Source organism: Ranitomeya imitator, chromosome 4 (assembly GCF_032444005.1).
Source record: "Ranitomeya imitator isolate aRanImi1 chromosome 4, aRanImi1.pri, whole genome shotgun sequence".
NCBI lineage: Eukaryota > Metazoa > Chordata > Amphibia > Anura > Dendrobatidae > Ranitomeya > Ranitomeya imitator.
Genome location: NC_091285.1, coordinates 650,514,156 through 650,586,244, shown reverse-complemented (window position 1 = coordinate 650,586,244; position 72,089 = coordinate 650,514,156). Strand labels below are relative to the sequence as shown.

Here is a 72,089-nt window from a genome sequence, read left to right as displayed (position 1 = left end):
TGCGGAGGTAGGGCACTGGACTTGGGCTCATCAAATACATCTCGGTAATCCGACAAGAACTCTGGGACCTCAGAAAGGGTGGATGATGAAATAGACAGAAATGGAACATCACCATGTACCCCCTGACAACCCCAGCTGGACACAGACATAGATTTCCAATCCAATACTGGGTTATGGACTTGTAGCCATGGCAACCCCAACACAACCACATCATACAGATTATGCAACACCAAAAAGCGAATATCCTCCTGATGCGCAGGAGCCATGCACATGGTCAGCTGGGTCCAGTACTGAGGCTTATTCTTGGCCAAAGGCGTAGCATCAATTCCTCTCAATGGAATAGGATACTGCAAGGGCTCCAAGAAAAAACCACAGAGCCTAGCATACTCCAAGTCCATCAAATTCAGGGCAGCGCCTGAATCCACAAATGCCATGACAGAATAGGATGACAAAGAGCAGATCAAAGTAACGGACAAAAGAAATTTCGACTGTACCGTACCAATGGTGGCAGACCTAGCGAACCGCTTAGTGCGCTTAGGACAATCGGAGATAGCATGAGTGGAATCACCACAGTAAAAACACAGCCCATTCTGACGTCTGTGTTCTTGCCGTTCAGCTCTGGTCAAAGTCCTATCGCACTGCATAGGCTCAGGTCCATGCTCAGATAATACCGCCAAATGGTGCACAGTTTTACGCTCACGCAAGCGTCGACTGATCTGAATGGCCAAAGACATAGACTCATTCAGACCAGCAGGCATAGGAAATCCCACCATGACATCCTTAAGGGCTTCAGAGAGACCTTTTCTGAAAATTGCTGCCAGCGCACATTCATTCCATTGAGTGAGCACAGACCACTTCCTAAACTTCTGACAATATATCTCTACCTCATCCTGACCCTGAGACAGAGCCAGCAAGATTTTCTCTGCCTGATCCACTGAATTTGGTTCATCATAAAGCAATCCAAGCACCAGAAAAAACGCATCAATATTACATAATGCAGGATCTCCTGGCGCAAGGGAAAATGCCCAGTCTTGAGGGTCGCCACGTAATAAAGAAATAATGATCTTAACTTGTTGAACTGGGTCACCAGAGGAGCGGGGTTTCAAAGCCAGAAACAGTTTACAATTATTCTTAAAGCTCAGAAACTTAGCTCTATCTCCAGAAAACAAATCAAGAATAGGAATTCTTGGTTCTAACATAGAATTCTGAACCACAAAGTCTTGAATATTTTGTACTCTTGCAGTGAGATGATCCACACAAGAAGACAGATCTTTAATGTCAATCACTACACCTGTGTCCTGAACCACCCAAATGTCTAGGGGAAAAGAAAGACAAAACACAGTACAGAGAAAAAAAAATGGTCTCAGAACTTCTCTTTTCCCTCTATTGAGAAGCATTAGTACTTTGGGCCTCCAGTACTGTTATGAACAGGTGATTCAGAACCACAATGGACCTAGTGGTTAAGAGCACACAAAGTGACCTGATAGTTACTAACATAGGACGAGCTCTGAGACGTGGGAACTCTGCTGACCGCAAACCCTAATCCTATCATACCACACTAGAGGTAGCCGTGGATTGCGCCTAACGCTCCCTATGCAACTCGGCACAGTCTGAGAAACTAGCTAGCCCTGAAGATAGAAAAATAAGCCTACCTTGCCTCAGAGAAATTTCCCAAAGGAAAAGGCAGCCCCCCACATATAATGACTGTGAGTTAAGATGAAAATACAAACACAGAGATTAAATAGATTTTAGCAAAGTGAGGCCCGACTTACTGAATAGACCGAGGATAGGAAAGATAGCTTTGCGGTCAGCACAAAAACCTACAAACAACCACGCAGAGGGGGCAAAAAGACCCTCCGCACCGACTAACGGTACGGAGGTGCTCCCTCTGCGTCTCAGAGCTTCCAGCAAGCAAGAAAAACCAATATAGCAAGCTGGACAGAAAATATAGCAAACAAAAGTAACACAAGCAAAACTTAGCTTATGCAGGGCAGACAGGCCACAAGAACGATCCAGGAGAGAGCAAGACCAATACTGGAACATTGACTGGAGGCCAGGAACAAAGAACTAGGTGGAGTTAAATAGAGCAGCACCTAACGACTTAACCTCGTCACCTGAGGAAGGAAACTCAGAAGCCGCAGCCCCACTCACATCCACCAGAGGAAGCTCATAGACAGAACCAGCCGAAGTACCACTCATGACCACAGGAGGGAGCTTGACCACAGAATTCACAACAGGGCTGCCTTTTCCTTTGGGGAATTTCTCTGAGGCAAGGTAGGCTTTATTTTCTATCTTTAGGGCTAGCTAGCTCTTAGGCTGTGAAGAGGCGTCTAGGTCGTGTTAGGTACGCTCCACGGCTATTTCTAGTTGTGTGATAGGATTAGGGGTTGCGGTCAGCAGAGCTCCCACTTCCCAGAGCTTGTCCTGTATGAGTTTAACCATCAGGTCATCCCGGGTGCTCCTAACCACCAGGTCATAACAGTACAGCTGGCCCATAGTATTAATGCATCTCAATAGAGGGATAAGAGAAGTTCTGAGACCATTTTTTTTTCTCTGCAGTGTTTTTTGTCTTTCTTTTCCCCTTAACCTTTGGGTGGTTCAGGACACAGGTGTAGATATGGACATACAAGGTCTGTCCTCTTGTGTGGATCATCTCACTGCAAGGGTACAAAACAGTTAGAGCCTAAAATTCCAATTCCTGATTTGTTTTATGGAGATAGATCTAAGTTCCTGAATTTCAAAAATAATTGTAAACTGTTTCTAGCTTTGAAACCCCGCTCCTCTGGTGACCCCGTTCAACAAGTAAAAATCATTATTTCTTTGTTGCGTGGTGACCCTCAAGACTGGGCATTTTCCCTTGCGCCAGGAGATCCTTCATTGCGGAATGTAGATGCGTTTTTTCTGGCGCTTGGATTGCTTTATGATGAACCGAATTCAGTGGATCAGGCAGAGAAAATCTTGCTGGCTTTGTGTCAGGGTCAGGATGAAGCGGAGGTGTACTGTCAGAAGTTTAGAAATTGGTCTGTGCTTACTCAGTGGAATGAGTGTGCCCTGGCAGCAATTTTCAGAAAGGGTCTTTCTGAAGCCCTTAAGGATGTCATGGTTGGATTTCCCATGCCTGCTGGTCTGAATGAGTCTATGTCCTTGGCCATTCAGATCGATCGGCGCTTGAGTGAGCGCAAAGCTGTGCACCATTTGGCGGTATTCTCTGAGCATAGGCCTGGGCCTATGGAATGTGATAGGACTTTGACCAGAGCTGAACGGCAAGAACACAGACGTTGGAATGGGCTGTGTTTTTACTGTGGTGAATCCACTCATGCTATCTCCGATTGTCCTAAGCGCACTAAGCGGTTCGCTAGGTCTGCCACCATTGGTACGGTACAGTCTAAATTTCTTTTGTCCGTTACTCTGATTTGCTCTCTGTCGTCCTATTCTGTTATGGCATTTGTGGATTCAGGCGCTGTCCTGAATTTGATGGACTTGGAGTTTGCCAGGCGCTGTGGTTTTTTCTTGGAGCCCTTGCAGTGTCCTTTTCCATTGAGAGGAATTGATGCTACGCCTTTGGCCAAGAATAAGCCTCAGTACTGGACTCAATTGACCATGTGCATGGCTCCTGCACATCAGGAGGATATTCGCTTTTTGGTGTTGCATAATCTGCATGATGTGGTCGTTTTGGGGTTGCCATGGCTACAGGTCCATAATCCAGTATTGGATTGGAAATCTATGTCTGTGTCCGGCTGGGGTTGTCAGAGGGTACATGGTGATGTTCCATTGCTGTCAGTTTCCCCTTCCACTCCTTCTGAGGTCCCTGAGTTTTTGTCAGATTACCGGGATGTATTTGAAGAGCCCAAATCCGGTGCCTTACCTCCTCATAGGGATTGCAATTGTGCTATTAATTTGATTCCTGGTAGTAAGTTTCCTAAGGGCCGACTGTTTAATTTATCTGTGCCAGAGCACGCCGCTATGCAGAGTTATATAAAGGAATCCTTGGAGAAAGGTCATATTCGCCCATCGTCATCACTGTTGGGAGCAGGGTTCTTTTTTGTGGCCAAGAAGGATGGCTCTTTGAGACCTTGTATTGATTACCGCCTTCTTAATAAGATCACAGTCAAATTTCAGTACCCTTTGCCGCTGCTGTCTGATTTGTTTGCTCGGATTAAGGGGGCTAGTTGGTTCACCAAGATAGATCTTCGAGGGGCGTATAATCTTGTGCGAATTAAACAGGGCGATGAATGGAAAACAGCATTTAATACGCCCGAGGGCCATTTTGAGTTCCTGGTTATGCCATTCGGGCTTTCTAATGCTCCATCTGTGTTTCAGTCCTTTATGCATGACATCTTCCGAGAGTGCCTGGATAGATTCATGATTGTATATTTGGATGATATTTTGGTCTTTTCGGATGATTGGGAGTCTCATTTGAAGCAGGTCAGAATGGTGTTCCAGGTCCTTCATGCAAATTCCTTGTTTGTGAAGGGGTCGAAGTGTCTCTTTGGGGTTCAGAAGGTTTCATTTTTGGAGTTCATTTTTTCCCCTTCTACTATCGAGATGGACCCTGTTAAAGTTCAGGCCATTTATGATTGGACTCAGCCGACATCTGTGAAGAGCCTGCAGAAGTTCCTGGGCTTTGCTAATTTTTACCGTCGCTTCATCGCTAATTTTTCTAGTGTTGCTAAACCGTTGACTGATTTGACCAAGAAAGGTGCTGATGTGGTCAATTGGTCCTCTGCGACTGTAGAGGCTTTTCAGGAGTTGAAGCGTCGTTTTTCTTCTGCCCCTGTGTTGTGCCAGCCAGATGTTTCGCTCCCGTTTCAGGTCGAGGTTGATGCTTCTGAGATTGGAGCAGGGGCTGTTTTGTCACAAAGAAGTTCTGATGGCTCGGTGATGAAACCATGTGCCTTCTTTTCTAGAAAATTCTCGCCTGCTGAGCGCAATTATGATGTTGGCAATCGAGAGTTGTTGGCCATGAAGTGGGCATTCGAGGAGTGGCGACATTGGCTTGAAGGAGCCAAGCATCGCATGGTGGTCTTGACGGATCACAAGAATTTGACTTATCTCGAGTCTGCCAAACGGTTGAATCCTAGACAGGCTCGATGGTCGCTGTTTTTCTCCCGTTTTGATTTTGTGGTTTCGTACCTTCCGGGCTCTAAGAATGTGAAGGCTGATGCCCTGTCAAGGAGTTTTGTGCCTGACTCTCCGGGTGTTCCTGAGCCGGCGGGTATTCTCAAAGAGGGGGTAATTTTGTCTGCCATCTCCCCTGATTTGCGGCGCGTGCTGCAGAAGTTTCAGGCTGATAGACCTGACCGTTGTCCAGCGGAGAAACTGTTTGTCCCTGATAGATGGACTAGTAGAGTTATCTCTGAGGTTCATTGTTCGGTGTTGGCGGGTCATCCTGGAATCTTTGGTACCAGAGATTTGGTGGCTAGATCCTTTTGGTGGCCTTTTTTGTCACGAGATGTGCGTTGTTTTGTACAGTCCTGTGGGACTTGTGCTCGGGCTAAGCCCTGCTGTTCTCGTGCCAGTGGGTTGCTTTTGCTCTTGCCGGTCCCGAAGAGGCCCTGGACGCATATTTCCATGGATTTTATTTCAGATCTCCCTGTCTCTCAAAGGATGTCGGTCATTTGGGTGGTTTGTGATTGCTTCTCTAAGATGGTCCATTTGGTACCCTTGTCTAAATTGCCTTCCTCCTCTGATTTGGTGCCATTGTTTTTCCAGCATGTGGTTCGTTTGCATGGCATTCCAGAGAACATCGTCTCGGACAGAGATTCCCAGTTTGTTTCGAGGTTTTGGCGGTCCTTTTGTGCTAAGATGGGCATTGATTTGTCTTTTTCTTCGGCTTTTCATCCTCAGACAAATGGCCAAACCGAACGAACTAATCAGACTTTGGAAACATATCTGAGATGCTTTGTTTCTGCTGATCAGGATGATTGGGTGTCCTTCTTGCCTTTGGCTGAGTTCGCCCTTAATAATCGGGCCAGCTCGGCTACTTTGGTTTCGCCTTTTTTCTGTAATTCTGGTTTCCATCCTCGTTTCTCTTCAGGGCAGGTTGAGCCTTCGGACTGTCCTGGTGTGGATATGTGGTGGACAGGTTGCAGCAGATTTGGACTCATGTGGTGGAAATTTGACATTGTCCCAGGAGAAGGCTCAACGTTTCGCTAACCGCCGGCGCTGTGTTGGTCCCCGACTTCGTGTTGGGGATTTGGTTTGGTTATCATCTCGTCATGTTCCTATGAAGGTTTCCTCTCCTAAGTTTAAGCCTCGTTTCATTGGTCCGTATAAGATTTCTGAAGTTCTCAATCCTGTGTCATTTCGTTTGGCCCTTCCAGCTTCTTTTGCCATCCATAATGTGTTCCATAGGTCGTTATTGCGGAGATACTTGGCGCCTATGTTTCCCTCCGTTGATCCTCCTGCCCCGGTGTTGGTCGAGGGGGAGTTGGAGTATGTGGTGGAGAAGATTTTGGATTCTCGTATTTCGAGATGGAAACTCCAGTACCTGGTCAAGTGGAAGGGTTATGGTCAGGAAGATAATTCCTGGGTTTTTGCCTCTGATGTTCATGCTGCCGATCTAGTTCATGCCTTTCATTTGGCTCGTCCTGATCGGCCTGGGGGCTCTGGTGAGGGTTCGGTGACCCCTCCTCAAGGGGGGGGTACTGTTGTGAATTCTGTTATCGAACTCCCTCCTGTGGTCATGAATGGTACTTTGGCGAGTTCTGTCCATGGACTCCCTCTGGTGGCTGTGAGTTGAGCTGCTGCCTCTGAGGTTCCTTCCACAGGTGACGTAGGTTATTCTTTGGCTGGCTGCTCTATTTAACTCCACTCAGATCGTTACTCCATGCCAGCTGTCAATGTTCTTGTACTGGTTCAGTTCGTTCTTGGATTTTTCTGGTGACCTGTCTACTCCAGCAGAAGCTAAGTCCCTGCTAGTTAATTATTTGTTCATTGTTTCCTTGTCCAGCTGGCTATCATGATTTTTCCTTACTAGCTGGTAGCTCTGGGATGCAGAGTGGCACCTCCACACCGTGAGTCGGTGCGGAGGTCTTTTTGCACACTCTGCGTGGTCTTTTGTAGTTTTTGTGCTGACCGCAAAGGTACCTTTCCTATCCTCAGTCTGTTTAGTAAGTCGGGCCTCCCTTTGCTGAAACCTGTTTCATTTCTGTGTTTGTGACTTTCATCTTAACTCACAGTCAATATATGTGGGGGGCTGCCTTTTCCTTTGGGGAATTTCTCTGAGGCAAGGTAGGCTTTATTTTCTATCTTTAGGGCTAGCTAGCTCTTAGGCTGTGAAGAGGCGTCTAGGTCGTGTTAGGTACGCTCCACGGCTATTTCTAGTTGTGTGATAGGATTAGGGGTTGCGGTCAGCAGAGCTCCCACTTCCCAGAGCTTGTCCTGTATGAGTTTAACCATCAGGTCATCCCGGGTGCTCCTAACCACCAGGTCATAACAGCCTGTGCAGCCACGCTGCCCGAGATCCTGCCTCACAGTGCCTTCTGATTTAATCACACTGCGGGCCTGGGATCCATGGGCATGTGCAGTGCATATCTTTGCCTCTCACTCACCTCCTTCCGGCTTCTTCAGACTGTGCGGCGTCACGGCCGTGGCATGCTATTAGGGATCTGCTGATGGCGCATAGTCTGAAGAAGGCGGAGGGAGATGAGTGACAGCCTGAGGTGAAGATATGCAATGCGCATGCCCAAGAATCCCAGCCCCACAGTGTGAATAAATCAGAAAACACTGCGAGGCGGGATCTCGGTCAGCGCGGCCGCACTGGCACAGCCAGCCTGACAACAAATGATGTCAGAAGACGGCCAGCACTAACTGCGCATGGCCAAGGGATAACGTAACAGTGCAGGGTCCGGGACAGATTCAAACAATACTGAGGAGGCGGCGCACGGTGCCAAGGGGGTGGGAATGACGGCTGTGTTGCATCGCATTCCGAAGGAAAGTCCCACCTCCGGGACGGTTTCACAGTATGAGGGGACACATTTTATAAGTGTTAAGTTCAGCATGTGCAAGGAGCATAACGAAAAGAGACACCTTTTCCTTGTGCAGCATTACTGCTGCACAAGGTTTCTCTTTCAGTAACAAACGCCTGGGGGGACAGGTTCCCTTAAATTTAAGTTGTGTCAGCGTGGCGGTCGCAGGACACATTGCCGAATACACAGCTGGGGATCAGCTGACGTTACTGAAGCCCAATTACACTGGGTCATGTGATTTGACTGTGCAGATGGCACTTCTGAGCTGCAACTGGCGGTGTTGGAGCCCAGGGACTACATTTCAGGTGGTAAAACAATGAACGCAACAGGAGACCTGGATACTGCAGCCAATCAAATTTTTAATCTGGAAGAGGAGTTGCAAATTCCTGCGAGATCCAGGCCTTGTTCATTTTCAGAAAAGTAAGCCGGTCAACGTTATCGGAGGATAGTTGCATGTGACGGTCTGTTAGTACACCACCTGTGGCACTAAAGACACATTCCGATAATACACTAGCAGCAGGGCAAGCCAGCACCTCCAATGCATACTGGCTAAGCTCTGGTCATGTATCCAGCTTAGAGACCCAAAACTTGAAGGGGGAAGAGCCGTCTGGGAGTACACTGAGAGGGCAAGCCATGTAGTCTGTCACCATCTGACGGAAACATTGCCTCCTGCTGACTGGAGCCGTCTGTGATGGTGTAGACATTTGTGGCGGTCACACAAAACTTTGCCACTGTTGGAAAAGATTTGTCTTGCCTCGTGCTGAGGCACTGCTTCTGCTCCCTGTTTGTGCTGACCTTCCTCCGCTGCCTCGACGCACTGAGCTGCTTTGTAAAGCACTACCAGCACTGCTCTCAGTTGGACTGGAGAAGATGATGGAATTCACCAGTGTGTCTATGTACTCCCGCATTTTACACTCCCGATTCAACGGTGTTATGAGGGTTTGTAAGTTGTCCTGGTAGCTCGGATCTAGGAGGGTGTACACCCAATAATCAGCCGTGTTGAGAATGTGGGCGATGCGGCTGTCATTTCTCAGGAACTGCAGCATGAAATCAACCATGTGCTGCAGACTGCCAACTGGCCAAGAAATGCTGTCCCCTTGTCCCCTGATCTCTGCCTGCTCTGCATCACCCCACCCTCGCTCTTCACACTGACTACTGGAGAATTGTGTAACTCCCTCCTCTGGACCGATGTCTTCCTCCTCCACTGACTCCTCCTCATCCTCCTCACAAAGTGTCCCCTGCCTAGGCCTTTGTGAGGAACCACGTTGCGCTGACTGTCCAGAAGCAAATGGAATTGGTGACTCCCCATCCTCCACCTCTTCCACAACATCATCCCTTAGCGCTTGAAGTGTTCTTTCAAGCAGTCAGATAAGGAGGACAGTCATGCTGACTAGTGCATCATCTGCACTCGCCATCCGTGTGGAGTCATCGAAGGCACGCAAAACCTGGCAGACATCCTTCATAGTGGCCCACTCAGTGGTTGTGAAGTCTGAACAGCGCGCAGTGCGACTTCTTTGCGCCTGATGCAGCTGGTACTCCAATACTGCTTGCTGCTGCTCACAGAACCGCTCCAACATATGTAACATGGAATTCCACCTGGTGGGTAGGTCACATATGATGCAATGTTCCGGAAGGCGGATTCGGCGCTGCAGAGCTGCAATGCGCGATCTTGCCATACTGGAACGCCGCAAGTGAGCGCACTCTAGGCGGACCTTGTGCAGCAGTGCATCAAGATCTGGATAGTTCCTAAAAAAACTCTGCACGACCAAGTTGAGCACATGTGCCAGATATGGGATGTGAGTGAGGTTGCCAAGGGCCCAAGCTTCCACCAGATTTCGGCCATTATCACACACTACCATGCCTGTCTGGAGATTCGCTGGCACAAACCACACGTCGCTCTCCTGCTTGATGGCATTCCAGAGCTCCTGCGCTGTGTGGCTTCGATTCCCCAAAGAAACTAATTTCAGCACGGCCTGTTGACGTTTGGCCACGGCTGTGCTCATATCGGTCGTAACAGGTAAACATTCACGGGTTCATGTGGAGGTGGACTGTGACGGCTCCTGCAGCGATGATTCTGAGGAACTGGAGTATGAGGAGGAGTCAATGTGTACAGACTGGATTCCTGCAATCCTTGGAGTTGGCAGAACACGTCCTGCGCCACTCGCACGATCTGCACCCGGCTCAACAACATTAACCAAATGGGCAGTGAGGGAAAGGTATCGCCCCTGTCCATGGTGACTGGTCCACGCATCGGTGGTGAGATGGACCTTGCTACTGACGGCGTTCAGTAGCGCGTGTTTTATGTGTCCCTCCACATGCTTTTGCAGGGCAGGGACGGCTTGCCTGCTGAAATAAAAGCGGCTGGGCACATTGTATTGTGGAACTGCCAATGCCATCAAGTTACGGAAGGTGTCAGTCTCCACCAGCCTGAATGACAGCATTTCAAGGGACAGTACTTTTGCAATGCCAGTATTCAGAGCCTGTGCCTGGGGATGGTTTGCCGAGAATGGCCGCCTTTTTTCTCATGCCTGTACTACCGATGGCTGTAGGCTGTAGACTGGGCCAGGAGTGTGAGGATGACTGGGAACGTGGTGATGTGGGTGGAATTACACTGGGTCTCTGGACAACAGTGCCAGAGGTTCTTCCATGGCGATCCTGTGAGGAAGCCGAACCAGCTATGTGTGAGCTGGAGGAAGAGGCTACAACACGAGCTGAAGAGGTGGTAGGTGCCGCTGTGGGTTGGCCTATGTCTTCAGTGTGTTTTGGTAACTCCACCGCTTGCTTGGTCCGCACATGTAGTTAGGGTTGGCGGAACGCACCAAATATATTTATTAAGTGGGATTAGTGCGTTCGCAACCCGGGATCCACCGTGCAGGAAAGAAACTGCTGCTAAGTAAATGGCGGCACTATATGGCGGTATGAACCAGCTCTGTTAGCTTCACAGAGCAGCCGAGAAGGCAAGGCTCTGTGCCCGGTTAGACTTTCACAGAGGCACAGGCTAACTACCCAAATGAGAGCAGTCAGTGGTCATGCATGCACACAAAACTCCTCGCCGGAGGTGCCAGCATTCTAGGGGCTTATTTCAGCCGGGTCCCTGAACACACATAAACACAATCTCTTCGCCAGAGGTGCCAGCAATCTAGGGGCATATTTCAGCCGGGTCCCTGAACACACACAAACACAATCTCCTCGCCGGAGGTGCCAGCATTCTAGGGGCTTATTTCAGCCGGGTCCCTGAACACACATAAACACATGACCACACTGGCACAAAGCACATAACATAAGAAGATACTAGCGCATGGCCGTGCGGCCATGCGAGCCTTAAATAGCTGCAGCACGTACAGGACCTTTCAAAGAAGGACCAATGGAGTTGCTGCAGTAACTGACTATGTGACCCTAGATCTCCACTGAGAGATCTTGCCCTGGGCATGCTCAGTGTGTGCAAAGCAGGACTTAGTCCTAGCACCTACAGGACCTTCCAAGAAGGACCAATGGAAGTCGCTGCAGTACCTGAGCATGTGACCCTAGATCTCCACTGAGAGATCTTGCCCTGGGCATGCTCAGTGTGTGCAAAGTAGGACTTAGTCCCAGAAAAGCCTGCTCGCCGCAGATCAGTGCAGGGTACAATAGCAGAGCCTAGAGAGGCAGTAGTAACCCTTTGCACAGTACCAGTCTCAGTGAGACGCTTGGAGCGACGTCTCCGCTGAGCAGGCTCCACTGCGGCCGATGCAGAATGGGAGACCACAGCAGACACAGATCGAGATTCCCCCTGTGCAGCAGAGGAAACTCGACTCCTAACACATGTTTCCACATATTTGTGGTATTGAGGTTGCTGACACTTTTCCCTCTTTTGACTTTCTGATGACACACCTTGCATTTGACTAAGCAAATGTCATCTGCAACTGTGTCAAAAACTAGGCACTGCACGTCTTGGGAGCGCCCATTTTGGCTTTTGGAAGAGCCATGCTCCGAACGGGTGCCGAAGTGAAGGCTACAGGCACCGCAGTCTTCCCCCTCCCTCTCCCTCTTTGGGCCGTTTGGGGAATCTCTTCCTCAGAGCTGCTCCCACCACCTTCCTGTACCTCACGCCATGATAGGTCAAGGACCTCATCATCTACACTACCCTATGCCACCAACTGCTTCTCCTGGGTAGTCTCGGCAGCACAGTACGCACCAGAAAGTGGCACCTGAGTCTCGTCATCAGATGCGTACTGTGGTGTGGTGACTGGAGGCACTGGCCCACCCGCCTCTTCAGAGTCAGAGAGACAAAGCTGTTGGGCATCACTGCATACTGCCTCTTCTTCCATTTCTCCAATGCTGCTTGGCTGGCCCCCTGTTTCCAAGCCAAGAGATTCAGAGAACAGAAGTAGAGATGGCTCCTGTCCTGGGCTCTCTGACTACCTGGGCAATTTGGCAGGTGGTGAAGAGACAGATGGGTGCTCTCCAGTACGCTGTGCCTGAGAGGATGTGGCACTAATTGAAGTTGATGCGCTAGCTGCCATCCATCCGACAACGGCTTCAATTTGTTCTTCACACAGCAGCGGTGTACGGCGATCTCCTACAAAGCTGCACATGAAGGACTGTTCCCTGCTGAAACTGGGTGATGATGAGTCACCGGTGCCTGCCTTCTTCATCTTGGTTGACTGATAAAGATAAGCAGAAAAGTACTAATGGCTTAGTGTGCTTATTCCTGAACAGCTCCTAACAGGTATAAGAAACACTAATTTTCTAAAGTGTGGACTAGACTGTAATATGAGCTAATGTGGCCTACACAACTGTAAAGTGGTGTGTTTGGTGAACTTTATTATTATTTTTTTTGCAGAACTGACTACAGAGTGAGATGCACTCACACACAGACCGTGCAGACAGCCGTGAACGGCGCTGCAAGGCCAAAACAAGCTCCTCTATGTAATCCTATATAGTATTTTTCCACAATCTAGCAGGATACGGAGGGAAAGCCACTAATAGGATAAATTTGAATAAATGTGCAGCAGGCTGCACTAATTGAGAAACAGACAATGGAACGGTATGAGGCAGCTTACGCGCCCTGAGCTGACTACAACCGTCTGTGGCTGCGGACAGACTACAGAGCGATGTGCACTCACACAGAGACCATGCAGACAGCCGTAAACGGCGCTGCAAGGCCCAAAAAAGCTCCTCTATGTAATCCTACATTGTGTTTTTCCACAATCTAGCAGGATACGGATGGAAAGCCACTAATAGGAAATATTTGAAAAAATGTGCAGCAGGCTCCACTAATTGCAAGAAAGGACAATGGATTGAACAGTATGAGGCAGTGACGCACCCTGAGCTGACTACAGCCAGTGATGGCTGCGGACAGACTGCAGAGTGAGCTGCACTCACACACACAGAGACCATGCAGACAGCTGTGAACAGCGCTGCAAGGCAAAAACAAGGTTCTCACACAGCGGTTGCTAAATTAGCCTGGGTAAAGCACAATGAAGCAAATCGCTATCTCTAAACTGGCCCTCAGTCAGAGCACAGCATCCTGTCCCTAACTGAATTCACAGCAGAGTGAGCCCAAAATGGCGGCGGCGACTTTTATAGTGCATCATGACATCATTTTAGCAGCCTATCACAGCCATGCCAGTAGTTACATGCCTACCATGCAGAACAGGATGTGCCCACACTTCTAAGCATTCCTCATTGGCTGAATTCTGACACTTTGATTTATGGGAACTTCCGATTCTGGTATCCGATATACTGAAAATATCAGAACTCGGAATTCCGATACCGCAAATATCAGCCGATACCCAATACTTGCGGTATCGGCATGCTCAACACTAGTTATCACCGATCATTTTTCTAAAATGGTGCATTTGGTGCTGCTTCCATGGCTACCTTCTGCACGGGCCTTGGCAGCGTTGCTCATAAAACACATCTTCCGCCTACACGGTATGCCGGACAAAATTGTCAGTGACCGGGGTCCCCAGTTTGCGTCTCGGTTAGGGAGAGAGCTTTGTTGTCTTCTCAGCATTGAGTTGAATCTCTCTTCCGCATATCATCCCGAGACAAATGGGTTGGTAGAGAGGGCCAACCAGACCATGGTCACATATCTGCGCCATTTTGTCTCAACCAGGCAGGATGACTGGGCATCCTCGCTATTGTGGGTGGAGTTTACACTGAACAACGCCGTAGCTGACTACACTGGACAAACCCCATTTCTCCTTAACTATGGTCAGCATCCGCGGGTACCTGTGCCTATGCCCGTGTCTTCCGCCGACTCCAGGGTGGCAGACTGGGCTGTGGAGGCATGGGATATTTGGGACTGCACTCAGGATGCCACTCAGGCCTCCAAGGAGAGAATGAGGTCCTCCACCGATGTACATCGATGCCTCACTCTGACCTTTGCTCCTGGTGACTTAGTGTGGCTCTCCGCCCGTAAAATCAGGCTGCGAGTTGAGTCCACTAAGTTTGCACCTCGCTACTTGGGCCCTTTCAAGGTCCTCGAACAGGTTGTCCCAGTGGTCTACCGTCTGGCCCTTCAGCCACGCCTAAGTATCACCGACACATTTCATGTGTCCCTCTTGAAGCTCGTATACATGTCCCAATTCTCCGAGTCATCTGCCGGGACATCGGGTTCGTCTACAGACGATTACGAGGTGAATGCTATTTTGGGGTGCAAGGTGGTATGGGGCAAAAAATTTTATTTGGTGGACTGGAAGGGTTATGGTCCTGAGGACAGGTCCTGGGAGCCTGCTGAGTATATTCAGGCTCCGCAGCTCATTGCTGCCTTCGAGCGTAGCGTGGTCCAAGGAGTGGGGCCCTTGGAGGGGGGTAATGTTAGGGGTCGAGTTCCTGCCTCTGCACAGGGGGAATCTCGGGCCATCTCCGCTGCGGTCTCCCATTCTTCTCCTTCCGCGGTGGAGCCTGCTCAGCGGAGACGTCAGTCCCAGCGTCTTGCTTGGTCTCACTCTGTGCAAAGGGTTACTGCTGCTTTTCCAGCTTCTGCCATTGAAGCCAGTGCTGCGCAGCGGTGAGCAAATCCAGAAAAAAGATGTGCACACTGTCGCTGGGTTGGTGCAGGCATGAACAAAATAGTCCAAGTATAGGAAAAATCAGCTGCACTCAAATGGTTGAAAGTTCAGCAAACTGTGTAGTTTCTTTATTAACATATACAATAAACATCACCAGGTGCTTTTTTAGGAGGTAAATGGGTGGCGGACTATTCAATTCGGGTAACGTTTCGACCCCAGCGGGTCTTTATCAAAACCTCACTTATGCCAAAGAGGTAGAGGAGAGGAGAAAGAGCCGAGTTCCCATAGGGCAGCTCCGGTGGAGTTGTGTGAAAGCGCATCCGCCTAGCGGTGAGCAGACGCTTTTGGGACTAAGTCCTGCTTTTCCCCTTCTGAGCATGCCCAGGGTAAGATCTCTCATTGGAAATCAAGGGTCACATGCTTAGATACTGCAGCAAAACTCATTGGTTCTCCAGGAAGGTCCTGAAGTTGCTCAGGCTCTGTGCAGACTCTCATTGGTCCTTCTAGGAAGGTCCTGTACTTGTTGCAGCTATAAAAGGTTTGCATGGCTGCACGGCCATGTGCTAGTATCAAATCTAAGTGATGTGCTTTGCGCCAGTGTGGTTACGTGTATATGTGTTCAGGGACCCGTCTGAAATAAGCCCCTAGGATACCAGCACCTCCGGTGAGGAGATTGTGTGTATGGATTTAGGGCCCCGGCTGAAATAAGCCCCTAGAATACCGGCTCCTCTGGTGAGGAGATTGTATGATTGCCTCTTTGATTGCGTAACCACAAACTGCTATGTGCTCGGCAGTTGCTGTGTACTCCTGTGAGTTTAACAGGACACAGTGCTTTCTTTAGGCAACTCTGTGAAGTAACAGAGTTCGCTTCTACCGCCATATAGGGCCGCCATTTGGCAGCAGCAGGTTCTCTCCTGCACGGTGAACCCTGGGCTGCGAACGCACCAAATAACATCTCTGTATTTACAATATTAGAAAACAGATTAGATTATCGCAATTAGGATGAAAAAATATTATTATAATATAATAATAGACAGACACAACCAATACTGGCCATATGTACATGTATATATTTTATAATATTTTTCAAATACTTGTCCTAAATCTAGCCATGCATCTTAATGCTGCCAAAAATTCTTGGTTCCTTAAAGTGTAAACAAATGGGTTTAACATTGGAACAATTGCCACATAGAGCAATGAAAGAATTTGATCTTGTTCCTTTGAATCAATAGATTTTGGCTTAGAATACAAGAAAAGCATTGGTCCATAAAATAATATTACTGTAGTTAGGTGAGAGGTACAGCTGGAAAAAGCTTTAAAACGTCCCGCAGTGGAACGTATCTTTAATATGGTGGATATAATAAAAATATAAGAGGTGACAGTAAGGGAAAACGGTACACAGGCAAATAATATATCCTCAATTATCATAATTATTTCTCTGCTTCTAGTGTCACTAGTGGTAATTGCATATAAAGCATTCAGGTCACAGAAGAAATGGTCAAGTGTATGAGAAGAACAAAAAGATAAGGTGGAGACAAGACATGAATACATTATTGAGTTCATAGATGACATCATCCAGGAGAATGTGGCCATTGACACGTACATTGTCCTATTCATGATCACAGAATACCTCAGGGGAATACAGATGGCAACATAGCGATCATAAGACATGAAAGTAAGAATTAAAATATCACAGAAACCAGCAGTTAAAAAAAAGTACACCTGAGTAATGCAGCCAGGAAAAGACAATCGGTTATCTTGTGTTTCAAGTATCGACAAAAATTTTGGAAGTGTGCTAGAAACATATATGACATCGGCCATGGATAGATTACTTAGGAAGAAATACATCGGTGTATGTAGCTGGTGTACTACACAGATAACAATTATGATTATTAAGTTTCCTGTTACAGATATAAGATATATTAGTAGAACAACAATAAAAATGAATGATCGTCCCGTTTCTGATGTAGAAAAAGCTGATATTTGGAAATGAGCTGCTGTAATGTTTGGACACACATCCATCATTGGTGGCCCAAAACAACCTAGATGGAATAAGACTCCTAAATCGTATTGTTATCTGCAAAAAAAAATGATTTATGTTAAAGCTTGTACAAAATTGAACAATTTTAACAGTTTTAATAATTGATTATATTTAAATAAATATTGTTATATTGTTTAATTTTTATAAATTATATTTATATCATATTCTTCACATTTATTACTTTTAGAACTCAAATATACTAACCAATGGTTTCCCGATATTTTTCAACTTTGGCTTTATGAAAGCTCTCTCTAGTGTCTACCCAACGTTGTAGTGAAGTGGGGGGGTTTTTTTTTGCACATTTTCCTTATTTTATGATGCACTTTTTTTTAAGTGAAAAAAAAATATTTTAATATAATAAAAATTATAAAAAGAACAGGCTGTGTGAAAACTTCCTAATTCATATAGCATGATATTTCAGAAAAATATTAGCTTTAGATAATTTACCAATATTTAACTAATAATAATAATTACATTGATTTAATAATAATCAATTACTAATCTTCTTAAATCAATGCATTCTTTATTAATTAAAATTAAATCTGCTTAGTAATTAGATTTTTGACACCAGTGAACAGATGTTATCATTGTGAGAGATGTAAGTGGCTGCTACCATTTATATTCACATTTACACTGTTCAGCAAATGTATTATTCGCACAAACTACCCAAACTATGCCTTCATTGACCTTACTATTTGTACTGTGGCACAGTCATGCTAAAACACAAAGGGACCAATTCCTGGAAAATAATCATATAGCATTCTTTCCTCCATCAAACTTTACAATTATTACAATGCAGTCAGGCAGGCAACGTTCTCCAGGCATTCATCAACCCCAGTCTCGTCCATGAGATAGCAGATAGAGAAGGGTAATCCGTCACTCTACAGAACCCATTTCATCTGCTTGAAAGTCCAATGGCGAAGGCTTTACACCGCTCTATCTGATACTTGGCATTGTGAATGGTGAGGTACGGTTTGCATGCAGCCACTTAGCCATAATAACCCATACTACAAAGTTCTCAACATTGTTTTTGTGCTGATATTAATGCTAGAGGAGGTCTGGACTCTGCAGTTATGGAGTCAGCATAGTATTGGTGACTTTTCTGTCCTCTCCTCCTCAGCACTCGGTGACCCCACTCTGTAACTTTACAGGGTCTCCACTTCGTGGCTGAGTTGCTGCGGTTCCTTCCACTTACAGGGCCTCCACTTTGTGGCTGAGTTGCGGCGGTTCCTTCCACTTACAGGGCCACCACTTTCTGGCTAAGTTGCGGCGGTTCCTTCCACTTACGGGGTCTCTACTTAGTTGCTGAGTTGCGGCGGTTCCTTCCACTTTAGGAGGAAGAAATGCCATGACCTAACTTGTTACCCTGGTGGCTCCTATTACAGGACCGTGCTGGTATCAGTGAGCTCTTTACCACCATCAGTTCTGTCACATGTTAGTTAAGACAGATGGCAGGATTTTAAAAATGAGAAAGAGTAAAGAACCTAAATTCAATGATTGAGAGGTCTGTCCCAATACTTTTGTCACTATAGCGTAAATTGGAACTGCTCAAACCTTTATCCAGTCTGGCCCAGTAAACTATTGCAGGAAATAAATTCTTCTGCACTAATCAGCAATTAACTGTTTAAAAAAGATTTTCAACAGTAGATACATGTATTAAAAGAAATAATGTACAACTATAAATTATTATCAAAGTCTATTAGAATATAAGAAGTATGTTGATAAAGTGGTGAAAACAGCAAATTAAATCTCACTGATAGATATAACCAGCCCAACTAACTCTATATATCGGTGGATTTACTGTCTGCTTTCTTATTTAAGAAGATTGTTGCTCACGTTAGGGAAAATGTCAGTGACCTCTGGGATTTTTCCTCACTGCAGCAAATGTCTTGATACTTAATTATGACAAATCAAGGTGGCTTATGTTAAAGAGGAAATAGATTTGATGAATTCATTGCCTCATATGTACATCCATAAATATGTGAATAACTTCATATGATAGATGTATACTTAGGTGCAAATATATACAGTGCCTTGAGAAAGTATTCATACCCTGGAACTTTTCCACATTTCACTCACAAGCTTAAGTCTATTTTATCGTGATTTTATGTGATAAACTAACAAAGTATCAAGTATTTGTGAAGTGTAAAGGAAACGATACATGGTGTCATAATCCGTTCTGGAGTTTTTGCCCTGTCTGCCCTTTTTCTGGGCGGATCATGTCAAGGGTTAACTTTGCTCTGCCTCGTTCTGGGATCAGGCTTGCTATTTAGCTCTGATGTATCCTGCTGGCGGTGTCAGCTATAGTTCTGCCTTCGGCGTGTGTACCTGACTCTGAAAGATGTTGATTTGTCCTGCTGTGATCTCTGACTTGCTCCGTGTCTGTTGACTCCCTCTATCTGGCCTTTCCCAGTGTTTCCCTGTTAGTTTGTTTGATTCTCTGGTTTTTGACTCGGCTTGTATTTGGAGTCGCTTCTGCCTTCTGTCTTTGTCTTTTCCGCTTTCGACCATTGCTGAATCCCCGGGCTTGTTCCTGACCACGTGTACTGCTGCACCTTCTGGTACTTCTGCTTCTGACTGTTTTTTGACTCGGCCTGTCTGACCACTCTGTCACCACTTGGTGGCGCCTGTGCTGCTGCTCAGTGGTGCTGCTCTGTGTGTGCAGAGTAGCTTCCCTCACAAGCTCCCCCTGGTGGAAGTTGCTCTATACTGCACTGCAGCAGCATGACACATTGTTAGGGCTAGCTGAACGCACCAAATAATTAGGAAGATGGTATAATGTGCGTTCGTAGCCCGGGGTCTACCGTGCAGAGATGGAACCTGCTGCTGAGTAATGATGGACTATATGGCGGTATAATGTGGATACACACACGGGTTAGCTTCACCCGGTATGAAGGAAGTGAACCCTGTTGCGTCACGGGGCTGCGGTACCGCACAAAGAGCTCAAGCAAGGAGTCACAGAACTCTATCCCAAGACTCAGGGAAAGAGTTCCTCTAGACCTCTTGCACTTGACACCTCTACTGGGGTGTCAAAGTTAAACTGAAATAATAATTTAATGCACAAGAGTGCGTGCAGTGCCACTCTGGAGGACGCCACTAACCACCCAGACTTGGGTTAGGAAAGCGCTCTATTAGCACACGGCGCCACACTGGCGGTCACTGCAACAAGATGCTGGATTGTGTGCTAGGTGTGCAGGTAGCACTGTTGGGCGTTAGATAGCAAGCATCCACCATTCACGAGCAGTCAACAACATTAGGAAGGGGGATGATTAAAGAGTGACAGTCACAGATCTACACTCACAAGTTTTCAAGTATATACTAGCGCATGGCCGTGTGGCCATGCAAACCTTTTATAGATGTAGCACTGAAGGATCTTTCTAGTGATCCAATAGGAGCTGCTACAGGACCTGAGCATGTGACGCCCTCAGGTCATCCTGTGGGCATGCTCAGTATGGGAAAAGCAGGGCTTCTTCCCTAAAATGCCTGCTCACTGCTCATCAGTACAGGCTACAAAGGCAGAGCCTGGAAAGCCAGCAGTAACCAAGCGCACAGTATCAGCTTGAGCCAGACGCTGGGACCGACGTCTCTGCTAAGCAGGCTCCACTGCAGCTGGAGGAGAATGGGAGACCGCAGGGAACATGGTTCGAGATTCCCCAAGTGTAGCGGCGGGAACTCGACTCCTAACACACGTGGTTTTCTAATTATTTAAAAAATATAAATGTGTTGTTTTTTTACACTTGATTAAGATTCCAGTGTGGCATTGAAACATGCAGTGGATAATAAAGAACATTCTAAGAACATTGCAGCAAAACACTTTCTGTTTTGGTAATTTTTATAATGAAAATTTAGTATTACACCCTTCATTGCTAATTTTATAGTGAAACAAGATCCTGAATCAAAGGCTGCGTCACAGAAAGTGTGCTTCCTGCATTGTAAATAATATATATATACAGTCATGGCCTAAAGTGTTTGAAATAAATATCTGCAGTCATTTGCAATCAATAAGTATCTGTTTGTATTTCTCTGCATTGAGGATGACATTAACCCTGACCAAATCCCCAACTCAACTTGCTGAAATGCAGTCCCAGACATACAGAATCTTCCACCATGCTTCAGTATTCCTGCAGGCACTCATTATTGCACCGCTTTCCAACTCTGTGCAAACAAAGTGCCATCTGGTACAGCCAAGTATTTTACATTTTGACTTATCAGTCCAGAAACCCAGCTGACATGTTTCCATACACAGATGAATCACTGGGCCTTGTTTCCATAAAGGTTTGGCTTTTTGTCCACAATTCTTCCATGGAGAACACTTTTTATCAGAGTTCTTCAAACAGTAGATAGGTGTACTTGGGTCCCAAAGGTTGCTGCTAGGTCTACGCAGATGGCATCGCTGGATATCTTCTGATTTTAAAGTTGACGCACCTTGGGAGATGCAGGGCTTAGTATCTCGGAGGATGGTTCAGCCATGGTGACTCTGATGGCTCTAACAATCTCTAGGTTAGGTTGCAATTATAAAGGGGGGAGACGACGGATATATGAGACAGAGAGTTATGTTGATGCCCACAAGGGATGAGGCTGTGGAGGAAAGAAGCATATGCGTCCCGTGCAAACTTGAAAGATGAACTTTACTGGACTGGTAACAATTCTTATATTTTACAATATAACAGTCATGGGTAGCCGATAAAATTTTTCTTACACATTGCGACGGTCAAAGCCTTTTCTCGGTCCTGTCCTTGGGCGGATGGCGGTAACTTTCCATTTGACTAACTGTGCTGCGTGAAGGGGGAGGATCAGCCGACCTTAATCAGATCGGAGTATCCGGGGAATCTGCTGCGCAGTTCTGCAGTTCCTTCTCTTGTCTCAGCACTCTTGCTGTACAACGGGGCACTCCGAATAGGGTGCTATTTGTACTCCCCGCTTGTCGCCATCCAGGAGCCCCAATTTTCTACCTCCTCTCCTCACCAAAACAGCCCGTAAAGCAACCTTTTTCGTTCCACATGCACCACCTCCAACTGCCACTTATAAGTCAGAAAAACAAGTTGTAATGCCAAACTAAGGCAAAAGAAGGCAGCATAGTATTACAAGCTGTAATACCAAAACAAGGCAAGAGAGGGCAGCATAGTATTAAATAATTTACCTCCTCCCAAGGCAAGATGGGGAGCTGATGTCACAAGTGTAATGATATAAGGAATAGAGAACACACTTACCATATGACATATAACATACATTAGTAATGGTTTCTCTGGTCACTACAAAGTGATGTGTTTCACATCTGCTGTATTTCTCGGCAGATCATTATAGTCCTCAACATTACTTATTTCATGACGCTGCTTTAACTACTTCAGGACCGCATATAGCTTTTAAATGTCTTGGTGGTCACCTTTCTATTCGACAGTGATTTTCTAAAACAACACTGCATTGTAGACTGGTTGGGTCCCATCACCAGATAGAAACTTGGGGATGTCTGGAGGGAGGTTAAAAGAATATTGCTCACTGCTCAGATTTATCAAAATCGGAAGGCCAATAGAAAACTTTCAGTGAGTCTTTAAAGTAGGTGTTAATGTTTGTTTGTCATCCAAAAATATTAAACTGAAGGTACAGTCCGCAAAGTTGGGTCCTATATTCATTGGACCGTATGAGATTCTGGAAGTAGCCAACCTGGTGGCTCTTCGATTAAAATGTCCTCCGTGTCTTCATTTTCCTAATGTGTTCCATAAATCCCTATTAAGTTGTTTGTTCCTTCAATATTATCTCCTTCATCTCTGCCTTCTCTGGTTTCTGTCAATGGAAGTTTGGAGTACGGGGTAGAGAGTGTTGTGGATTCTCAGAGGGTATGAAACTCCCTCCAATATCTTATCCACTGGAAGGGATTTTTACCCGAGGAGTGATCTTGGGTCCTGGCTCGATCTGCGAAGTCTGATCGTTTGGTCAAAGGGCATTGTATTTTAGTTTTCCTGGAAAACCTTGTGGTTTGGTGGCCCCCTAGAGAGGGTATGGCTGCGATTTCACCACTCATGGTGTCAGAGCCGGTTTTAGACAAAGTGGGGCCCTAGGCAAAAATGTAAAGTGGGGGCTCCAAATGATAACATGGCACTGTGGCCCCCATATTTAGTGGCCTTATATCGGACAACGGGTCTGCCACTATTAGCTGTACGCGGGGGCGTTGCTAGGGTCAGAAAAGATTGGGGGCACATGACAAAGAGTTTCCCCCAACCCCCTCTTAATGTTTTTTTTAACTCTTCAGATAAAACAGTGCTAACTCTCTGAGAACAGATAATGTAGTAGATGTCACCTGCAGTCCTATGTAACACCAGAGATAGCAGTGATAATTCTCTGAATACAGATAATTTAGTGTAAATCACATGCAGTCCTATGTAACACCACAGACAGACATAGCGTTTCAGAGTAAGACTATGTTCACATGAAGCATTTTTTTCAGTAGCCAAAACCTTTTCTATTAGCAGTAAAAATGTTGCGTTCAAAACACCTGTTTTTCAGCTTGTTTTGTGGTGTTCTTCAAAAAAATGCAGTGAAAAATGCCGTTGCAATATCTGCAGCCTTTTTATTCTTCCATTGCTTTCTACGGGTGAGAACACACTGAAAGAAGTGACACGCTACAGATTTAAAAAGCGCTACAGTTCTGAAATCCAGTAAAAAAAAAAACAAGCGCATGCTGGAGATTTCGGAAATCTCCTATGTTTTGCTGGCACTTTGAAAAGCAGCTTTTGGCCATGTTCATATGCAGAATTTTTGCATCTCTTTCTTCAGTAAAGGCTGATCGTTTGGTCACAGGGCATTGCATTTTAGTTTTCCTGGAAAACCTTTTGGTCTGGTGGCCCCCTAGAGAGGGTATGGTTGCGATTTCACCACTCATGGTGTCCTAGGGATGCAGTGAGGGACAGAACAGTCGCTCTATAGATTCAGGAACCAGACACCCAATCAGATGCAGTGGCGTGCCTACAGAATTTCCTCCAGGTGTCACCCATTCAGGGTGATTACATGGCTATTTAGCTGGCTGAGAATGGTCAGACCACTGCCAGTCATAGCTCTGCTCGGTGATTTGTATGGCTTGTGCTTAGAGTTTTGCTATTTTGATCTTTTCTGCTTAACCTCAAAGTTTGCCTTTTAACTATTCATTTGTATTGCCCATTTGTCCTTGATATACTCTGACCTCAGACTTTGCCCTCTGACCATTCTTTTGTCTTAATCATTTGCCTTTGGCGTGCTCTCTTGGTATTTGACCTCGAACTCCTTGACTCCCTTGTTTCATGGCTAGTTCATGAGTAGTGACTCAGCATCACAATGACACTTTGTTTGAGAATCCAAATGCATGCTTAGATACTTAAACAAAGCGCCATCATGGGGGAAGAGACTGCATTTACTGCTACATCCCGTGCTCCCTCCCTGAAACATTCGTTTCAGAAGCTGGGCTAGTGTCTGCTTGATATGCAGAGTGACAGTACACTCTGCCACCAGCGCAGACCAGTAGTAACGAGCACACTGAGAGCATGAATACAGGTGTACAAAGAATAGTGCTGCCCCCACAAGTGACATCATTTACAGGGATGGCACTGGTGGTCTCTGCACGTATCCTTACAACAGATTGAACAGTGACAGAGCAGGGACTAGACCAGCCCCCGAAACAAGAGTCACTGGTGAGGCTGAGTTTCACGGAGTGGATAGGGGCTGTGTCTGTGACTAGGGTTGAGCGAAACGGATCGGACAAATTATAAAATCGCCGACTTTCGGCAGAGTCGGGTTTCGTGAAACCCGACCCGATCCTAGTGTGGGATCGGCCATGAGGTCGGCGATCTTCGCGCCAAAGTCGTGTTTCGTATGACGTTTTCAGCGCCATTTCTCATCCAATGAAGGAGGACGCAGAGTGTGGGCAGCGTGATGACATAGTTCTCGGTCCCCACTATCTTATAGAAGGGCATTACAGTGATTGGCTTGCTTTCTGCGGCGTCACAGGGGCTTATAGGGGCGTGCACGCTAACTACCATCTTACTTCTGCCGATCTTAGCATAGGGAGAGGTTGCTGCAGCTGCATCAGAAGAAGGGATATAGTTAGGGAGGGAAGATTAACCCCAAAATTGCTTGTGCTGTAGCGATTTCCACTGTCCAACACCACCATTTGTTTGCAGGGACAGTTGGGTTTATATTTTTGTGCATCAGCTCTGTAGTTTATTAGGCTGCCTTATAAGGCTCCCTGATAGCTGCATTGCTGTTTGTACGCCGCTGTGCAAACCAACTGCTTTTTTAAAAGCAAAAATCCTTTTGCTCCTTTCTGCACAGTTCTCTTGTTTATTTGTCCACACTTTTGTGTGCAGCAGTCCTTTTTAATGCTGCCATACTTGTCCTGAGATCATTGTAGGGAGATTGAAATTGTACTGCAGCCCTTGTATTTTTTTTTATATATCTTCCAGCCACGTTCTGCCACTTACATTGTGTAGTGTAATACACTGGGCCTGAGTTTTGTTGCAGTCTCCCCCCAAAAAAGGGAGATTTAAATTAGCACTAAGTGGATCTACATCAGTTCTGTTACTTTGTCGTATATCTTCCAGCCACGTTCTGCCACTTACATTGTGTAGTGTAATACACTGGGCCTGAGTTTTGTTGCAGTCTCCCCCCCAAAAAAGGGAGATTTAAATTTGTACTAAGTGGATCTACGTCACAGTTCTGTTAGTTTGTCGTACATGTTCCAGCCACGTTCTGCCACTTACATTGTGTAGTGTAATACACTGGGCCTGAGTTTTGTTGCAGTCTCCCCCCCTTCCCAAAAAAGGGAGATTTAAATTCTCCACAAGTTTATATACACCTTCTACCTTGTATCACAGTACCATACAATGGTTGTTATTTTGGTTAGATTTTTCCAAAAATGAGGAAGTCTGGTGGAAGAGGCAGTGGGCGGTCGTTGCCAGCTGGTACTGATGGTGATGGTGGTTGTGGTGGAGCATTTGGTGGTAGTGAGGAAAGCAAAATAGCACCAATGGCTCGAGGTGTTGAGCCAGCGTCATCGTCTGGCTACACAAGGCCTCGAAGGCTCCCTTATCTGGGAGTAGGAAAACAGCTTTTAAAGCCGGAGCAGCAGGAAAACGTTTTGCCTTTCCTTGCTGACTCAGCCTCTAGCTCTTTCGCCTCCTCTTCAGAAGGTTCGAAATCTAAAAGCATCAAGTCGTCAGTGGATGCTCCCGGTCAGGAGCAAGTCGCTTCCTTGTGTCCTTCACCCAAACCAAAAGTGAAGGTTGCGGCAGGCGAAACTACAGTTTACTCCATGGAGCTCTTTACACATACCGTGCCTGGGTTAGAGAGGGAAATTGTTAACAGGCCATTACAAGATGAATCGGACATGGAGTGCACAGATGCACAGCCACAGATAGATTATTATGCTGTTCCATTGACTCAGATCACTACATTGCTCTCGCAGTGTACTGAGCCAGAATCTGACCCTGATGAGACTATTATGCCCCGTCACGAACACTACAGCACCTTACACGGTGACACAGAGGAAGGTGCACATGACATTGAAGAGGAGGTGATAGATGACCCAATTGTTGACCCAGATTGGCAGCCATTGGGGGAAGAGGGTGCCGCTGCCAGTAGCTCAGAAGCGGAGGAGGATGATCCGCAGCAGCCATCTACATCGCAACAGCTTTCATCTGGCAGGCCTGTATCTGGCTAAAAATGTTTGTCAAAACCAAAAACAGTTTTAGGACAGCGTGGCCATCCGGTGAAAGTAGCACAGCGTGCAATGCCTGAAAAGCTAATCCATAGTAGGAAGAGTGCAGTGTGGGAATTTTTAACCAAGATCTGAATGATCAGTGCAAAGTTATCTGTAAGAAGTGCTCAAAGACCTTTAGCAGAGGGAAGAATCTCCTAAATTTAAATACAATGTGCATGCGTAGACATTTAACCAGCATGCACTTGCAAGCCTGGACTAACTACCAAACGTCCCATACTGTTGGTGCACCTGCTCAGAATGAAGGTAGTCAGCAACGCTACATTGCTTCCCTCACAGTAAGCCCTCCAGTTAGGCCGCCACCAGCAGCAAATGTGGAGGTATCGTCGCAAGGCCAAAGCAGTCAGGGAATCACAAGGTTCTTGGTAGGAAACACTGTAGGTAGGCCAACATCAAGAATACCATCACCAACCGTCTCTCAATCTGCCATGTCCACCACCACCCCCGCTAGTTCCACCATATGCAGCTCTCCAGTCCAGCTCACCCTACAAGAGACTCTCGTTTGAAAAAGAAAGTACTCATCCTGTCATCCGCGTACACAGGGTTTGAACGCCCACATTGCTAGACTAATCTCGTTAGAGATGATGCCCTACTGGTTGGTTGAAAGCGAAGCTTTCAAAGCCCTGATGGCCTACGCAGTACCACGCTATGACCTACCCAGTCGACACTTCTTTGCGAGAAAAACCATCCCAGCCCTCCACCAGCATGTCAAAGGCCGCATTGTCCATGCACTGAGGCAATCAGTCAGTAGAAAGGTGCACCTTACAACAGATGCATGGACCAGTAGACATGGCCAGGGACGTTACATGTCTATCATGGCGCACTGGGTTAATGTGGTGGATGCAGGGTCCACAGGACCGCCATAGTGTGACAGATCTGCCTAGCCCACAGTCTAGGAATCAGTTTGCTGTAGGAGTTCGCCACCCCTCCTCCTCCTCCAGAAGTGAAAGCTCGTCCACAGAGCGCAGTCGCACGACTACTCCATCCGCAGCTGCCAGTGTTGCACACGAGGTGTCCCATTATGGAACAGCTAGTGGTAAGCATCAGCAAGCTGTGCTACAAATGAAGTGTTTGGGCGACAACAGACACATCGCGGAAGTTTTGGCTGAGTACTTGCAGCAAGAAACTCAGTCATGGCTGGGCAGTGTACATCTTGAGGCAGGCAAGGTAGTCAGTGATAACGGAAGGAATTTTATGGCTGCCATAGCCCTTTCAGAACTGAAACACATTCCTTGCCTGGCTCACACCTTGAACCTGGTGGTGCAGTGCTTCCTGAAAAATTATCCGGAGTTACCAGCTGTGCTCCTGAAGGTGCAAAGACTTTGCTCGCACATTAAGGAGCTGGCGTCGGCAGCCGAGGAGGGTGGAAGCCTTGATGACAGTCAGCCATTGTCTGGTCAGGGAACTCTCCTGGATGAGGTGGCAGATGAAGAGGAGGAGGAGGATGGGGATGAATATTTATGGGAGGAGGATGCTTCTCAGGGGGCAATAGAAACTGGTGGCGTTGCAAGGTCAGGTACAGGGTTTTTGCGGGCCACAAGTGATGTTGATTTGCAAGAAAGTGCTCCTCAACCCAGCACAAGCAGTGAATTGACACCTGGAACATTGGCCCACATGGCAGAGTATGCCTTGCGTATCCTAAAATGGGACCCCCGCATTATCAACATGATAACCGATGACGATTACTAGTTGGCCTGCCTCCTGGATCCACGATACAATGGAAAATTACAAAATATCATGCCACATGAGAACCTTGAGCAAATATTGGCTACCAAACAAGGAACTCTTGTAGACCGTTTGGTTCAGGCATTCCCAGCACACAGCGGCGGTGATGGTTCTCACACGAGCTGTAGGGGGCAACATTGCAGAAGTGATAGAGGTGCACAAATCCAAAGTGGCGTTGGACAGAGGGTGTTGTGAATTCTGCTCTTGGGTTCCCTCCAGTGGTTGTTGGTGGGAATGCAGTTGTCTCTGACTCGCAGTCCTGGCCAGGTGTATCGGAAAATTACAATTCTGACTGGGATATTTAGGTGTGCAGGATCCTTTAGCCCTTGCCAGTTGTCAATGTTCCTTGTGAAGTGTTGGATCTGTTTCTGGCTTCTCCTGCTTGCTGCCAAATTCAGCAAAGATAAGTGTTTTGTTTTTGTATCTGTGGCACACTGCTGTGTGCTTGTTTCAGTTTATTCCTGCTCTGTTTGTAGGATTCACTGGAGTTGCAGATATACGCTCCTACATCTTTAGTTAGATGTAGGAAGTTTTTTGTATATTCTGCTGTGGATTTTTTGAAGGGTTTTAATACTGACCGCACAGAACTCTGTCCTATCCAGTCCTATCTAGCTAGAGTGGCCTCCTGTGCTAAATCCTGTTTTTTCTGCCTGTGTATGTTTTTTCCTCTCTGACTCACCGCCAATATTTGTGGGGGGCTGTCTATCCTTTGGGGATTTTCTCTGAGGCAAGATAGTATTCCAATTTCCATCTTTAGGGGTATTTAGTCCCCCGGCTGTGACGAGGTGTCTAGGTGTGTTAGGTACACTCCACGGCTACTTCTAGTTGCGGTGTTAAGTTTAGGTTTGCGGTCAGTATAGTGGCCACTTTCTCCAGTGAAAGTTCTCATGCAGCTCCAAGGTCACTGGATCATAACAAGAGGGGTTTTATGACCAGGTTGTGGAGTGATTTCGCAATGACCGCAGACACGACAGATACTGCTGCATCAATTCAAAGTGACAGGAGACAGCATTTGTCCAGTATGGTTACCAACTATTTTTTCCCCCCTTATCGATGTTCTCACTCACAGGTCATTCCCCTTTGATTACCGGGCATCTAAAATAGACACCTGGCTTGAATTGGCAGAATATGCATTACAGGAGCTCGCTTGCCCAGCTGCAAGTGTGCTATCTGTGCTGCTGGTTCAATACTGACCGAAAAAAAGGCAAGTCTAGCTACCCGAAATGTTGATGATCTAACCTTCATTAAAATGAACCAATCTTGGATTTCAACTTATTTTGCCCCATCTTCCCCTGCTGACATGTAGTTTGCCTTAAAAATGTCTTGCTTTTGGCCTCCTCTTACTGACTGCCCCAATTCCTCCATTTGCAGCTGCTTAATGTCCACCATAGGCCATTTTTATACCTCCCTAAATGGGCTGAATCCCCCCACAGGGCCGTGGTCACCACTTGGCGCAAGCACCCGTGCGAGTGCCATTTGCCTGGACTGGTGGGTGTGCTCACTCTTGGGCGACGGCACTGGCACAGGGTCCCTCATAGTGCAATGAAGTGTCTCTGATGGTGGTGGTGCACAACCAACGTCAAACACCATCGCAATATGAGGGGCCCTGTGCCAGTATCGCTACCCACGAGAGAGTGTTCCCCCCCCCAGCTCGAACAGTGCTCTACCACTTGCAAAACTTACCTCTCCCTGCTCCACCACTGTGTAGTCTGTGATGTTAAATATTTCAATGGCACTGCCAATACAAATTTGTTGAAATGATAGATGATAGTAAAAATATACAGGGGCCCTGGCCTCCATTTAGACCAGTTATTACTTTGCTCCAACTACCACTGTCTTCTACTCAGCAGAGGAGCCCACCCCTGTACCTAGCTATGCCACCAGTTTATTCATGAACATTTTTTTGGCTGACATTTAGCCCACTTTATTATTTTGGCCTACTAACTGTGTCAGCCACTTATTACAGTTGTCCTCCACTGAACAAAGCTATGCCGCCTGTGTACTCCTCTTACCAATTTGGAACTGCATTTAGCCTACTTACTTACTTGGGCCAAGTAACTGTGTGAGCCTCTCATTACAGTTGTCCTCCTCCGCTGAACAAAGCTATGCCGCCTGTGTACTCCTCTTACCAATCTTGAACTGCATTTAGCCTACTTTTTTATTTTAGGCCTACTAAGTCGGTGTGAGCCTCTCATAACAGTTGTCCTCCTCCGTTGAACAAAGCTATGCTGCCTGTGTACTCCTCTTACCAATTTTGAACTGCATTTAGCCTACTTAGTTACATGAGCCTAGTAACTGTGTGAGCCTCTCATAACAGTTGTCCTCCTCCGCTGAAAAAAGCTATGCCGCCTGTGTACTCCTCTTACCAATTTTGAACTGCATTTAGCCTACTTTTTTATTTTAGGCCTACTAAGTCGGTGTGAGCCTCTCATAACAGTTGTCCTCCTCCGTTGAACAAAGCTATGCCGCCTGTGTACTCCTCTTACCAATTTTGAACTGCATTTAGCCTACTTTTTTATTTTGGGCATACTACCTGTGTCTCGCCACTCATTACAGTTGTCCTCCACTGAACAAAGCTATGCCGCCTGTTTAGTCCTGTTACGAATTTTGAACTGCTTTCAGCCTACTTTTTTTTTATTTTGGGTCTATATCTGTGTTTCCTCTTCATCCTGCCCATTGCCCAGCCACTGCTAGATGAGTCTGCTGGTACATTGACTCAGACCACTACATTCCCCTTGCACTCTACACAGCCAGAATCTGACCCTGCTGAAAGTCAGGTTCCCCTTCCCGCATACTAAACCACTTTACACGGGGACAAAGAGGAAGGTGCAGATGAAAGTGCAGGTTCCTTCATCAGGTAGGGGGGGCATACACGTTGGCACTGGCACAGGGCCCCTCGTAGTACGCAAAAGTGTCTCTGGCTGTGGGAGGTGCCGCCCGCCGTCAAACATACCACCGTACTATGAGGGGCCCTGTGCCAGTGCCAACTAGTGGGCCCCTCCTGCTTGCTCAGGATCGCAGCACTTGCAAAGTTGAAATACTTACCTCTCCCTGCTCCACCGCCGTGACGTGATTTCCTGGGCCCACGAAAATCTTGAGCCAGCACTACCCCCCCACAACTTTAGCCAAATGAGCCCCTGTTTTCAATGCCTAACTATTATGATAAAGTAAATTAAGATTGACAAGCTTAAGAAATAAGAATTGATGTTTTTGGCATTAAAATGGACACTGTAGGTGTTTTCCTGTCCTCCACTCACTGCCAACTTTGATTCCCCATTGACTTGCATTGGGTTTCGTGTTTCGGTCGGCCCCCGACTTTTCGCAATAATCGGCCAATTTCACGAAACCCGACTCGATCCTAAAAAAGTAAAAGTCGCTCAACTCTATCTGTGACCATGGTCTCTGCTCCCTGATAATGCATTGGGATTCTCAAACTAAACATCATCAAAAAGGAAGTTGCAAAAGTAAAGAAAAGCAGTTTGATAGTGTAGTCTGGGAGGGATAGAGAATTTTTTAAATTAAAGTATAATAGAAAATAGTTTAGATTATGGCATTTAGGATGAAAAAATATTATTATATTATAATAATAGACAGACACAACCAATACTGGCCATATGTACATGTATATATTGTATAATATTTTTCAAATACTTGTCCTAAATCTAGTCATGCATCTTAACGCTGACACAAATTCTTGGTTCCTTAAAGTGTAAACAAATGGGTTTAACATTGGAACAATTGCCACATAGAGCAATGAAAGAATTTGATCTTGTTCCTTTGTATCAATAGATTTTGGTTTAATATACAAGAAAAGAACTGGTCCATAAAATAATATTACTGTGGTTAGGTGAGAGGTACATCTGGAAAAAGCTTTAAAACGTCCCTCAGTGGAACGTATCTTTAATATGGTGGATATAATAAAAATATAAGAGGTGACAGTAAGGGAAAACGGTACACAGGCAAATAATATATCCTCAATTATCATAATGATTTCTCTGCTTCTAGTGTCACTAGTGGTAATTGCATATAAAGCATGCAGGTCACAGAAGAAATGGTCAAGTGTATGAGAAGAACAAAAAGATAATTTGGAGACAAGACATGAATACATTACTGAGTTCATAGATGACATCATCCAGGAGAATGTGGCCATTGACACGTACATTGTCCTATTCATGATCACAGAATACCTCAGGGGAATACAGATGGCAACATAGCGATCATAAGACATGAAAGTAAGAATTAAAATATCACAGAAACCAGCAGTTAAAAAAAAGTACACCTGAGTAATGCAGCCAGGAAAAGACAATCGGTTATCTTGTGTTGCAAGTATCGACAAAAATTTTGGAAGTGTGCTAGAGATATATATGACATCGGCCATGGATAGATTACTTAGGAAGAAATACATCGGTGTATGTAGCTGGTGTACTACACAGATAACAATTATGATTATTAAGTTTCCTGTTACAGATATAAGATATATTAGTAGAACGACAATAAAAATGAATGATCGTCCCGTTTCTGATGTAGAAAAAGCTGATATTTGGAAATGAGTTGCTGTAATGTTTGGACACCCATCCATCCTTGGTGGCCAAAAACAACCTAGATGGAATAAGACTCCTAAATCGTATTGTTATCTGCAAAAAAAAATGATTTATGTTAAAGCTTGTACAAAATTGAACAATGTTAATAATTTTCATAATTGATTATATTTAAATAAATAATTTAATATTGTTTAATTTTTATAAATTATATTTATATCATATTCTTTACATTTCTTATTTTTAGAACTCAAGTATACTAACCAATTGCTTCCCAATATTTATCAACTTTGGCATTACGAAACAATGTTTGCCAAAGTGAATGGCAAAACTAAAGTATTGTTGTAAATTTAGTTTGTCTTTCATTCACCTTTTGAATTTAGTATAACATTAAAATTAGCACAAAGGAATCATTTATATCACTAAATCAAGATTAGCCTAGCCAGAAAGAGTCCTGTGTAGCCTATAATCAATCTTGTTTAAACTACCATCACAACTGGGGCTGCCTCAATTTATAAAGATGTACAAATTGTTTTTTTGCATCAATCCCAACAATAGCTCAATGGAGCTGATGCAGTTTTAGGGATCAGTCCTTCACTCCAAGGATTAAATGAAAAAAATTGCCCAAAAATCTCCTCTCCGTTACGACATTGAGCAGAAATGAGAGAGAGCTCAACAAACTCTGAGTGCTCGTTCCACTTCACAGCAGACGCGGAATGTGTTTCCAAACTCAGAATTTCACCCTACAAATGATGGCTTCATAGAATCATAGAATGTTAGAGTTGGAAGGGGCCTGAAGGGTCATCGTCTACAATCTTCTTCCGAGACTCATCTGAATCGGAACATTTACAGGTCTCTATATTGCTTCACTATGGATTTCTACTGCACTGGGACTGATTTCTAGGAAACCAAGGACTCTGTCCACATTATCCTTTATCTGTATTAGGCAGTGAGCTCTCTCCCGTGTCTACCCAACGTTGTAGTGAAGTGGGGTTTTTTTTTTGCAAATTTTCCTTATTTTATGATGCACATTTCTTTTTAAATTAAAAAAATATTTTACTATAATAAAAATTATAAAAAGAACAGGCTGTGTGAATACTTCCTAATTCAGATAGCGTGATATTTCTGAAAAATATTAGCTTTAGATAATTTACCAATATTTAACTAATAATAATAGCATTGATTAATAATAATCAATTACTAATCTTCTTAAATCAATGCATTCTTTATTAATTAAAATTAAATCTGCTTAGTAATTTGATTTTTGACACCAGTGATCAGATGTTATCATTGTGAGAGATGTAAGTGGCTGCTACCATTTATATTAACATTTACATTGTTCAACAAATGTATTATTCGCACCAAACTACCCAAACTATGCCTTCATTGACCTTACTATTTGTACTGTGGCACAGTCATGCTAAAACACAAAGGGACCAATTCCTGAAAAATAATCATATAGCATTCTTTCCTCCATCAAACTTTACAATTATTACAATGCAGTCAGGCAGGCAACGTTCTCCAGGCATTCATCAACCCCAGTCTTGTCCATGAGATAGCAGATAGAGAATGGTAATCCGTCACTCCACAGAACCCATTTCATCTGCTTGAAAGTCCAATGGCGAAGGCTTTACACCGCTCTATCTGATAATTGGCATTGTGAATGGTGAGGTATGGCTTGCATGAAGTCACTTAGCCATAATAACCCATACTACAAAGTTCTCAACATTGTTTTTGTGTTGATATTAATGCTAGAGGAGGTCTGGACTCTGCAGTTATGGAGTCAGCATAGTATTGGTGACTTTTCTGTCCTCTCCTCCTCAGCACTTGGTGACCCCACTCTGTAACTTTACAGGGTCTCCACTTCGTGGCTCAGTTGCTTCGGTTCCTTCCACTTCTCATTAATATAATTCACAGGTGATGGGGGAAGATTTAGGAGGAAGAAATGTCATGACCTAACTTGTTACCCTGGTGGCTCCTATTACAGGACCGCGCTGGTATCAGTGAGCTCCTTACCACCATCAGTTCTGTCACATGTTAGTAAAGACAGATGGCAGGATTTTAAAAATGAGAAAGAGTGAAGAACCTAAATTCAATGATTGAGAGGTCTGTCCCAATACTTTTGTCACTGTAGCGTAAATGGAGCTGTAAACTTTTGCAGGAAATATATTCTTCTGTAGTAATCAGCAATTGACTGTTTAAAAAAGATTTTCAGCAGTAGATACATGTATTAAAAGAAATAATGTACAACTATAAAATAAAGAAGTATGTTGATACAGTGGTGAAAACAGCAAATTAAATCTCACTGATAGATATAACCGGCCCAACTAACTCTATATATCAATGGATTTATTGTCTGCTTTCTTATTTAAGAAGATTGTTGCTCACGTTAGGGAAAATGTGAGTAACCTCTGGGATTTTTTCTCACTGCAGCAAATGTCATTATAATTAACCCCTTCATGACCCAGCCTATTTTGACCTTAAAGACCTTGCCATTTTTTGCAATTCTGACCAGTGTCCCTTTGTGAGGTAATAACTCAGGAACGCTTCAACGGATCCTAGCGGTTCTGAGATTGTTTTTTCGTGACATATTGGGCTTCATGTTAGTGGTAAATTTAGGTCATTAAATTCTGCGTTTATTTGTGATAAAAACGGAAATTTAGCGAAAATTTTGAAAATTTCGCAATTTTCACGTTTTGAATTTTTATTCTGTTAAACCAGAGAGTTATGTGACACAAAATAGTTAATAAATAACATTTCCCACATGTTTACATTACATCAGCACAATTTTGGAAACAAAATGTTTTTTTGCTAGGAAGTTATAAGGGTTAAAATTTGACCAGCGATTTCTCATTTTTACAACGAAATTTACAAAACCATTTTTTTTAGGGACCACCTCACATTTGAAGTCAGTTTGAGGGGTCTATATGGCTGAAAATACCCAAAAGTGACACCATTCTAAAAATTGCACCCCTCAAGGTACTCAAAACCACATTCAAGAAGTTTATTAACCCTTCAGGTGCTTCACAGCAGCAGAAGCAACATGGAAGGAAAAAATGAACATTTAACTTTTTAGTCACAAAAATTATCTTTTAGCAACAATTTTTTTATTTTCCCAATGGTAAAAGGAGAAACTGAACCACGAAAGTTGTTGTCCAATTTGTCCTGAGTACGCTGATACCTCATATGTGGGGGTAAACCACTGTTTGGGCGCACGGCAGGTCTTGGAAGGGAAGGAGCGCCACTTGACTTTTTGAATCAAAAATTGGCTCCACTCTTTAGCGGACACCATGTCACGTTTGGAGAGCCCCCGTGTGCCTAAAAATTGGAGCTCCCCCACAAGTGACCCCATTTTGGAAACTAGACGCCCCAAGGAACTTATCTAGATGCATAGTGAGCACTTTGAACCCCCAGGTGCTTCACAAATTGATCCGTAAAAATGAAAAAGTACTTTTTTTTCACAAAAAAATTCTTTTAGCCTCAATATTTTCATTTTCACATGGGCAACAGGATAAAATGGATCCTAAAATTTGTTGGGCAATTTCTCCTGAGTACACTGATACCCCATATGTGGGGATGAACCACTGTTTGGGCACATGGTAAGGCTCGGAAGGGATGGAGCGCCATTTGACTTTTTGAATGAAAAATTATCTCCATCGTTAGCGGACACCATGTCGCGTTTGGAGAGCTCCTGTGTGCCTAAACATTGGCGCTCCCCCACAAGTGACCCCATTTTGGAAACTAGACCCCCCAAGGAACTTATTTAGATGCCTAGTGAGCACTTTAAACCCTCAGGTGCTTCACAAATTGATCTGTAAAAATGAAAAAGTACTTTTTTTTCACAAAAAAATTCTTTTCGCCTCAATTTTTTCATTTTCACATGGGCAATAGGATAAAATGGATCATAAAATTTGTTGGGCAATTTCTCCCAAGTACGCCGATACCTCATATGTGGGGGTAAACCACTGTTTGGGCACTCGGCAGGGCTCGGAAGGGAAGGTGCGCCATTTGACTTTTTGAATGGAAAATTAGCTCCAATTGTTAGCGGACACCATGTTGCGTTTGGAGAGCCCCTGTGTGCCTAAACATTAGAGCTCCCCCACAAGTGACCCCATTTTGGAAACTAGACCCCCCAAGGAACTTATCTAGATGCATATTGAGCACTTTAAACCCCCAGGTGCTTCACAGAAGTTTATAACGCAGAGCCATGAAAATAAAAAATAATTTTTCTTTCCTCAAAAATGATTTTTTTAGCCTGGAATTTCCTATTTTGCCAAGGGTAATAGGAGAAATTGGACCATAAATGTTGTTGTCCAGTTTGTCCTGAGTACGCTGATACCCCATATGTGGGGGTAAACCACTGTTTGGGCGCACGGCAGGGCTCGGAAGGGAAGGCATGCCATTTGGCTTTTTAAATGGAAAATTAGCTCCAATCATTAGCGGACACCATGTCACGTTTGGAGAGCCCCTGTGTGCCTAAACATTGGAGATCCCCCAGAAATGACCCCATTTTGGAAACTAGTCCACCAAAGGAACTAATCTAGATGTGTGGTGAGGACTTTGAACCCCCAAGTGCTTCACAGAAGTTTATAACGCAGAGCCATGAAAATAAAAATTATTTTCTCAAAAATGATCTTTTAGCCTGCAATTTTTTATTTTCCCAATGGTAACAGGAGAAATTTGACCCCAAAAGTTGTTTTCCAATTTCTCCTGAGTACGCTGATACCCCATATGTGGGGGTAAACCACTGTTTGGGCACATGTCGGGGCTCGGAAGTGAAGTAATGACGTTTTGAAATGCAGACTTTGGAATGCTCTGTGGGCGTCACGTTGCGTTTGCAGAGCCCTTGATGTGGCTTAACAGTAGAAACCCCCCACAAGTGACCCCATTTTGGAAACTAGACCCCGAAAGGAACTTATCTAGATGTGTGGTCAGCACTTTGAACCCCCAAGTGCTTCACAGAAGTTTATAATGCAGAGCCGTGAAAATAATAAATACGTTTTCTTTCCTCCAAAATAATTATTTAGCCCAGATTTTTTTAATTTTCCCAAGGGTAACAGGAGAAATTTGACCCCAATATTTGTTGTCCAGTTTCTCCTGAGTACGGTGATACCCCATATGTGGGGGTAAACTACTGTTTGGGCACATGCCGGGGCTCGGAATTGAAGTAGTGACGTTTTGAAATGCAGACTTTGATGGAATGCTCTGCGGGCGTCACATTGCGTTTGCAGAGCCCCTGATGTGGCTAAACAGTAGAAACCCCCCACAAGTGACCCCATTTTGGAAACTAGACCCCGAAAGGAACTTATCTAGATGTGTGGTGAGCACTTTGAACCCCCAAGTGCTTCATAGAAGTTTATAATGCAGAGCCGTGAAAATAATAAATACGTTTTCTTTCCTCAAAAATAATTATTTAGCCCAGAATTTTTTATTTTCCCAAGGGTTACAGGAGAAATTGGACCCCAAAAGTTGTTGTCCAGTTTCTCCTGAGTACGCTGATACCCCATGTGTGGAGGTAAACCACTGTTTGGGCACACGTCGGGGCTCAGAAGGGAAGTAGTGACTTTTGAAATGCAGACTTTGATGGAATGGTCTGCGGGCGTCACGTTGCGTTTGCAGAGCCCCTGGTGTGCCTAAACAGTAGAAACCCCCCACAAGTGACCCCATTTTAGAAACTAGACCCCCCCAAGGAACTTATCTAGATATGTGGTGAGCACTTTGAACCCCCAAGTGCTTCACAGACGTTTACAACGCAGAGCCATGAAAATAAAAAATCATTCTTCTTTCCTCAAAAATGATGTATTAGCAAGCATTTTTTTATTTTCACAAGGGTAACAGGAGAAATTGGACCCCAGTAATTGTTGCGCAGTTTATCCTGAGTATGCTGGTACCCCATATGTAAACCACTGTTTGGGCACACGTCGGGGCTCGGAAGTGAGGGAGCACCATTTGACTTTTTGAATACGAGATTGGCTGGAATCAATGGTGGCGCCATGTTGCGTTTGGAGACCCCTGATGTGCCTAAACAGTGGTAACCCCTCAATTCTACCTCCAACACTAACCCCCCCACACCCCTAACTCTAATCCCAACTGTAGCCATAACCCTAATCACACCCCTAACCACAACCCTAATTCCAACCCTAACCCTAAGGCTATGTGCCCACGTTGCGGATTCGTGTGAGATTTTTCAGCATCATTTTTGAAAAATCCGCGGGTAAAAGGCACTGCGTTTTACCTGCGGATTTTCCGCGGATTTCCAGTATTTTTTTGTGCGGATTTCACCTGCGGATTCCTATTGAGGAACAGGTGTAAAACGCTGCGGAATCCGCTCAAAGAATTGACATGCTGCGGAAAATACAACGCAGCGTTTCCGCGCGGTATTTTCCGCACCATGGGCGCAGCGGATTTGGTTTCCATATGTTTACATGGAACTATAAACCTGATGGAACACTGCTGCGGATCCGCAGCCAAATCCGCACCGTGTGCACATAGCCTAATTCTAAAGGTATGTGCACACGCTGCGGAAAACGCTGCGGATCCGCTACAGTTTCCCATGAGTTTACAGTTCAATGTAAACCTATGGGAAACAAAAATCGCTGTACAAAAACTGCACGGAAACGCAGCGGTTTACATTCCGCAGCATGTCACTTCTTTGTGCGGATTCCGCAGCAGTTTTACAACTGCTGAAATAGAAAATCGCAGTTGTAAAACCGCAGTGAAATGCGCAGAAAAAACGCCATAAATACACAGCGGTTTAGCACTGCGGATTTATCAAATCCGCAGCGGAAAAATCTGCAGAGGACCAGAATACGTGTGCACATACCGAAACCCTAACCCTACCCCTAACCCTACCCCTAACCCTAGCCCTACCCCTAGCCCTAACCCTAACCCTAGCCCTAACCCTAACCCTACCCCTAACCCTACCCCTAGCCCTAACCCTACCCCTAACCCTACCCCTAACCCTAGCCCTAACCCTACCCCTAACCCTATTCTAACATTAGTGGAAAAAAAAAATCTTTATTTTTTATTGTCCCTACCTATGGGGGGGGGGTCATTTATTATTTTTTTTATTTTGATCACTGAGATATAATCTATCTCAGTGATCAAAATGCACTTTGGAACGAATCTGCCGGCCAGCAGATTCGGCGGGTGCACTGCACATGCGCCCGCCATTTTGGAAGATGGCGGCGCCCGGGGAGAAGACGGACGGACCCCGGCAGGATCGGTAAGTATGATGGGGTGGGGGGGACCACGGGCGGGGGATCGGAGCATGGGGGGGTGGATCGGAGCGCGGGAGGGGTGGAACGGAGCACGGGGGGGGGGTGGAACGGAGCACGGGGGGGTGGAACGGAGCACGGGGGGGTGGATTGGAGCACGGGGGGGTGGATCGGAGTGCAAGGGGGTGATTGGAGCACGGGGAGGGTGATTGGAGCACGGGGGAAGCGGACAAAAGCACGGGGCGAGCGGAGCACAGGACGGAGGGGAGCCGGAGCAGTGTACCGGCCAGATCGGAGGGCTGGGGGGGCGATCGGTGGGGTGGGGGCACATTAGTATTTCCAGCCATGGCCGATGATATTGCAGCATCGGCCATGGCTGGATTGTAATATTTCACCAGTTATAATAGGTGAAATATTACAAATCGCTCTGATTGGCAGTTTCACTTTCAACAGCCAATCAGAGCGATCGTAGCCACGGGGGGGGGGGGGGGTGAAGCCACCCCCTGTGGGCTAAACTACCACTCCCCTTGTCCCTGCAGATCGGGTGAAATGGGAGTTAACCCTTTCATCCGGCCTGCAGGGACGCGATCTTTCCATGACGCCACATAGGCGTCATGGGTCGGATTGGCACCGACTTTCATGACGCCTACGTGGCGTCAAAGGTCGGGAAGGGGTTAATTATGACAAATCAAGGTGGCTTATGTTAAAGAGGAAATAGATTTGATGAATTCATTGCCTCATGTGTACATCCATAAATATGTGAATAAATTCATATGATAGATGTATACTTAGGTTCAAATATACACAGTGCCTTGAGAAAGTATTCATACCCTGGAACTTTTCCACATTTCACTCGCAAGTAGTGTTGAGCGATACCTTCCGATATTCCAAAGTATCGGTATCGGATTGGATCGGCCGATATCGGAAAAATATCGGATCTCGCCGATATTGATACCCGATACCAATGCAAGTCAATGGGACCAAAATATCGGAATTAAAATAAACCTTTTCTTTCCTTGTAGATTAATTCCACATGAAGGAAAACAGCTAAGAATAACGTAGAATGTATCGGAGGAGGTGGAGGAGATATTAAAGGCATAGAGGTTTAGCCCATTCAAATGGAATAGCAGGAATTATAAATTTTTTAAGTCATTCGGAGTTACAAAGATTTTGACTATGTTTAGATTTTTTAGATTTTGTCAGATATTTATGTTTCTCAACTTCCATGCTCTGCACCTATTTTGTAATTCTACCACACTTTCTTCTTCATCATCCTCAGCAGCAGCATCTTTTTCATCAACTTCTTCTTCACCTTATTCATCTTCTTCCTCATCTTCTTCCTATTATTCTTTTTTTTTAAATTCTTCATATTCTTCTCATTCAACTCTTCTTCTTCTTCATATTCAACTTCATCATCTCCTTCATATTCCTCTTCTTCATCAAAATCTTATGTGTGACAGGCATTCCTGTAGTTGCTATCTATCAAAGTTTGAAGATTACACCTTCCGTTCTGCCTGTCACAAAAGATTTAAAACCGGATTTGTCCGCGTTCAGTTTGGCCTGCAGCAGCAGGTTTTTTCCAGGGGCACCACGAGGAGGAACGGACTCACCCCCATACACTGCTTAGTCTTCTTCTGCTTATAATTTAGATAATATCTTTTGCTCTGATTTTTAGTCTTATGCTTAATGTTCTTCTGCTTTTTGTTCTGCTGCTTCTTGCTCTTTTGCTTCTCGGTCTTCAGGGTCGTCATGCTTAGGGTCATGAACTTGGAACTGTAGCAGGAGGTACAAGAAGGCTGAGGAACTGCCGAGAACCAGCTGACGGTACTGGAACCTGGATGGCTACCCGAAGGTGCAAGAGCCAATGGCACGACTGAGGACCAGCTGACGGTACTGGAACCCGGTTACTAAGCAGGAGGTACCCGTGCCACAAAGCACTACCAAGGACCACCTGACGTTGGTGGAACTCGGATACCCAGAAGGAGGCACCTAAGCCAAAGGCTCTGCCCGGAACCAGCTGACGGTGCTGGAACCAGGGGGAGCTAGTCAAGATTGTGTTGCCAAGAACCAGCTAACGGTGCTGGAACTCAGGCAGCAGAAGGTCCACAGTAAAAGAAAAAATAGGTAGGCTGTGAGCCGGCCTCAGTTATCAAAAACCAACAGTCCTACAAGGGGAGCTTGTCCTATTGGCACTACAGAACCAGCCTTGATTGCCATTTCCCGCAGCCCACATAGGAAGCACCTAAACTGCAGGCACCATGGAGTCAGCTAACCCGACCGCAACACGACAGGACAACGTTTTTGTAGGCTAAGTGACCTTGACACTACCCGGAATCAGCTGGTGTGCTGGAACCAGGCTGGGCTGGAGAGAGTAACCGTGCCAAAGACTCTGCCGAGAACCAGCTGACGGTACTGGAACCCGGATGCGTTGCCCAAGCTGCAAGAGCCAATGGCAAGACCGAGGACCAGCTGAGGGTACTGGAACCTGGTTACCAAGCAGGAGGTACCCGTGCCACAAAGCACTTACAAGGACCACCGGACGTTGGTGGAACTCGGATACCCTGATTGAGGCACCTAAGCCAAAGGCTCTGCCTGGAGCTAGTCAAGATTGTGTTGCCAAGAACCAGCTAACGGTGCTGGAACTCAGGCGGCAGAAGGTCCACAGTAAAAGAAAAAATAGGTAGGTCGCGAGCCGGCCGCAGTTACCGAATACCAACAGTCCTACAGGGGGAGCTTGTCCTATTGGCACTACAGAACCAGCCTTGATTGCCACTTCCCGCAGCCCACATAGGAAGCACCTAAACTGCAGGCACCATGGAGTCGGCTAACCCAACCGCAACACGACGGACAACGTTTTTGAGTGTAAGTGACCTTGACACTACCCGGAAACAGCTGGCGTGCTGGAACCAGGCTGGGCAGTAGCGAGTACCTGTAACAAAAATACTTCTGAGCAGCAACTGGCGGTGTTGGAGCCCAGGCATTACATGACAGAGTGTAGGCTGAGGCCTAATTGGAGCAAGTTGAAAGGGAACCTTTAAAACCCCCAGACATTAGCAACTTAAAAAGCCACCTTGTACAGCACTAACACTGCACAAGGAAAAGGTGGCTCTTTTGTTTATGCTCCTTGCACACGCAGAACTAAACACTGTTTGAATCTGTCATGGAGCCCGCACTGTTATGTTAAACCTTGGCCATGTGCTGTTAGCGCTGCCCGTCTTCTGACATCATTTGGTGTCAGGCTGACTGCGCCTGTGCGGGCGCGCTGCCAGAGATCACGGCCCGCAGTGTCTTCTGATTTTGTCACATTGTGGGCCTGGGATTCATGGCCATGTGCAGGTCATATCTTCGCCTCTCACTCCTCTCCATCCGCCCTCTTCTGAGTGTGCGGCGTCAGCTGATCCATAATCACATGCCACGGCCGTGAGACCGCACAGTCTTAGGAAGGCGGAAGCAGATGAGTAGGAGGTGAAGATATGCACTTCGCATGCCCATGAATCCCATGCCCGCAGTATGACAAAATTAGAAGACTGTGGGGAGGGATCTCAGGCAGCGCGTACGCACAGGCGCAGTAAGCTTGACATCAAATGATGTCAGAAGAAGGGCAGTGCTAACAGCGCATGCCCAAGGTTAAACATAACAGCGCAGGCTCCGGGATAGATTCAAACAACTCTGAGGATGCGCGCTCGGCGCCATCGTGGCATGAATGCTGGCCGTGCTGCGTCTCATTGCGAAGGAAAGTCCCACCTCCGGGACGGTTTCACGGTATGAGGGGACACATATTTTATAAGTGTTAAGTGCAGCGTCTGCAAGGAGCATAAATAAAAGAGCCACCTGTTCCTTGTGCAGCATTAGTGCTGCACAAAATGGCTCTTTCAGTTACAAACACCTTGTGGGGGGACCGGTTCCCTTTAATTGCTGTTGTAGTGCCAGCGTGGCTTTTGCTGGACATGTTGCTGGCTACACAGCAGGGGAACAGCTGACGTTACTGAACCCCACTGACACATGAGCGAGTGTTTTTCTCTGTGCAGCCAGCACTTCCGGGCACCAACTGACGGTATTAGAGCCCAGGGAATCAAGGAGGAGCAGTATGTAGGCCGAAGCCTGCACTGGAGGCATTTGAATGTCTGTTATTGTGCCAGCGTGGCTTTTGCTGGACACGTTGCCAACTGCACACACAGCAGGGGAACAGCTGGCTTTACTGAACCCCACTGGCACATGTGCGAGTGTTTTTTCTCTGTGCAGCCAGCACTTCCGAGCACCAACTAGTAGTATTGGAGCCCAGAGACAGCAGGAGGAACTGTGTGTAGGCCGAAGCCTGCACTGGAGGCATTTGAATGTCTGTTATTGTGCCAGCGTGGCTTTTGCTGGACACGTTGCCGACTACACAGCTGGGAATCAGCTGACGTTACTGAAACCCAATAACACGGCAGCAAGTGTTGACTGTGCAGCCAGCACTTCCAGGCACCAACTGGCGGTGCTAGAGCCCAGGGACAGCAGGAGGAGAAGGTTTGAGGTATTGCCGCACACACAGCAGGGTAACAGCTGACATTACTGAACCCCAACAACAGAGGAGCGACTGTTGACTGTGCGGACAGCACTTCCGGGCACCAACTGGTGGTGCTGGAGCCCAGGGACTGCAGGAGGAGCAGATTTGAGGTATTGCCGCACACACAGCAGGGGAACAGCTGACATTACTGAACCCCAACAACAGAGGAGCGACTGTTGACTGTGCGGACAGCACTTCCAGGCACCAACTGGCGGTGTTAGAGCCCAGGGACAGCAGGAGGAGCAGATTTGAGGTATTGCCACATACACAGCAGGGGAACAGCTGACGTTACTGAACCCCAATAACAGAGGAGCGACTGTTGACTGTGCAGACAGCACTTCCAGGCACCAACTGGCGGTGTTAGAGCCCAGGGACAACAGGAGGAGCAGATTTGAGGTATTGCCGCACACAAAGCAGGGGAGCAGCTGACGTTACTGAACCCCAATAACAGAGGAGCGACTGTTGACTGTGCGGACAGCACTTCAGGGCACCAACTGGCGGTGTTAGAGCCCAGGGACTGCAGGAGGAGGAGATTTGAGGTATTGCCGCACACACAGCAGGGGAACAGCTGACGTTACTGAACCCCAATAACAGAGGAGCGACTGTTGACTGTGCGGACAGCACTTCCAGGCACCAACTGGCGGTGTTAGAGCCTAGGGACAGCAGGAGGAGCAGATTGGAGGTATTGCCGCACACACAGCAGGGGAACAGCTGACGTTACTGAACCCCAATAACAGAGGAGCGACTGTTGACTGTGCGGACAGCACTTCCAGGCACCAACTGGCAGTGTGAGAGCCCAGGGACAGCAGGAGGAGAAGATTTGAGGTATTGCCGCACACACAGCAGGGGAACAGCTGACGTTACTGAACCCCAATAACAGAGGAGCGACTGTTGACTGTGCGGACAGCACTTCCGGGCACCAACTGGCGGTGTTAGAGCCCAGGGACAGCAGGAGCAGCAGAGTGTAGGCCGAAGTCTGCACTCTAGACAGTTTAATATCTGTTGTGTCAGCGTGACGGTCGCAGGACACATTGCCGGATACACAGCTGGGAATCAGCTGACGTTACTGAAACCCAATAACACAGCAGCAAGTGTTGACTATGCAGCCAGCACTTCCATGCACCAACTGGCGGTGTTAGAGCCCAGGGAATAAAGGAGAAGCAGAGTGTAAGCTGAGGCCTAGTTGGATCAAGTTGAAAATGAACCTTTAACCCCCCCAGGCGTTAGCAAATGAAAGAGCCAGCTTGTGCAGCACTAATGCTGCACAAGGAAAAGGTGGTTCTTTTAATTATGCTCCTTGCACACGCTGAACTAAACACTTATAAGATGTATCCCCTGATACCGTGATACTGTCCCAGAGGTGGTACTTTCCGTTGTCATGAGATGCAGCACAGGCATTCATACTCCCATGGCGCCGGGCGCCGCCTCATCAGCATTGTTTGAATCTGTCACGGAGCCCGCACTGTTATGTTAAACCTTGGCCATGCGCAGTTAGCGCTGCCCATCTTCTAACATCATTTGGTGTCATGCTAACTGTGCCTGTAAGGCCGCGCTGCCTGAGAACCCGCCTCGCAGTGTCTTCTGATTTAGTCCCACTGCGGGGCTGGGAATCCTGAGCATGCGCAGTGCATATCTTCGCCTCTCACTCCTCTCCATCCGCCCTCTTCAGAGTGTGCGGCGTCACGGCCGTGGCATGTGATTTGGGATCAGCTGGCGCCACACAGTCTGTAGAAGGCGGAGGGAGAAGAATGAGAGGCGAAGATATGCCATGCACATGCCCAGGAATCCCAGCCCCACAGTGTGACTAAATCAGAAGACACTGCGGGGCACGATCACTGGCAGCGCGGCAGCACAGGCACAGTCAGCATGACATCAAATGATGTCAGAAGATGGGCAGCGCTAACTGCGCATGCCCAAGGTTAAACATAACAGTGCAGGCTCTGGGACAGATGCAAACAATGCTGAGGAGGCGGCGCTCGGCACCATGGGGTATGAATGCCATCTGTGCTGCGTCTCATTGCGAAGGAAAGTCCCACCTCCGGGACGGTTTCACGGTATGAGGGGACACATATTTTATAAGTGTTAAGTGCAGCGTGTTCAAGAAGCATAACTAAAAGAGCCACCTGTTTCTTGTGCAGCATTAGTGCTACACAAGGTGGCTCTTTCAGTTACAAACGCCTGGGGGGACCGTTTCCCTTTAAATGCTGTTGTAGTGCCAGCGTGGCGGTCGCTGGACACGTTGCCAGATACACAGCAGGGAACAGCGGACTTTACTGAAACCCAATAACACTGGGTCATGTGTTGTCTGTGCAGCCGGCACTTCTGGGCAGCAACTGGCGGTGTTGGAGCTCAGTGATTAAAATTCAGGTGGTTGAAACATGAACACAACAGGAGACCTGCATATTGTTGGCAACCAATTATTTAATCGGTAAGAAGAGTGGCAAATTCCTGTGAGATCCAGGCCTTGTTCATTTTCAAGAAAGTAAGGCGGTCAACGTTATCGGAGGATAGTCACATGCAACGGTCTGTTAGTACACCACCTGCGGCACTAAAGACGCATTCCGATAATACACTGGCAGCAGGGCAAACCAGCACCTCCAATGCATACTGGCTAAGCTCTGGCCATGTATCCAGCTTAGAGACCCAAAACTTGAAGGGGGAAGAGTCGTCTGGGAGTACGCTGAGAGGGTAAGATATGTAGTCTGTCACCATCTGACGGAAACGTGGCCTCCTGCTGACTGGATCCGTCTGTGATGGTGTAGACATTTGTGGCCGGCACACAAAACTTTGCCACTGTTGGGCCAGACTGGTCTTGACTTGTGCTGAGGCATTGCTTTTGCTCCCTCTTTGTGCAGAGATTCCTCCACTGCCTCTACGCACAGAGCTGCTTTGTAAAGCACTAGCAGTAGCAGGCGCAGCACTTCTCTCGATTGGACTGGAGAAGATGATGGACTGCACCAGTGTCTTGGTACAGCCGCATTTTACGCTCCCGCTGCAATGGTGGTATGAGGGTTTGTAAATTGTCCCTGTAGCGCAGATCGAGGAGGGTGTACACCCAATAATCAGCCGTGGTAAGAATGTGGGCGATGCGGTGGTCGTTTCTCAGGCACTGCAGCATGAAATCAATCATGTGCTACAGACTGCCAACTGGCCAAGAAACGCTGCCCCCTGCTTGAGGCGTGATGTCTGCCTGCTCTGCATCACCCCACCCTCGCTCTACATACTGACTACTGGAGATTTGTGTAACTCCCTCCTCTGGAAAGATGTCTTCCTCCTCCATTGACTCCTCCTCATCCTCCTCATAAAATGTCCACTGCCTAGGCCTTTGTGAGGAACCACGTCGCGCAGACTGTCCAGAAGCCGATGGCATTTCTGACTCCTCATCCTCAACCTCTTCCACCACCTCATCCCTTAACTCTTTCAGTGTTCTTTCAAGCAGGCAGATAAGGGGGACAGTCATGCTGACTAGTGCATCATCTGCACTCGCCATCTGCGTGGATTCATCGAAGGCACGCAAAATCTGGCAGATGCCCTTCATAGTGGCCCACTCAGTGGTTGTGAAGTCTGAACGGCGTGCACTGCGACTTTTTTGCACCTGATGCAGCTGGTACTCCAATACTGCTGGCTGCTGCTCACACAACCGCTCCAACATATGTAACATTGAATTCCACCTGGTGGGGAGGTCACATATGATGCGATGTTCCGGAAGACGGAATCGGCGCTGCAGAGTTGCAATGCGCGATCTGGCCATGCTGGAACGCTGTAAGTGAGCACATTCAAGGCGGACCTTGTGCAGCAGTGCATCAAGATCTGGATAGTCCCTCAGAAAACTCTGCACAACCAAGTTGAGCACATGTGCCAGAAATGGGATGTGAGTGAGGTTGCCAAGGCCCAGAGCTGCCACCAGATTTTGGCCATTGTCTCACACGACCATGCCTGGCTGGAGATTCGCTGGCACAAACCACACGTCGCTCTCCTGATTGATGGCATTCCAGAGCTCCTGCACTGTGTGGCTTTGATTCCCCAAAGAAATTAATTTAAGTACGGCCTGTTGACGTTTGGCCGTTTGGGTCAAGGTGGAGGTAGACCGTAACGGCTCCTGCAGCGATGATTATGAGGAACTGGAGTATGAGAAGGAGTCAATGTGCACAGACTGGATTCCTGCAATCCTTGGCGTTGGCAGTACACGTACAGCGCCACTCGCAAGATCTGTACCCGGCTCCACAACATTGACCCAATGGGCAGTGAGGGAAAGATATCGTCCCTGTCCATGGTGACTGGTCCACGCATCGGTGGTGAGGTGGACCTTGCTACTAACAGCGTTTAGTAGCGCATGTTTAATGTTTCCCTCCACATGCTTTTGCAGGACAGGGAAGGCTTGCCTGCTGAAATAAAAGCGGTTGGGCACATTTTATTGTAGGACTGCCAATGCCATCAAGTTACAGAAGCTGTCAGTCTCCACCAGCCTGAATGAGAGCAATTCAAGGGACAGAAGTTTTGCAATACCTGCATCCAGAGCCTGTGCTCGTGGGTGGTTTGCCGAGAATGGCCACCTTTTCTCCCATACCTGTGCTACTGATGGCTGTAGACTAGGCTGGGAGTGTGAGGATGACTGGGAACGTGGTGCTGTGGGTGGAATTACACTGGGTCTCTGGACAACGGTGCCAGAGGTTCTTCCATGGCGATCCTGTGAGGAAGCCGAACCAGCAGTGTGTGAGCTGGAGGAAGAGGTTCCAACACGAGCTGAAGAGGTGGTAGGTGCCGCTGTAGGGTGGCCTAGGTCTTCAGTGTGTTTTTGAAACTCCACTGCGTGCTTGGTCCGCACATGTTTCCACATATTTGAGGTTGCTGACATTTCTCCCTCGTTTGATTTTCTGACTACACAGCAAATGTCATCTGCAACTGTGTCAAAAAAGAACCAGGCACTGCAAGTCTTGGGAGCACCCGCTTTGGCTTTTGGAAGAGGCATGCTCCTAACGGGTGCAAAAGTGGAGGCTACAGGCACCGCAGTCTTCCCCCTCCCTCTCCCGGCCGTTCGGGGAATCTCTTCCTCAGAGCTGCTTCCAGCATCTTGCTGTTCCTCATGCCATGATGGGTCGAGGACCTCATCATCTACACTACCCTCGTCCACCAACTGCTTCTCCTGGGTAGTCTCGGCAGCACAGTACGCACCAGAAAGTGGCACCGGAGTCTCATCATCAGATGCGTACTGAGAAGTGGTAACCGGAGGCACTGTCGCACCCGCCTCTTCTGATTCAGAGAGACAAAGCTGTTGGCATCACTGCATACAGCCTCTTCTTCTGATTCTGGAATGCTGCTTGGCTGGCCCCCTGTTTCCAAGCCAAGAGATTCAGAGAACAGAAGTAGAGATGGCTCCTGTCTTGGGCTCTCTGACTGCCTGGGCAATTTGGCAGGTGATGAAGAGACAGATGGTTGCTCTACAGTGCTCTGTGTCTGAGAGGATGTGGCACTAATTGAAGTCGATGTGTTAGCTGCCATCCATCCGACAATGGCTTCAATTTGTTCATCCCGCAGCAGTGGGGTACAGCGAGCTCCTACAAAGCTGCGCATGAAGATCTGCTCCCTGCTAAAACTGGGGGATGATGAGTCACCGATGCCCGCAGCAGGCGTAGAATCCCCACGTCCTCTCCCTGCTCCACGCCCACGCCCACATGCCTTACTCCCTGCATTCTTCATCGTGATAGACTGATAAAGATAGGCAGAAAAGTACTAAGGGCTTATTGTGCTTTTTCCTGAACAGCTGCTAACAGGTATAAGAAACACTTATTTTATGAAGTGTGGACTACACTTTTTTATGAGCTTATGTGGCCTAAACAACAGTAAAGTGGAGTGTTTGGTGAACTTTGGGTTTGTTTCGCAGAACAGACACTACAGAGTGAGCGCTGTACTCACACACAGACAGACAGCTGTGAACGGCGCTGCAAGGCCAAGAAAAGCTCCTCTATCTAATCCTATATAGCGTTTTTCCACAATCTAGTGGGATATGGATGGAAAGACACTAATAGGATATTTTTGAAAAAATGTGCAGCTAGCTGCTGTACTAAGTGCACTTTAGAACAATGGATTCAGCTGTATGAGGCAGTGACGCACCTTGAGCTGACCACAACCGGCTGTGGCTGCGGACAGACTACAAAGCGAGCTGCACTCACACACAGACCGTGCAGACAACTGAGAATGGCGCTGCAAGGCCAAGAAAAGTGCCTCTATCTAATCCTATATAGTGTTTTTCCACAATCTAGCGGTATACGGATGGAAAGACACTAATAGGATATTATTGAAAAAATGTGCAGCTGGCTGCACTAATTGCAATTTAGGACAATGGTGTTATGATGCGGTGGTTTAGGAGCAACATGGAACGAGCTCTGAAGGAAGTGGTAACTGTACTGACCGCAGTCCCTAAGCTCAACACAACACTAGAAGTAGCCGTGGGGTGCTCCTAACTTTCCCTAGGCACCTCGTCACCGCCTAAGAGCTAACTACCCCTAAAGATAGAAGCAGGAAAACTATCTTGCCTCAGAGAAAATCCCCAAAGGATAGATTAGCCCCCCACAAATAATGACTGTGAGTGGAGAGGGAAAAGACATACACAGAATGAAACCAGGATGAGCACAGGAGGCCAGTCTAACTTGATAGATAGGACAGGATGGAATACTGTGCGGTCAGTATAAAACACTGCAAAAATCCACGCAGAGTTTACTAAAAATCTCCAGGACGATATCCTGAGACACAAAAATACACAGAGAAAATGGGAGACGTTTATTAGCATCCTGGATAGGACCTGTGCACAGTACATACCGTATGGGAATAAACATATTAGAAATAGGAGGAAACCAATATGGCTAAATAGAGCTGTAAGGGGCGCAATAAGGGACAAAAAGAAAGCATTTAGAGAATTAAAGGAAGTAGGTAGTGAGGAGGCATTAAATAAATACAGAAAATTAAATAAATTCTGTAAAAAGCAAATCAAGGCAGCAAAGATTGAGACAGAGAGACTCATTGCCAGAGAGAGTAAAAATAATCCTAAAATATTCTTTAACTACATAAATAGTAAGAAACTAAAAAATGATAGTGTTGGCCCCCTTAAAAATAGTCTGGGTGAGATGGTGGATGAGGATGAGGAAAAAGCCAATATGCTAAATGACTTTTTTTCATCAGTATTTACACAAGAAAATCCCATGGCAGACAAAATGTCTAGTGATAAAAATTCACAATTAAATGTCACCTGCTTAACCCAGCAGGAAGTGCGGTGGCGTCTAAAAATCACTAAAATTGACAAATCTCCGGGCCCGGATGGGATACACCCTCGAGTACTGCAGGAATTAAGTACAGTCATTGATAGACCATTATTTTTAATCTTTAAAGACTCCATAATAACAGGGTCTGTGCCACAGGACTGGCGTATAGCAAATGTGGTGCCAATATTCAAAAAGGGAACAAAAACTGAACTCGGAAACTATAGGCCAGTAAGCTTAACCACTACTGTGGGTAAAATCCTGGAGGGCATTCTAAGGGACGCTATACTGGAGTATCTGAAGAGGAATAACCTCATGACCCAGTATCAGCACGGGTTTACTAGGGACCGTTCATGTCAGACTAATTTGATCAGTTTCTATGAAGAGGTAAGTTCCGGATTGGACCAAGGGAACCCAGTGGATGTAGTGTATATGGACTTTTCAAAAGCTTTTGATACGGTGCCACACAAAAGGTTGATACATAAAATGAGAATAATGGGGATAGGGGAAAATATGTGCAAGTGGGTTGAGAGCTGGCTCAGGGATAGGAAACAAAGGGTGGTTATTAATGGAGCACACTCGGACTGGGTAGCGGTTAGCAGTGGGGTACCACAGGGGTCAGTATTGGGCCCTCTTCTTTTTAACATATTTATTAATGACCTTGTAGGGGGCATTCAGAGTAGAATTTCAATATTTGCAGATGACACTAAACTCTGCAGGGTAATCAATACAGAGGAGGACAATTTTATATTACAGGATGATTTATGTAAACTAGAAGCTTGGGCTGATAAATGGCAAATGAGCTTTAATGGGGATAAATGTAAGGTCATGCACTTGGGTAGAAGTAATAAGATGTATAATTATGTGCTTAATTCTAAAACTCTGGGCAAAACCGTCAATGAAAAAGACCTGGGTGTATGGGTGGATGACAAACTTAAATTCAGTGGCCAGTGTCAGGCAGCTGCTACAAAGGCAAATAAAATAATGGGATGCATTAAAAGAGGCATAGATGCTCATGAGGAGAATATAATTTTACCTCTATACAAGTCACTAGTTCGACCACACTTAGAATACTGTGCACAGTTCTGGTCTCCGGTGTATAAGAAAGACATAGCTGAACTGGAGCGGGTGCAGAGAAGAGCTACCAAGGTTATTAGAGGACTGGGGGGTCTGCAATACCAAGATAGGTTATTACACTTGGGGCTATTTAGTTTGGAAAAACGAAGACTAAGGGGTGATCTCATTTTAATGTATAAATATATGAGGGGACAGTACAAAGACCTTTCTGATGATCTTTTTAATCATAGACCTGAAACAGGGACAAGGGGGCATCCTCTGCGGTTGGAGGAAAAAAGGTTTAAGCATAATAACAGACACGGATTCTTTACTGTAAGAGCAGTGAGACTATGGAACTCTCTGCCATGTGATGTTGTAATGAGTGATTCATTACTTAAATTTAAGAGGGGACTGGATACCTTTCTGGAAAAGTATAATGTTACAGGGTATATACACTAGATTCCTTGATAGGGCGTTGATCCAGGGAACTAGTCTGATTGCCGTATGTGGAGTCGGGAAGGAATTTTTTTCCCCAATGTGGAGCTTACTCTTTGCACATGGGTTTTTTTTGCCTTCCTCTGGATCAACATGTTAGGGCATGTTAGGTTAGGCTATGGGTTGAACTAGATGGACATATAGTCTTCCTTCAACCTTAATAACTATGTAACTATGTAACTATGTAACACCTGACTAAAGGTATGGAGGGTAAATCTGCTTCCCAGAGCTTCCAGCAAGACAGAATTAATTCATACTGATAACGCTGGACAAACATAGAAGCACAGAACGGATAAGTCCACAAACTGTGAATAGAAAAGAGCAAGCAAAAACTTAGCTTTGCTGAACTGGTCAGGATAACAGGGAACTCCAAAGAGATGTGAATCCAACCAGGAACCATTTACAAGTGGCACTGGCTGAAGGACAGAGCCAGGCATAAATAGCCAAGCAGAAAAGACGATCAGTGGAAGCAGCTGAAGACAGCTAACTCCAAGGAGCAGCCATACAACTAGAAACCACAAGAGGGAGCCCAAGGGCAGAACTCACAAAAGTGCCACTTACAACCACCGGAGGGAGCCCAAGAGCGGAATTCACAACAGTACCCCCCCCTTGAGGAGGGGTCACCGAACCCTCACCAGAGCCCCCAGGCCAATCAGGATGAGCCAAGTGAAAAGCACGAACCAAATTGGTGGCATGGACATCGGAGGCAACAACCCAAGAATTATCCTCCTGACCATAACCCTTCCACTTGACAAGATACTGAAGCCTCCGCCTCGAAAAATGAGAATCCAAAATCTTCTCGACCTCATATTCCAACTCTCCCTCAACCAACACCGGGGTAGGAGGGTCAACCGAGGGAACAACGGGGACCACATATCTCCGCAACAAAGATCTATGGAAAACATTATGAATGGCAAAAGAGGCTGGAAGAGCCAAACGAAAAGACACCGGATTAATAATTTCAGAAATTTTATAAGGACCAATAAACCGAGGCTTAAACTTAGGGGACAAAACCTTCATAGGAACATGACGAGAAGACAACCAAACCAAATCCCCCACACGAAGCCGGGGACCAACACCCCGACGGCGGTTAGCAAAACGTTGAGCCCTTTCCTGAGACAACGTCAAATTGTCCACCACATGAGTCCAAATCTGCTGCAGCCTGTCCACCACAGAGTCAACACCAGGACAATCAGAAGGCTCAACCTGCCCAGAAGAAAAGCGAGGATGAAAACCAAAATTACAAAAGAAAGGTGAAACCAAAGTAGCCGAACTAGCCCGATTATTAAGGGCAAACTCAGCCAACGGCAAGAAAGACACCCAATCATCCTGATCAGCAGACACAAAGCATCTCAAATAGGTCTCCAAGGTCTGATTAGTTTGCTCAGTTTGGCCATTAGTCTGAGGATGAAACGCCGAAGAAAAAGACAAATCAATGCCCATCCTAGCACAAAAGGCCCGCCAAAATCTAGAGACAAACTGAGAACCTCTGTCAGACACAATATTCTCCGGAATGCCATGCAAACGAACCACATGCTGAAAAAACAATGGAACCAGATCTGAGGAGGAAGGCAACTTAGGCAAAGGTACCAGATGGACCATTTTAGAGAACCGGTCACAAACAACCCAGATAACAGACATCTTCTGGGAAACAGGAAGATCCGAAATAAAATCCATGGAAATATGCGTCCAGGGCCTCTCAGGGACCGGCAAAGGCAAAAGCAACCCACTAGCGCGGGAACAGCAAGGCTTGGCCCGGGCGCAAGTCCCACAGGACTGCACAAAAGCACGCACATCGCGCGACAAGGAAGACCACCAAAAGGACCTAGCAACCAAATCTCTGGTACCAAAAATCCCAGGATGACCAGCCAACACTGAACAATGAACCTCAGAAATCACCTTACTCGTCCATCTATCAGGAACAAACAGCTTCCCCACAGGACAGCGGTCAGGCCTATCAGCCTGAAATTCCTGAAGCACCCGCCGCAAATCAGGGGAGATGGCAGAAAGAATCACCCCTTCCTTAAGAATGCCAACCGGCTCAAGGACTCCAGGAGAATCAGGCGAAAAACTCCTAGAGAGGGCATCAGCCTTAACATTCTTAGATCCCGGAAGATATGAGACCACAAAATCAAAACGGGAGAAAAACAGAGACCATCGAGCCTGTCTAGGATTCAGCCGCTTGGCCGACTCGAGGTAAACCAGATTCTTATGATCAGTCAAGACCACAACGCGGTGCTTAGCTCCCTCAAGCCAATGTCGCCACTCCTCAAACGCCCACTTCATAGCCAACAACTCTCAATTGCCGACATCATAATTGCGTTCCGCAGGCGAAAACTTTCTGGAAAAAAAGGCACACGGTTTCATCAAAGAACCATCAGACTCCCTTTGAGACAAAACGGCCCCTGCCCCAATCTCAGAAGCGTCGACCTCAACCTGAAAAGGAAGAGAAACATCCGGCTGACGCAACACAGGGGCAGAAGTAAATCGGCGTTTAAGCTCCTGAAAGGCCTCAACAGCCGCAGAGGACCAATTCGTCACATCAGCGCCTTTCTTCATCAAATCAGTAAGGGGCTTAACCACACTGGAAAAGTTGGCAATGAAACGGCGATAGAAATTAGCAAAGCCCAAAAATTTTTGAAGGCCCTTCACAGATGTGGGTTGAATCCAGTCATGAATAGCTTGAACCTTAACAGGATCCATTTCTATAGACGAGGGAGAAAAAATAAAACCCAAAAAAGAGACCTTCTGAACTCCGAATAGGCACTTAGACCCCTTCACAAACAAAGCATTATCACGAAGGATCTGGAACACCATCCTGACCTGCTGCACATGAGACTCCCAATCATCGGAAAAAATCAAAATATCATCCAAATATACGACCATGAATTTATCAAGATAATTGCTGAAAATATCATGCATGAAAGACTGGAACACAGATGGAGCCCAAATGGCATCACAAGGTATTCAAAATGGCCTTCGGGTGTATTAAATGCAGTTTTCCATTCGTCACCCTATTTAATACGAACAAGATTATATGCCCCTCGGAGGTCAATCTTAGTAAACCAACTAGCCCTTTTAATCTGAGCAAACAAATCAGTAAGCAGAGGCAAGGGGTATTGGAATTTAACCGTGATCTTATTAAGAAGACGATAATCAATACAGGGTCTCAAGGAGCCATCCTTCTTAGCAACAAAAAAGAAACCCGCTCCCAATGGTGACGAAGAGGGCCGAATATGCCCCTTCTCCAAAGACTCCTTAACATTACTCTGCATGGCGGCATGCTCTGGCACAGACAGATTGAAAAGTCGGCCCTTAGGGAACTTGCAACCAGGAATCAAGTTAATAGCACAATCACAGTCTCCCTGTGTGGTGGAAGGGAACTGGACTTGGGCTCATCAAATACATCCTGGAAATCCGACAAAAACTCAGGGACCTCAGAAGAGGGGGAAGAGGAAATTGACATCAAAGGAACGTCACTATGTACCCCTTGACAACCCCAACTAGTCACAGTCATAGTTTTCCAATCCAGCACCGGATTATGTTATCAAGCTTGAGGAGGCTAATTTGCATATTCCAGGTGCCTTCTGGGAAAGCGATGAGTCTCCCTAAGCTAGAAGATCGTTGGGTACAGCCGGGACCAGCTGCTTGGAAAGAATCATCAAACCAGGGATTCAAGCTTGAGGAGGCTAATTTGCATATTCCAGGTGCCTTCTGGGAAAGCGAAGAGTCTCCCTAAGCTAGAAGATCGTTGGGTACAGCCGGGACCAGCTGCTTGGAAAGAATCATCAAACCAGGGATTCAAGCTTGAGGAGGCTAATTTGCATATTCCAGGTGCCTTCTGGGAAAGCGAAGAGTCTCCCTAAGCTAGAAGATCGTTGGGTACAGCCGGGACCAGCTGCTTGGAAAGAATCACCAAGAATTTTTGCCTGTAGGACATTATTGCAAGAGAGCTTGGCTGAGTAGATTACACAAGAAGGAAAACACACAGCAAGTCAGCAGGATCTAGGAGCAACATGGCAGATGTGACAACCTACATGGTGAGCTGCAGCATGTGCTACATGTTCACAGATCGACCAGAAGAAGAATTAAATTTCACCTGTCAGAAGTGTAGACTAGTGGCCCTTTTAGAAGAAAAGGTGCGGGGTCTGGAAGAAAGAATAGCAACCTTGAAACTCATCAAAGAGAATGAAGACTTTCTAGACAGAACAGAAGCATCTCTACTGGTCACAGAAGGTGAAAAAAGTGTCAGAGAACCTCCAAAAGCAGATGAGTGGAAGCATGTGACCAAAAGAAGCAAGAAGACCATGGAGAAATCACCAACCACACAACTGAAGAACCGATATCAAATCTTTGTAGAGGATGAAGATGGCACACCTAAGGATGAAGCAATACCAGCAAGCAAAAAAGAAAAGGGCACACAGCAACAAGTGACAGCAAAAAGTACAGCCAAGAAGCAACGAAGAGTGGTGGTGGTGGGAGACTCACTACTGAGAGGCACAGAAGCAGCCATCTGCAGACCGGACATAACTGCAAGAGAAGTATGCTGCCTTCCAGGTGCGATGATCAAGGATGTGACCGATAGGATACCAAAGCTCTTCAACTCCAAGGACGTCCACCCATTTCTTCTGATACATGTTGGCACCAATGACACGGCAAGGAAGGACCTACCGACAATCTGCAAAGACTTTGAAGAGTTGGGGAAGAAAGTAAAGGAACTGGATGCACAGGTAGTTTTTTCTTCTATCCTTCCAGTAGACGGGCATGGCACCAGGAGATGGAACAGGATCCTTGATGCAAACAACTGGCTAAGACGATGGTGCAGACAACAAGGATTCGGATTCCTGGACCACGGTGTGAATTACTTGTACGATGGACTCCTCGCCAGAGACGGACTACACCTCAACAAACCTGGGAAACACATATTCGCCAGAAGACTCGCTACACTCATCAGGAGGGCGTTAAACTAGAAGAAGAGGGGACGGGAAGAAAAACATTAGACTTGAACAAAGAAGATCCAGGAAAACATACTCAGAAGGGAGGTAAGAACATTTCTAAAACAATCCACAGCGAGGAGATTGGAACAAAACAAAATCCTCTAAACTGCATGCTTGCAAACGCCAGAAGCCTGACAAACAAGATGGAAGAACTAGAAGCAGAAATATCTACAGGTAACTTTGACATAGTGGGAATAACCGAGACATGGTTAGATGAAAGCTATGACTGGGCAGTTAACTTACAGGGTTACAGTCTGTTTAGAAAGGATCGTAAAAATCGGAGAGGAGGAGGGGTTTGTCTCTATGTAAAGTCTTGTCTAAAGTCCACTTTAAGGGAGGATATTAGCGAAGGAAATGAGGATGTCGAGTCCATATGGGTCGAAATTCATGGAGGGAAAAATGGTAACAAAATTCTCATTGGGGTCTGTTACAAACCCCCAAATATAACAGAAACCATGGAAAGTCTACTTCTAAAGCAGATAGATGAAGCTGCAACCCATAATGAGGTCCTGGTTATGGGGGACTTTAACTACCCGGATATTAACTGGGAAACAGAAACCTGTGAAACCCATAAAGGCAACAGGTTTCTGCTAATAACCAAAAAAAATTATCTTTCACAATTGGTGCAGAATCCAACCAGAGGAGCAGCACTTTTAGACCTAATACTATCTAATAGACCTGACAGAATAACAAATCTGCAGGTGGTCGGGCATCTAGGAAATAGCGACCACAATATTGTACAGTTTCACCTGTCTTTCACTAGGGGGACTTGTCAGGGAGTCACAAAAACACTGAACTTTAGGAAGGCAAAGTTTGACCAGCTTAGAGATGCCCTTAATCTGGTAGACTGGGACAATATCCTCAGAACTAATAATACAGATAATAAATGGGAAATGTTTAAGAACATCCTAAATAGGCAGTGTAAGCGGTTTATACCTTGTGGGAATAAAAGGACTAGAAATAGGAAAAACCCAATGTGGCTAAACAAAGAAGTAAGACAGGCAATTAACAGTAAAAAGAAAGCATTTGCACTACTAAAGCAGGATGGCACCATTGAAGCTCTAAAAAACTATAGGGAGAAAAATACTTTATCTAAAAAACTAATTAAAGCTGCCAAAAAGGAAACAGAGAAGCACATTGCTAAGGAGAGTAAAACTAATCCCAAACTGTTCTTCAACTATATCAATAGTAAAAGAATAAAAACTGAAAATGTAGGCCCCTTAAAAAATAGTGAGGAAAGAATGGTTGTAGATGACGAGGAAAAAGCTAACATATTAAACACCTTCTTCTCCACGGTATTCACGGTGGAAAATGAAATGCTAGGTGAAATCCCAAGAAACAATGAAAACCCTATATTAAGGGTCACCAATCTAACCCAAGAAGAGGTGCGAAACCGGCTAAATAAGATTAAAATAGATAAATCTCCGGGTCCGGATGGCATACACCCACGAGTACTAAGAGAACTAAGTAATGTAATAGATAAACCATTATTTCTTATTTTTAGGGACTCTATAGCGACAGGGTCTGTTCCGCAGGATTGGCGCATAGCAAATGTGGTGCCAATATTCAAAAAGGGCTCTAAAAGTGAACCTGGAAATTATAGGCCAGTAAGTCTAACCTCTATTGTTGGTAAAATATTTGAAGGGTTTCTGAGGGATGTTATTCTGGATTATCTCAATGAGAATAACTGTTTAACTCCATATCAGCATGGGTTTATGAGAAATCGCTCCTGTCAAACCAATCTAATCAGTTTTTATGAAGAGGTAAGCTATAGGCTGGACCACGGTGAGTCATTGGACGTGGTATATCTCGATTTTTCCAAAGCGTTTGATACCGTGCCGCACAAGAGGTTGGTACACAAAATGAGAATGCTTGGTCTGGGGGAAATTGTGTGTAAATGGGTTAGTAACTGGCTTAGTGATAGAAAGCAGAGGGTGGTTATAAATGGTATAGTCTCTAACTGGGTCGCTGTGACCAGTAAGGTACCGCAGGGGTCAGTATTGGGACCTGTTCTCTTCAACATATTCATTAATGATCTGGTAGAAGGTTTACACAGTAAAATATCGATATTTGCAGATGATACAAAACTATGTAAAGCAGTTAATACAAGAGAAGATAGTATTCTGCTACAGATGGATCTGGATAAGTTGGAAACTTGGGCTGAAAGGTGGCAGATGAGGTTTAACAATGATAAATGTAAGGTTATACACATGGGAAGAAGGAATCAATGTCACCATTACACACTGAATGGGAAACCACTGGGTAAATCTGACAGGGAGAAGGACTTGGGGATCCTAGTTAATGATAAACTTACCTGGAGCAGCCAGTGCCAGGCAGCAGCTGCCAAGGCAAACAGGATCATGGGGTGCATTAAAAGAGGTCTGGATACACATGATGAGAGCATTATACTGCCTCTGTACAAATCCCTAGTTAGACCGCACATGGAGTACTGTGTCCAGTTTTGGGCACCGGTGCTCAGGAAGGATATAATGGAACTAGAGAGAGTACAAAGGAGGGCAACAAAATTAATAAAGGGGATGGGAGAACTACAATACCCAGATAGATTAGCGAAATTAGGATTATTTAGTCTAGAAAATAGACGACTGAGGGGCGATCTAATAACCATGTATAAGTATATAAGGGGACAATACAAATATCTCGCTGAGGATCTGTTTATACCAAGGAAGGTGACGGGCACAAGGGGGCATTCTTTGCGTCTGGAGGAGAGAAGGTTTTTCCACCAACATAGAAGAGGATTCTTTACTGTTAGGGCAGTGAGAATCTGGAATTGCTTGCCTGAGGAGGTGGTGATGGCGAACTCAGTCGAGGGGTTCAAGAGAGGCCTGGATGTCTTCCTGGAGCAGAACAATATTGTATCATACAATTACGGTAGGTTCTGTAGAAGGACGTAGATCTGGGGATTTATTATGATGGAATATAGGCTGAACTGGATGGACAAATGTCTTTTTTCGGCCTTACTAACTATGTTACTATGTTGCTATGTTACTATGTTCCTGTAACCATGGAAAACCCAGTACAACAACATCATGCAGGTTATGCAACACCAGAAAACGGCAATCTTCCTGATGTGCTGGGGCCGTGTACATAGTCATCTGCCATATGGTGCACAGCTTTGCGCTCGCGCAGACGCCGATCAATCTGAATAGCTAGAGACATAGATTCGCTCAAACCGGCAGGCGCAGGAAAGCCCACCATAACATCTTTAAGGGCTTCAGAAAGACCTTTTCTGAAAATAGCAGCCAGAGCCTCCTCATTCCATTTAGTGAGCACAGACCATTTTCTAAATTTCTGGCAGTATAATTCTGCCGCTTCCTGACCTTGACACAAGGCCAACAGGGTTTTTTCTGCATGATCCACAGAATTAGGTTAGTCATACAATAATCCGAGCGCTTGAAAAAATGCGTCTACATTCAATAATGCCGGATCCCCTGTTTCAAGAGAAAAGGCCCAGTCTTGAGGGTCACCATGCAGCAAGGATATGATGATTTTTACTTGCTGAATGGGATCACCTGAAGAACGGGGTTTCAAAGCAAAAAACAATTTGCAGTTATTTTTAAAGTTCAAAAACTTGGATCAGTCCCCAAAAAACAAATCAGGAGTAGGAATTCTAGGCTCTAAAGCCGGAGTCTGGACAACGTAGTCCTGGATACTCTGTACTGTTGCAGCAAGTTGATCCACATGAGAAAACAAATCCTGAACATCCATGCCAGAGCATATATCCTGAACCACCCAGATATCAAGAGGAAAAAAAGACAAACCAGAGCACAGAAAAAAAAATGGCTCAGAACTTTCTTTTCCTTCTTTTGAGATGCATTTAATTCATTTGTGGCCACTTGTACTGTTATGATGCGGTGGTTTAGGAGCAACATGGAACGAGCTCTGAAGGAAGTGGTAACTGTACTGACCGCAGTCCCTAAGCTCAACACAACACTAGAAGTAGCTGTGGGGTGCTCCTAACACTCCCTAGGCACCTCGTCACCGCCTAAGAGCTAACTACCCCTAAAGATAGAAGCAGGAAAACTATCTTGCCTCAGAGAAAATCCCCAAAGGATAGATTAGCCCCCCACAAATAATGACTGTGAGTGGAGAGGGAAAAGACATACACAGAATGAAACCAGGATGAGCACAGAAGGCCAGTCTAACTTGATAGATAGGACAGGATGGAATACTGTGCGGTCAGTATAAAACACTACAAAAATCCACGCAGAGTTTACTAAAAATCTCCACACCTGACTAAAGGTGTGGAGGGTAAATCTGCTTCCCAGAGCTTCCAGCAAGACAGAATTAATTCATACTGATAACGCTGGACAAACATAGAAGCACAGAACGGATAAGTCCACAAACTGTGAACAGAAAAGAGCAAGCAAAAACTTAGCTTTGCTGAACTGGTCAGGATAACAGGGAACTCCAAAGAGATGTGAATCCAACCAGGAACCATTTACAAGTGGCACTGGCTGAAGGACAGAGCCAGGCATAAATAGCCGAGCAGAAAAGACGATCAGTGGAAGCAGCTGAAGACAGCTAACTCCAAGGAGCAGCCATACCACTAGAAACCACAAGAGGGAGCCCATGAGCAGAACTCACAAAAGTGCCACTTACAACCACCGGAGGGAGCCCAAGAGCGGAATTCACAACAAATGGATTCAGCAGTATGAGGCAGTGATGCACCCTGAGCTGACCACAACCGGCTGTGGCTGCCGACAGACTACAAAGCGAGCTGCACTCACACAGACTGTGCAGACTGCTGAGAACGGCGCTGCAAGGCCAAAAAAAGCACCTCTATCTAATCCTATATAGTGTTTTTCCACAATCTAGCAGGATACAGATGGAAAGCCACTAATATAGGATATATAGGATAGGATATATAATATAGGATATATTTGAAAAAATGTGCAGCAGGCTGCACTAATTGCAAAAAAGGACAATGGATTGAGCAGTATGAGGCAGTGACGCACCCTGAGCTGACCACGACCGGCTTTGGCTGTGGACAGACAACAGAGCGAGCTGCACTCACACACACAGACCTTGCAGACAGCTGTGAACAGCGCTGCAAGGCAAAAGCAAGGTTCTCACACAGCGGTTGCTAAATTAGCCTGGCTAAAGCACAATGAAGCAAATCGCTATCTCTAAACTGGCCCTCAGTCAGAACACAGCATCCTGTCCCTAACTGAATTCACAGCAGAGTGAGCCCAAAATGGCAGTGGCAACTTTTATAAGGCATTGTGACATCATTTCGGCAGCCAATCCCAGCCATGCCAGTAGTTACATGGTACCATGCAGAACAGGATGTGCCCACACTTCAAATCATTCCTCATTGGCTGATTTAAATAAAACCGGGAGTTTGCATGATGGGAATTTCCGATTCCGGTTTCCGATATACTGAAAGTATCGGAACTCGGCATGGGAATTGCGATACCGCAAATATCGGCCGATACTGAACACTAGGGTTGAGCGACTTTTAGTTTTTTAGGGTCGAAAGTCGAGTCGAGTGGAATCGGCCGATTATCACGAAAAGTCGTGGATCGACTGAAACACGAAACCCAATGCATGTCAATGGGGGAGCATAGTCGGCAGTGAGTGGAGGCCAGGAAAACACCTACAGTGCCCATTTTAATGGAAAAAACATCCATTCTTGTTACTGAAGCTTGTCAATCTTAATTTACCTTATAATAATAGTAAGGCATTGAAAATTGGGGGTCATTTGGCTAAAGTTGTGGGGGGTAGGGCTGGTTCAAGTATTTAGTGGGCCCAGGAAATCTGGAACACGTCACGGCAGTGGAGCAGGGAGAGGTAAGTATTTAAACTTTGCAAGTGCTGTGATCCTGAGCAAGCAGGGGGGGCCCACTCGTTGGCATTGGCACTGGCACAGGGCCCCTCAAAGTACGGCGGTGTGTTTGCACGGCGGGGGCGCCTCCCACCGGCAGCGACACTTTTGCGTACTATGAGAGGCCCTGTGCCAGTGACGTTGCCAATGAGTATTCCCCCCCCCCACCTGATGAAGGAACCTGCACTTTCATCTGCACCTTCCTCTTTGTCCCTGTGTAAGGTGGTATGGTATGCGGGAAGGGGAACCTGACTTTCAGCAGGGTCACATTTTGGCTGTGTAGCGTGCACTGGGAATGTAGCGTTCTGGGTCAATGTACCAGCAGACTCATCTATCACTGGCTGGGCAATGGGCAGGATGAGGAGGAAACACAGATATAGACCCAAATAATAAAGTGGGCTAAATGCAGTTCAAAATTGGTAACAGGACTAACCAGGGGGCATTGCTTTGTTCAGTGGAGTAAAACTGTAATGAGAGGCTGACACAGTGAGTAGGCTCAAATCAGTAAGTAGGCTAAATGCAGTTCAAAATTGGTAACAGAAGTAAACAGGCGGCACTGGTTTGTTCAGTGTAGGACAACATCAAGGAGTGGCAGACACCGTTAGTAGGGCCAACAAAACAAGTAGGTCAAATGCAGTGTTATATTAAAAACAATTTAACGAGAGCCTGAAGATAGAAGCTAGAGAAAGGCAACCTGGAGAACACCTTGGAGCGGAAGACACCGTTTGTAGAACCCAGACCCAACTTGTAGGCCTAATGCAGTGTTGTTTCAACAACTACTTAATGAGAGCTTCAAAGATAGAAGCATGGGAGAGGCAACCTGGAGAACACCTTGGAGCGGCAGACACCGTCCCTACAACCCAGACCCAACTTCTAGGCCAAATGCAGTGTTGTTTCAACAACTACTTAACAAGAGCTTGAAGATAGAAGCTAGGGAGAGGCAAGCTGGAGAACACCTTGGAGCGGCAGACACCGTCTCTACAACACAGACCCAACTTGTAGGCCTAATGCAGTGTTGTACTTAACGAGAGCCTGGAAATGGAATTTCAGGACAGGAAACCTGGAGAACAGCACGAAGCGGCATACACCGTTAGTAGGCCCCAACCAATCTAGTAGCCCCTCTGCAGTTGTTCGATTAAGAAACTATTTAACAAGAGCCTGAAGATTGAAGCTCAGGAAAGGCAACCAGGAGAACACCTTGGAGTGGCAGACACTGTTAGTAGGCCCCAACCAAACTAGTAGCCCCACTGCAGTTGTTTGATTAAAAAACTATTTAACAAGAGCCTGAAGATTGAAGTTCAGGAAAGGCAACCAGGAGAACACCTTGGAGCGGCAGACACCGTCTCTACAACCCAGACCCAACTTGTAGGCCTAATGCAGTGTTGTTTCAACAACTACTTAACGAGAGCCTGAAAATGGAATTTCAGAACAGGAAACCTGGAGCACAGCACGGAACGGCATACACCGTTAGTAGGCCCCAACCAAACTAGTATCCCCACTGCAGTTGTTCGATTAAGAAACTATTTAACAAGAGCCTGAAGATTGAAGCTCAGGAAAGGCAACCAGGAGAACACCTTGGAGCGGCAGACACCATCTCTACAACCCAGACCCAACTTGTAGGCCTAATGCAGTGTTGTTTCACAACTACTTAAAAAGAGCTTCAAGATAGAAGCGAGGGAGAGGCAACAGAGAGAACACCTTGGAGCGGAAGACTCAGTTTGTAGACCACAACGAAACTTGTGGCCCCAATGCAGTTTTATAATTCTGACAAGTTGAAAATCAGCCTTTTTTTTTTTTTTTTTTTAGAGGAGGATAGCTGTATTAAGTGGCACAGACAGACACTGCTAGTAGGCCTTACACCACAAAGTAGGCTCACTGCAGGATGAAAAAAAGTTACATGGGTACACGGTCAGCATTGGTGTGCTCAGCGGAGGACAATTGGAAGGAGGGACCGCAGACAGACTTAGTAGGCCTAAAATAAAAAAAATTAGGCTCAATGCAGTTTGAATTATCTTGCAGGGGTACACAGGCAGCATTGGTGTGGTCAGCGGAGGATGATTGGAAGGAGTATCTGACACAGTTAGTACTCCCAAAAAATAAATAGATGTTAATGTCTCGCAAAACAACAAAACCAAAAAACAAAAGGGTGGCATACTTAGGTACAGGGGTGGGCTCCTCTGCTGAGTTTCAGACATAGTAATTTGACGCTAAGTATTTACTGGTGTCAATATAGGACACTGACCCTGACTATTTTAACTAGCATCATACATGTCAACAAATTGGTATTGTCAGTGCCAGGCATTGAAGGATGTCAGCGCATAGACTAAACATTGGTGGAGCTGTGAGAGATAATTTTGCAAGTGGTAGAACAGTGTTTGAGCAGGGGGGGGGGGGGGAAACTCGCTTGTGGCCGGCGGTACAGGCCCAGGGCTCCTCATGTTACAACGGTGTGTCTGACATTGGTTGCGCGCCACCACCGCCAGAGACACTTTATTGTACTATGAGGGACCCAGTGGCAGTGCCGTCGACCAAAAATGGGCACTCCCACCTCTTCAGACAAACGGCAATCTCACGGGTGCTTGCGCCAGGTGGCGAGACCACAGCCCCGTGGGGGGAGTTAGCCTATTTAGGGAGGTGTAAACATGTCGTATGCTGGACAAACAGCTGCTGCAATTTAAGAGATTGGAACAGTCAGTAAGACCAGTCCACAAGCGAGACCTTTTTATAGGAAAGCTAAGTGTCAGCCGGGAAAGGTGGGGCAAAATAATTCGAAATCCATGAGTGGTTCATTTTAATGAAGGTTAGATTATCAACATTTTGGGTAGCCAGACGAGTCCTTTTTTCGGTCAATATTGAACCAGCAGCACTGAATACTCTTTCTGATAGCACACTAGCTGCTGGGCAAGCAAGCTCCTGCAATGCATATTCTGCCAATTCTGGCCAAGTGTCTATTTTGGATGCTAAATAATCAAATGGGAATGACGGTTGAGGGAGAACATTGATAAGGGATGAAAAATAGTTAGTAACCATACTGGACAAATGTTGTCTCCTGTCACTTTGAATTGATGCTGCAGTACCTGTCCTGTCTGCGGTCATTGCGAAATCACTCCACAACCTGGTCAGAAAACCCCTCTGTCCAATGCCACTTCTGATTTGTGCAACTCTAACACCTCTGCCCTGTTGCCCCCTGCAGCTCGTGTGAGAACCATCACCGGCGCTGTGTGCTGGGAATGCCTGAATCAAACGGTCTACAAGAGTTGCTTGTTTGGTTGCTAATATTTGTTTGAGGTTCTTATGTGGCATGATATTTTGCAATTTGCCTTTATAGCGAGGATCAAGGAGGCAGGCCAACCAGTAATCGTCATCGGTCATCATTTTAATAATGCGTCGGTCCCTTTTGAGGATACGTAAGGCATAATCCGCCATGTGGGCCAAAGTTCCAGTTGTCAAATCTGCGGTTGTGCTTGGTTGAGGGGCAGTTTCAGGCAAATCTACGTCACTTGTCTCCCTCAAAAAACCTGAACCCGGCCTTGCCACGCCACCAGTTGCTATTGGCCCCGGAGAAGCTTCCTCATTCAAAAAATACTCATCCCCATCATCCTCCTCGTCCTCCTCCTCTTAGCCCGCTACCTCGTCCTGTAGACTGCCCTGACCAGACAATGGCTGACTGTCATCAAGGCTATCCTCTTCCTCGGCAGCAGACGCCTGCTCCTTTATGTGCGTCAAACTTTGCATCAGCAGACGCATTAGGGGGATGCTCATGCTTATTATGGCGTCTGCACTAACCAGCCATGTGCATTCCTCAAAACACTGAAGGACTTGACACAGGTCTTGTACCTTTGACAAATGCACACCTGACAATTCCATGTCTGCCATCCAACTGCCTGCCCGTGTATGTGTATCCTCCCACAAATACATAACAGCACGCCTCTGTTCGCACAGTCTCTGAAGCATGTGCAGTGTGGAGTTCCACCTTGTTGCAACATCGATGATTAGGCAATGCTGGGGAAGGTTCAAAGACCGCTGATGGTTCTGCATACGGCTGGAGTGTACGGGCGAACGGCGGATATGCGTGCAAAGTCTGCGCACTTTGAGAAGCAGGTCGGGTAACCCCGGATAACTTTTCAGGAAGCACTGCACCACCAGGTTTAAGGTGTGAGCCAGGCAAGGAATGTGTTTCGGTTGGGAAAGGGAGATGGCAGCCATAAAATTCCTTCCGTTATCACTCACTACCTTGCCTGCCTCAAGATGTACAGTGCCCAGCCATGACTGAGTTTCTTTCTGCAAGAACTCGGACAGAACTTCTGCGGTGTGTCTGTTGTCGCCCAAACACTTCATTGCCAATACAGCCTGCTGACGCTTGCCACTAGCTGTCCCATAATGGGACACCTCGTGTGCAACAGTGGCAGCTGCGGATGGAGTGGTTTGGCGACTGCGGCCTGTGGACGAGCTCTCACTTCTGCAGGAGGACTAGGAGGAGGAGGAGGGGGGGCAAACGCCTACAGCCAACTGTTTCCTAGACCGTGGGCTAGGCAGAACTGTCCCAATATTGCTGTCCCCTGTGGACCCTGCATCCACCACATTAACCCAGTGTGCCATGATGGACACGTAACGTCCCTGGCCATGCCTACTGGTCCATGCATCTGTTGTCAGGTGCACCTTTGTACTTACAGATTGCCTGAGGGCATGGATGATGCGGTCTTTTACATGCTGGTGGAGGGCTGGGATGGCTTTTCTCGAAAAGAAGTGTCGACTGGGTAGCTCGTAGCGTGGTTCAGCGTAGTCCATCAGGGCTTTGAAAGCTTCGCTTTCAACTAACCGGTAGGGCATCATATCTAATGAGATTAGTCTAGCAATTTTGGCGTTCAAACCCTGTGTACACGGATGCGAGGATAAGTACTTCCTTTTCCTAACGAGAGTCTCATGTAGGGTGAGCTGGACTGGAGAGCTGCAGATCGTGGAACTAGCGGGGGTGCCGGTGGACATGGCAGACTGAGAGAGGGTTGGAGATGGTATTCTTGCTGGTGCCCTACATGCAGTGTTTCCTACTACGAAACTGGTGATTCCCAGACTGCTTTGGCCTGGCGACGAAACCTGCACATTTACTGCAGGTGGTGCGGGAAATGGTGGGCTTACAGTGAGGGAAGGGATGTAGCGTTGCTGACTAGCCTCATTGGCCGAGGGTGCTACAACCTTAAGGGACGTTTGGTAGTTAGTCCAGGCTTGCAAATGCATGGTGGTTAAATGTCTACGCATGCAACTTGTATTTAGACTTTTAAGATTCTGACCTCTGCTTAAGGTAGTTGAACATTTTTGACAGATGACTTTGCGCTGATCATTTGGATGTTGTTTAAAAAAATGCCAGACTGCCCTCTTTCTACTATCGGATACCTTTTCAGGCATTGCAGACTGAGCTTCTGTAACCGAATGTCCACGCTGTCCTACAACTGGTTTTGGTTTTGCCACGCGTTTTTGGCCAGATACGGGCCTGGCAGATGGAACCTGTTGCGATGTTGATGCCTTCTGCGGCTCCTCTTCCTCCGCTTCAGAACTACTGCCGCCTGCACCCTGTTCCCCCAATGGCTGCCAATCGGGGTCAACAACTGGGTCATCTATGACCTCCTCTTCTATCTCGTGTGCAACTTCGTCTGTGTCACCGTGTAAGCCGGTGGTATAGCGTTCGTGACGGGGCACCATAGTCTCATCAGGGTCTGATTTTGGAACAGTACACTGCGAGGGCAATGTTCTGGTCTGAGTCAAAGGAACAGCATAGTAATCTGGCTGTGGCTGTGCATCTGTGCACACCATGTCCGATTCAACTTGTAATGGGCATGGCCTGTTAACTGTTTCACTTTCTAACCCAAGTACGGTATGTGTAAAGAGCTCCATGGAGTAACCCATTGTGTCGCCTGACGCATCCTTCTCTGTTGTTCTTGGTGAAGAAGACAAGGAAGCGACTTGTCCCTGACCGTGAACATCCACTGACGACGCGCTGCTTTTACATTTAGCAGTTTCAGAAGAGGAGGCGAAATAGCTAGAGGCTGAGTCAGCAAGGAAAGCCAAAACTTGTTCTTGCTGCTCCGGCTTTAAAAGCGGTTTTCCTACTCCCAGAAAAGGTAGCGTTTGAGGCCTTGTGTAGCCAGACGCCGAACCTGGCTCAACAACTCGAGACTTTGGTGCTATATTGCTTTTCCCACGACCACCTGATGCTCCACCACCACTACCATCATTACCAGCTGGCAATGACCGCCCACGGCCACGACCTCTTCCACCAGACTTCCTCATTGTAACCAAACTAATGGTATTTGTTACTGTAAAACCAGTTAAAAGGTGAACTCAAACTTCTGTTGGATTTATATATCCCTTTATAGGTGGGTGAGACTGCAGGGAAAATCAGGCCCAATGTATAACAGTACACAGCTTCAGTGGCAGACAGATATGCCACTAACAGGACTGACGCTGATGCAGACACTACCAATAAAAATCTCCCCCTTTTTATTTTTTCTGGGAGAATATTGCAGAAATGTGGCCCACTCTTATACAGTATATGTTTTGTGGCACAAAATTAGAGACAGATGCCACACACAGCACTGGCAATGAGGCAAAATTGCCAATCTTAATCTCCCACTATTTTTTTTTCTGGGATAATTTAAAAAAAAAAAAACTGGCCCAGTATTACACACTAGGTTTAATGTGGCACAAAATTTGAGACAGGTGGCACACAGGAGTGGCACTGAAGCAGAAATGCCAATCTTAATCTCCCACTATTTTTTTTTTCAGGGAGAATTTAAAAGAAATCTGGCCCAGTATTACACACTAGGTTTAATGTGGCACAAAATTTGAGACAGGTGGCACACACAGGAGTGGCACTGAAGCAGAAATGCCAATCTTAATCTCCCACTATTTTTTTTTTTCAGGGAGAATTTAAAAGAAATCTGGCCCAGTATTACACACTAGGTTTAATGTGGCACAAAATTTGAGACAGGTGGCACACACAGCACTGGCACTGAGGCAAAATTGCCAATCTTAATCTCCCACTATTTTTTGTTTATTTATGGGAGAATTGGCAAGAAATCAGGCTCGCTGTTAGACTGTATGTTTTCTGTGTGAGAAAATGAGACACAGATGCCACACACAGGACTGCCACTGATACAGATTTGCCAATTTTAATCCGCACCCTGAGAAATTGCGCTTTTCGCGTAATTGAAACGCGACTTTGGCTCGAAAGTCGCGTACCGCATGGCCGACCCCACACAGGGATCTGGTCGGGTTTCATGAAACCCGACTTTGCCAAAAGTCGGCGACTTGTGAAAATGACCGACCCGTTTCGCTCAACCCTACTCAACACTACTCGCAAGCTTAAATCTATTTTTCTGTGATTTTATGTGATAAACCAAACAAAGTATAAAGTATTTGTGAAGTGTAATGGAAACGATACATGGTGTCATGATCCGTTCTGGGGTTTTTGTCCTGTCTGCCCTTTTTTTGGGCGGATCATGTCAAGGGTTAACTTTGCTCTGCCTCGTTCTGGGATCAGGCTTGCTATTTAGCTCTGATGCATCCTGCTGGTGGCGTCAGCTATAGTTCTGCCTTCGGCGTGTGTACCTGACTCTGGAAGATGTTGATTTGTCCTGCTGTGATCCCTGACTTGCCCCGTGTCTGTTGA

At 46.2% G+C, this 72,089-nt stretch overlaps 1 protein-coding gene across 1 annotated transcript; it reads right to left on the bottom strand.

Moving 5' to 3' along the window:
* Positions 1–16,054: 16,054 nt before the first annotated feature.
* Positions 16,055–16,990, bottom strand: LOC138674658 (olfactory receptor 1E16-like). Its single transcript, XM_069762472.1, has one exon. It carries the CDS (start codon positions 16,988–16,990, stop codon positions 16,055–16,057), a length of 936 nt encoding a protein of 311 aa, XP_069618573.1.
* Positions 16,991–72,089: the final 55,099 nt, after the last annotated feature.

Excerpts from the sequence above, each read along its gene's own strand:
- LOC138674658 (XM_069762472.1), bottom strand. The coding sequence starts at position 16,990 with ATGGATGTGTGTCCAAACATTACAGCAGCTCATTTCCAAATATCAGCT.